The following is a 68,446-nucleotide window of genomic DNA, read 5'->3' as shown; positions in this document are numbered from 1 at the left end:
TTCGATGGTGTCTACACTATGGAGACTTTTGTCCACGCGACAGACCCAGAAGCGGTGTTGGCGGAGTTTTACCGCCTGCTCCGGCCAGGTGGAAGAATTGCGCTTTTCGAATACGACCATAACCGGCTCGCAGATGAGCCAAGTGAAATGGCCCAGTCGATGCAACAGATCAACCACTACGCAGCTATGCCCACGAACCAGGTCTCCGACGTCGGTGTCTTTCAGCGGTTTCTAGAGGAGGCAGGATTTCAGGACGTGGTTGTTCGAGACTTCTCTGACAACATTCGCCCGATGACGAGATTCTTCTTCCTCCTCGCCATTATTCCCTACTACATAATCGAGTTATTCCATCTAGAACGCTTCTTCATTAATACTGTAGCTGGTGTCAACACTTATCTAGGACGTGGGCGGTGGCGTTACGTTGCCATTACAGCCACCAAGCCTGGAAACACAATTGAGGCTCCCAAGAGGAAGTAGGGATGAGAAGCAAGCATAGAAAGCCCTGGGAACTGGTTGAGATGCCAGGCAATTGCAGAGATCCAGCGGACCAGAACTGGACTCGCGATGATCACATTGGAGTTGAGAGCATTGTCATACGCTTTCATCATTATTGTCACTTTAGTTTACCGGTACCGCAAGCCGGTTATCACTCACCCAAGTCCAATAACAACAAAGGACAACAAAACGATAGACGAGATCCGCGCAGCAATCAAACAGACTGTCAGTGATATAGATTGGGAATCTTACAACTCCCCTTTGCTAAACATTACGAGACACATCCAAATATGGACCTTGGAGTTTGGCATAGGACTCCGGTAGACTTCCTCAGCGGCCCAAGGTGGCGCATCGAAGCACACTAGGCTTATTATGTACGACTATACTCAAACACTGTCTTACCTAACCTAAGGGCACCTCAAGATTGCCGGTGAGTTCCGCGTGTGATTGTGTGAATATTTTGCTTCTTTTCTATCGGCCATCCGGTTCTGTGATGTTTACTTGCTAATGCGGATATTTATGGTACTACTTACCGTTCACACAGGTTGAGTCAGCCTGCGGTCCGCATTGTCTTGGTCGTCTGATCTGACAAAGCCTACGTACTGACAAAGAGCCAGCCACGCCTTCGCACAAGAAGCAATTCCCCTTAGTCCACGATGAAGTATCTTGACCTACCGTGCATCAAATATGTACGCTATACTGCTAGATCTATATTCGGGAGCAATGTCTTTGTGAAAAATGAAACAACGCCATAGATGCACCTCCAGTATTAATACACCGCCTTACCGTGACCAGGCGACCGTGCGTAACTGCAGTATGGTGATGCACATATCAAGTTGTCTCGTCTATGAAGAAGCAGCATGTCCCAAGAATGAACAGAAAGAAGGTGATCAACACTGATCCACTATATAATCTTGCCTACCGTCGTCGTACTTGACCTTGAACTCACTCAGTATCAGAACGGAATGTGATAGACTACGCACAGCCATAAATAAGCCCGCTGATCCGAATAAACCATCCAAGATGACTTCAGAAGACCGTCACCAGCCCCTCACCCCAGGGCGCGAGTTCTGGATCAACACTCCTCATCGCATTCCTTTCTGCATTTTCTACGACGAGAACGACGATAAGGGTTCTATCGTCGCTACCATGCAGTCAAGTGGCTGCATTTCCACCGCCCGCTTCGATTTACCTCTCTGCCCTAGTGTCGATCCCCAGTACTCTGTGCGACACCGCAAAGATTGCGTATGCTTGATTAATGGTTTGCAGGGACAGTTGAACCCTCCCTCGGAGTTCGAGACGCACCGTCGAAGGTTGCTAGCTGCCGGCCGAACCGATTTGAGCGGAAGTTATGCGGTATTATTGGCGCTGTGGATTGGCATCGACGTCGGTGAGTGGGATGAGGGGCTCACGATGGGAGGAGGCCAGGAGGCGGAAGAGGAGAAGAAAGGTGAGTGAGTGAATACCGATGAAGTTGCCAGGTCGCCAACTCTGACTTTCCTCGGATTTTGGGAGCTTGAAGTTTGCTTCGATGTAGCTCCTAGCAAAATGAAGAGGGTATTACACGAACATTTGAGACAACGTCAATATGTGATCCACCAACCCTGGTGACTTGGTAATATCGATTGTGTCATTTTGTTTATATGTGACTTCCAGTCCCATACACCACTTATAACTGTCCCTTACTCTCTGAAGATTTGTGTTGGAATTCTATCACTTATCTTAAACCTAGTTCATAACATACATTCATTGACTATCAAGCACAGGCTAACTTTCTCTCACGATCTTGGTGACAAAGTTCGCAGACTGAATGCGTATACAGAATTAATGAAATGGCTAATTGTAGATATGGGAGTCCATCACTGCCACCAGTGTACTATAAATTGGGGCGTCCTTCCTCGGCTTGCTACCTTATGCCCAACAAAACTGCAAGGATAGCAATACAAACCGACAACACACCTGAATCGACCACTACAACAAGAAGAAACTCCGGAAAACAAAATGCCTCGGCGAAGTAGCAGCCACCGCAGCTCCTCTCATGTCCGACCGATGACAGTCGACTGGCAGTCTCCTGGTCGGGTCGCTTCCGGCGGTAGAGAATACTACTATGGCGGCTACAACCCCAACTCCTTCAGGCCCTCGGACGTGTTCATGGATGCGATGCGTCTGAACCAGCGTCAGAGTGACTCGGCTCGCCGAGTTCGACCGAGAGATGTTACCCGCTGGGCCGAAAACAGCAGCAGGTTCTGGAAATAGACATTGTTCAGGATGGAGGATCTAGGCTCATGGCGAACCAGTGGGCAAGTCGTCAACTCGATATCGACACAACTCCTAAGCGTAACTATAGCTGACCATTTTCGTTTTATCCGTAGAAAAAGGCCCAATCTGCATGCTTGTATCTCAGTTTCATTGATATTTCTACAAGCCTCCGTCATTTTCTACCCACCGATGCAGCCATTGACCCAGCGTGATGGTCAGGCTTCATATGAAGGTTCTGGGCGTTCGAATGAAGTTTGATACGCATGCTCCTTGCTACTCTTGCAGACAGCCCATATCTCCGCCGAAATACCACCCTCCATTCAAGTGGCGAGTTCAGTTTCTTCAACAACCAAACCGAACCAACTGTTCTACTACTGCCCTTCCCACTGCACGGTCATAATCCACAATGTGGACCCTGCTGGTTGCTTCGCTTCCTGGAAGCTGAACCTGGGGTCAGCCGTCTTGAAGAGGTTCTTCCAGTCGTCTAGTCCACGCTCGTGGGGGTTCTGTAAGACCTTCATAGTAAGATCGGTGCTCCTACAAAGTTTTCATTAGCACTATATGAGAGGGGGTGCAACATGGTCTTGACTGCCAAGCGTGGGTTTAATCGGATCATCTTGAGCGACGTGCCTTATGCGTGCTTCCTTCCAGTTAGACATACTCCCGGGCTCCGGCAACACATTATCATTCACCACAATCTTCGCCGCGGTCTTAAGCGCGGTAACAAGGTGTCGTAGGATACGAATGTAATACTTGTCTGACCAGTTGTGTAGGATCTGGCGCAGGAGATAGACGTCAGCATTGCGGACTGGTTGCTCGGTGAGGAAGTCATGAGCCATGAACATTATGCGGCCGGCGACATCGGCTGGCACACGACTCTTTCTTTGGTTTACAACTGGTTGGAAATCCTGTACGATGGATTCCAGGTTTGAAAACTCGTGCGCGAGGGCAGCGCACGCCTGACCCTCGGAGCCACCAACCTTGACAAAGTGTTAGTGGGTGTTTCCATCTCCAGATAAAGGTATAGCAGGGCTTACGTCTACAACCGTTCCGATCCCAGTATTTCCCCAACAAAACTCATGCACTACATATTTGAAGTCTAAATCGCTGCTTCAGCCCAGTGCTGTCATCGCATTGGAAAATCGATGGCCTCTCTCCGAGTGGCCAGAGAAGAATTCATACATAAATTTTTCCGTATGGTTGGCCAAAGAAAAGCCCTAAGAAAGGTGAGTCTCTAGAATCTGAAAAACGGGAAAAAAAAAATAAGAAAAAGAAAAAGGAGAGGGGGTACGTAGATCACACGTACCGTTTCCGTGGGTTCTTCAGATTTGGGATACTTGTCCATGACGTTACACGTCTGGGATGCTGCAGGCCAGAGATCATCCACGTTTGCTGCGACCCAGTCGTGGAGGACTTGATCCTCAGCTAGCAGTCGCGATGGCGCGGTGTGCGAGAATATTCCCCGTCTTTGTTCCGTGAATATCCCTTAATTAACATAGCTAGGTCAGCGAGTCTCCCCTTCAGGCCATTGAAGCTTGACTACGGAAATAGAGCAAAAGGTCAAAGGATAAGAAAGGGGGGAGAGTTTCACCTTGCAAAGCAGCATGACGAATGATCTGACGTATATCAGCTTCTGTAAGCCCTGTTGACCCGGAAATCTCAGCTGCGCTCGCCTCTTTGCCAACAGGGAACGAGTGAGCTAAGCGAAAGCGGGTGATGGCTTGCTGGCTGAGGAGCTCGTTGGACCATTAGTGGGGAAGAAGGGAGAACCGCTCATGCCAACGTACTTCCCACGGCACAGCAAGGCCTGATCTTGTGGCCCGGCGGGCAAACCAAACGCGACATCCCTTGCTTTGTACCCAATACCAACTCCGTTTCGGGATCAAATGTAATCCTACGTTGCGGTCGTGGTGGTATCCAATGCGGCAATGGGGGGCCAAGGTCACATGGGAATAAAACCGAAGTTCAATGTTCCTGGTCATTGGGTGCATCTTTAACCAATGTGGTGAGGAAGGATAGTAGTACAATCTGCTACTACACAGAGCGTAATTTCAAGACTTTCCTTAGCACTGCTGCTCCCAGCCCTGCCAAAGAGACATTCAACGGTTGGCAGGCTGGTACACACCGCAGTTATCCGAGGGGCTGGGAGTGTCTGATGTTCAACTGTTGGGCGGCGCATCATTCCATGAATACGGGCTGTTCGAGGTTGAGGATAGTTTGAAGCTTTTTTGTTAGTACTTTATCTTGGCACGATGTTGATACTAACGAGGCAGGAATGGTCTCTAGTGAAGAAACGAGGACATGACACGTTCACTTATAGTGTGCCAGGTAAGATGGCAGCTTGCATAGCAATCTTGAAATGTACAGTTACTAACAGATTGACTACTACGAATTATTTATACTTCAACACAGATTACCTAATGCTAATGCAGTCCTAGGAGCGAGTGAATGGATAATGTAATATTTACATCAATGTCGACAGAAGGATGGTATCTGGATATTGACATCAGTCTGCAAGGAACATAAACACTCTGGACTGGTCCGGGAGGAGAAAAGGGGGGAGAGTCCGGGCTTTGTGCTCTTCCCTGCTGTTATCATTCCATGAACTAGAAATCTGTAGATCCATCAATTTCTATCGAGGCGACCTCCAGGTGCAGAACGATTGTCCAATGTTCTCGGGTTCGGAGAAGAAAAGTTCAGCTTACTCTTATCCCGATGAGCGCGTCACAAGAACGACTGGTATTATTCGGCTCGATTATAATTTTGGGTTCTAGGAAGTATTCCTTATCTGAATCAGAGCTCACGTTCATTGGTCAATTTCCAAACTCTGTTCTGAACATGGGAAGCTTCTCATCCGAGTCTAAAGCCCTTTAAGTCCGTCTCACATTCGACACTGCAGTTTCGAGCGACTCGCGGTTCGGCATGCGGGGATAATATATGCGACACGAACGGCCTCATTCGTTCCTCCGAATTCCACTGCACTTGTGGCTACTGGACATGACATAGCTTCGGTTTCGGCTGGAGTACCGGGACTCGTACCACTTCTCACCCCAACTGATTATAAATCAATCTATCAATGTAAGCTTTCCCGCTCATGTGGATCAAAAGCCAGAGACAGCAGGCTATATGAGCCATCATCCGTTTCCAGATAAGTTTGCTTGTCTCCCAGTCCTGTCAGAAGCTACTCTCATATCTTAAAGTCTGCGACGCCCCCAGAATGTCCTCCTACGTCCAGAAGAAGTTGGCCTCCGGCTCCAAGCTACACATATTCGTCACTGGAGCCACAGGCTACATCGGGCATGTCTTCACTGAAAAGGCCATCGCCGCCGGCCACTCAGTCTCGGGCTTATCAAGAACTGAGTCCGGTGACGCCGTTCTCAGAGCATTAGGTGCCACACCCGTCCGTGGAGACCTGACAAGTCTGGACGTCTTAGCCAGAGAGTCCACCAAGGCAGATGCCGTAGTGCACCTGGCTTGGGTCCACGACTTCGCCGCGGACCTGCAAAAGATAGCCGACGGGGATATTGCGGCCACCGACGCCATGATGGAAGGTCTGGCCGGCACGGGGAAACCGATCGTGACGGCGTCCGGCTGTGGTGGATATGAGCCGACTGCCGACGGGTCGCCTGCCACGGAGGAGACACCAAAAAGGAAGGGAACGCCGTTCATGGATGCGCGGAAACGATCCGAGGACAACGTCTTGAACCGCACAGACGTTCACGGCGTGGTCATCCGGCTGAGCCCCTACGTGTACGGCCGAGGGGGCAGGGGCTTCCTGATGTTGTCCATGAGCCAGGCGCTGAAATATGGGGAGAGTCTGTATATCGGAGAGGGGGATAATGTGACTAGCACGCTTCATGTGGATGATGCGGCCGATTTGTACTTGAGCGCCATCCAATACGCCGGTCAGGGGCAGCTATATAACGGCGTGTCATCAAGCGAGACCACATTGAGGCAGATGGCCGAGGCTGTGGGTGAGGTCATGGAAGTTCCTGTCAGATCTATTTCGTTTGGAGAGGCCGCTGAGAAATGGGGCGAATTCCTCGCGTTCTTTAACGCTCTCGAAACCAAGGTCTCTTTTGAGAAGGCGAAGCAGCAGCTGCACTGGTTGCCGAAGGGTGTGCCCTTCTTGGAAGACATTGTTCGAGGATCGTATCGTGATGTGGCAGCCCAAATGAAGGCTGAAGGGAAGAAGAACCTGCCTGCCATCTATGGCTTCGGGAAGAAGGAGGACGGGCGGGTCTAGGATCGAGATGCTTGTGTGTTGAGGAAGCACTGGGAAGGGTCATCGAGTTGTATTATTTTCATACCGACCTTTTGGCTACCGTGACACGTCTAAAGTAAGAGAACCAGAACCACGCCTAAACGCCGGTGCAAGAATCACTACCGTTCCCGCTCTAATGTCCTCCAGTGGTAGGTAGCTTTTGACGGTTAGTGAAATGTGAGCCAAAGGCACGCACGCAGGGGAGAACTTACACCACAGTACACCTTGAAGGAATCATAGATCAGCCACTGGAAGGCCGTCAAGGTACCAATCATGAAGATTCTGACAGGCAGTCCGTTCCACAGCCCGGCGAACCCAATGTTCTTGTATATCCTGCCTACGGCACTCATGGCAGCCTCGCCCGACTTGCGGTCGGCGTTGAGCTTGCTGACCATGACATCGGCGGGATGCGAAATGACGGCACACCCAATGCCAGCAATGTACCCACCCAAGAACGAGACGCCAGTCTGCTGGAGCGCATTGTAGGACTCCTTTGGCTTGCCCAGTTGCTTGTAGATCATCTCGACGGCCTTTTCAAAGGTGGCAAACTTGACCATGGTGTAGGGGATCTGTCTGGCCCACAGGGGATACAGTCCCTTGTACAGGCCGGCCACCCCCTCCTTCTCGACGACCTTGCTCCACCCTTCCCGCAATGTCCTGGCATAGGGCGGGTTCGTGGTCTGCATCCGCACCTTGATGGACTCCCACGGGCACAGAGCCATGTCGGCCAGAAACTCAGCAGAGGCCGAGGCTCCTAGGTAGACCAGGGTCTTGGGGGCGTTGGGAAACATCTTCTCGCCATAGTAGTACTTGAAGACCTCGTAGAAGCCGTACTTGCCGGCGCCCTGAAATGCGTAGCCCACAAAGGTCGGCGACCAACCGGTGAAGACGCCACGGAGCCCCTCAGCACTGTATATCTTCTTGAAGGCCTGGGCATTGGACTTGTACAAGGAAGAATCGACCTGGCGGCGGCATTTGACGAGATCGAGCGGCGTCACGGAGGTGTGAGTCGGGCCGCATGCTGCAGGGTTGGTGTTAACGCGCGCGCCCTACATGTTCCCAGCGACACAGGCCCGAGGCTGAGATGGTCTTACCGATGATGCCGCCGAGGGTGCAAGCAGCAAAGTACGTGGGCGAGAAAAGCTCGATCTTCTGGGCCGGGGCGCCGGTTTTCGACTTGGTCGACATGGCAACTGATATGGGGATACTACAGTGAGTGAGTGAGTGAGTGGAGATGTTCTACGAGCTGCCAGACTGTGCACCGAGGGGCCGAAGGTCGAAAAGCAATTGAACGAGGTTGCACGGGGAAAAGTCGAGCTGCTGGACACGGCGCTGGGCCAGAATACAAGTATGCATCTCCTGTGCTCCGAGAGCTCCGTTATCTCGGGGCTCGCGTTGAGGCTCGCTGGTACGTCGTCACGCTGGAGCCGGCCAAGGGGGAGCTCCCAACTCCCAACCTGGAACACGGCATGGTGATGTCATTAATCCATGGCTGTTACTCAGCCGCCAACAATTCGGGGGCCGGTGTTCTGCAACCAGGAAACGCCCTAGGTCGGAAGATGCCTAGTTTCGGTAGGCGCTTTTGCTTTGACGGTTGTGGTCCACCTTCGAGGTTTGGAGGCGTGTGTTTCGCGCGGGTTCAGACAGACGGTTCCAGGTTGTGACGCCAGACCCGATGGCGCTCAGGTACTGTGCCTGGGCCATGCAGGTGGTTTGTGAAGCCGACGGACGCTCCGACCCACCAGCCCACAAGCTGGCGGAAGGCTGGAAGACTGGAAGACTGGAGCTCGCGGGGGCGCGAAGCCCGCCAAGCCCGCCAAGGTCGACCCGACGCGACCGTCGAGCAACGGCCTTCCGGGTATTCTCTCCACCTCGACGCTGCACGCAACTCGGGTCCGACGACAGCTCGAAGCTTTCGCGGGCACGAGGACGAGAAGACTACAACACGAGTGCAACGGGTTCTAGTCTACTCACGCAGGGTGTGCATCAATGCCTGGATCGAGCACGGAGGAAGATCGAATGCCGGGTCAGACAGCCTCTGTCATTGAGACTATCAAAGTAACCACAATCCTAGTCATGCCTCACGAAATCGCCTTCCTTGTCCGCAGTGAAGTGAACCAAACCATGGCTGCGAAGCACGCCAGAGAACCCTTCTGCCTTGGAAGTCTCACAACATTCCCAAAAACCCCAAGCTTACATTCTCCGGCGTCACTCGAGAATAGTGGTTGGGAGAACGGCGGATCGGCCTTTTGCCTTTAGGCCTCGCCATCGTCGGCGGCGGCAGTAGCAGTCTCCTCGCCCTTGTCCGCCTCCTCCTTGACATGCTCCTCCTCGGAAGCCTCACTGACAGTCTCCTGACTCTTGGCCTTCGCCTTCTTGGGGGTAGCTCGGCGCTTCTTGGGGGCAGGACTGCCGTCGCCGAGCTCGTCGGCACCAGCGTCAGCATTGCCGGCCGCATCGTCACTGGCTGCCTTCTTGCGCTTGCCGCTGCCGCTTCCAGCAGCCTTCTTGGGCGCCTTCGGGCCGGGGGTCGAGATGGCACCGTCGGCGATGTTGATGTCGGGGAAGGCCTCGAGCAGGCGCTTCTTGCATGCACGCCACGAGACGCGAGCCGAGTCCTGGCTGCCGTAGTTGGCGGCGCCCGTGAACTTCTGCATGTTGATCTGAATGATGCGCATTAGCCTGTAGTCAGAAAGCTGGGAACATGAGGCCAAAGAAACTATCGGATCTCAACGCCGCCGGCTGAGAGATGAGATGGGATGAGGTCCTCGGGGGGGCTTGCAAAACCAGTTGCCTCCACAAGTCAGGCTTGTCGTTCTACACTGACAATGGCCCGGTGCTCCGTTCTAGCAACTGATCAAACATCACCCGGTGGTTCAATATGACTGGCGACGCCGGTCAATGAAATACTGAGCGCTGACCATGTCGCCAGGCCGGAACCAGGGCTAATGAGAAGTCTCCGTCGAACCGTTACATCTCCGTGCCTGGGCCCCAGCCGTTGGTGGAAGGCAGGAAATGTAGGAATACAATAAATACTGGACCGGACGCGAGGTCAGGACTTACCGTGGGGTTTTCCAGGCACTGCCAGGCGATGACCATGAGCTCCTGGTCGCGCTCAGTCAGCTTGCTGACCTTGGGAGCGGCCTTGGTAGCCTTCTTGCCCTCAGCAGACATGGCGATTGATAGCACCGTCTTGTAGATGATGGTACTCTGTGAGGGGAAGTGTTGGTGATGACGCGAGGTGGCAATGAACAACTCGGTGATGAAACAGAATTACAGAGCCCCGAGGGATGATGTGGTGAGCAGGTGTATTGTGGTAGGTCGAAATGGGAGGGGTTAATGAGAAGAAAGAGGAGGATTGGATATTAAACCCAGACGACTTATGGTGCTGGGACGGAAACCAGGACAATCCGCGTGGGAGACTGGAATATCGCGATTGTTGGCGGTACCTGTCGTACGGCAACCCGCTACTTCGGTGATGTGAGACCTCGATTCACGATGCAGAGGACAATCGCCGGACTGGGCCTTGACCAAAAAGAAATAAAAAATTAATGATTACTGTGATTTGTCCCAAGCTATGACTCTGTCTGAACAAAGCCGGCCGGCTTCCATGTTACCTTTTTCACTCATGGGATTTCATGCCAGTCCTACATAGACATTAATCCGAGGCATTAAATTCCGAGCAGTGGTTGCTGTCAATAATAGCCACCGTTTTCTCGCACACCAATGCTTCAACCCCTATCATAGCCTAATGCGTCAGCACGTGTCAAGCTTGGTGTTTTCCCCCTTCACACGGACCATAGGCAACTCCGTGGGCGGACTTTGTCTCTAAAATCATAAGTGAATCTTATGATTTCAATCAATAGATCTCGGATTGTCTTCCATAACTCCAACGGAACTCTAATTTATTGTCGTTGGCATTACTTATCAGCTGTTCGGCTCCTGCTTTGATGGAGGATTCATGAATGCATCATACAAATCAACAGCTCCCCTTTCATTACATCTCGCTGATATAATTCGCGCCAGTATCTAATCAACATTTCAAGCAGTGTGAATAGGCACGAGGTTGAGTATTGCGCATGGTATAAGAAGTAGCGTTGCGCGAAATGGACTCCGCGCAAATTCAACGGCTACGTGACTTCTAGCAAGTGGACCTTGGTTCTTGGTGGATTCAAATTGAGTCTGCGTTGTAGATAGACTTGCTCTCTGCTTATGGGGGTTGTCTTTTGTACAAGGCTTTGGGCGATTGGATCATTGAGTGTCAGGCAACATCTACATCTAGGTTGCATACAGTACCGCCGCAGCAAGCAAAAGTTTCGTCCGGGGGTATGTTTCAACTTATTCCACCAAGATAAATGCATCGCGTCGTCTGTCACTTTAACGAGTGCTTTTAGACCTTCTCAGTCGTCTCAGTAACGGGCTCATGGTCTCCGCCCCGCTGCTTCTCGAGGACGGCCTGGAGCTCAGCGACGAGTCTGGACTCGCCCTTGCGGGTCTTCCAGGGCTTAGGACCGTCCTTCCCGAACAGAATCTCCACCTCCTCAAGAGTCTTGCCGCAGGTCTCGGGGTAGAAGACGAAGAACCACACGGCGCCAACCATACAGAGCACACCAAAGACGATGAACAGGTTGTACTTGATGTTGATGAAACCCGGTGGCGTGAACATTCCAAGGGCAAAATTGAAAACCCAGTTGGAAAGGGCGGCCAGGGACATGCCCGTGGCACGGGTTCCGAGAGACCAGACCTCAGCTGCGTAGATCCAGCAGACGGGTGCCAGCGTCAGCGCGTAGACGACGATCAGCAAGTACGAGAAGACGATGACAGTGTTGGCAGGCGCGCCGGAGTTGACGGCGAAGATGATGTTGGGGTTACCACCAACGCCCTCGGGGACATCGTAGTGGTTGTGGGCCATCACACCGCCAATCACAAAGTGGCAGAAGCCCATGCCCAGAGCGCCGAGGACCAGGAGGGTTCGTCGACCGGTCTTGTCGATGAAGAGCCACATGACACCGGTGAAGATGATGAAAACGGCATACTGAATGCCTGAAGTGACCATGCCGACATTACCGCTCAGACCAGCCATCTGCGCGATGTACGTGAGGTAATAGACCATGACGTTCGCACCAGCGAGTTGCTGTGAACGGGACGAAAATGTCAGCACCATGTCGCTCGGCAAGATTTCGCAGAGTTCGGAGTGCAGCTTACCTGCCATGCTTGAACCGACATGCCAGCCATGGTGCGCTTCCACATGCCGTTCTTGACAAACTTCCTCCATCCCCGTCCGGCTTCCCGCTCAGCCTGGAGAGTGACGGAGATTTCATCCCACTCGGCAAGAACGAGGGGGTCGCTGATATTTCCGTTGGCCTGGATTCGAGCGAGGACCTCAACGGCCTCCTTGTCGCGGCCAACTTTGGCAAGCCAACGGGGCGAGCGAGGTAAGAAGGGCAGACCCAGCATCAGGAAGAAACAGGGGATGAACTGCGTGCCCCAAGCTGTCCGGAACGAAGCGGCACCTGGCATGAAGCTACAGCCGTATCCAATGAAGTACATGATGAGAATACCAAATTCGACGGCCAGCTGTTGGATAATAACGATCGATCCTCTCTTCTCGGCCTTGGCGATCTCGGCCAGATACACGGGCACCTGGGAAGAGGTAATACCTACCGTAACGCCGTTGAGGACGCGGCCAGCGATCAGGGTGCTTGTGTCCTTAGCCGCAACCTGGACAGCGGTCCCGACGAGCCAGAAGAAGCATGCAAAGAATATGGAGTCGCGGCGGCCGATCTTGTCGGAGATGGGGCCGGCGATGGCCGAGCCCGCAACGGACCCAGCAGCAAGGGCAGAGCCAATGGCCCCCTGGAGGGCGCCGGCCGGGTGGTGAAAGAATTCGTTGTACTGTTCGGTGACGACAATTGCCGACATGGACGAGATATCGAACCCAAAGCTATCAACATGGCTTTAGCACGGGAACTAGACTAGACAAGGTGGTCACGACGCCCGACTGTGACTTACAGCGCACCGCCTAGCGTGGCGATGATGGCCACGAAGTGCACATTATAGATCTTGGGGAAAGATGGAAGCCCCATGACGATGGTCTGCTGATACGAATCTCAGGCTCGCGGTTGGTCTCGGTGGTCCAATCTTGGTCAGTGGTGACCGCAAAAACAACCCCTAGAAGTCAGCGAGCCTCCCCAGAGGGGATAGCGAGCCCTCTTGTATTTACACAGTAGCACAGACACGAGGCCCACCGCTACGGGAGCGACAGCTACGGACGTCGTGTTGTGTTCGGCAAGGAGGGCTGGGAGCTGCACTGCGACGGGAAGCACATGCTTTGTCTGAGATTGATTCCCACGAATCAGAACCTTGGACACTGTGACAATTCACCAGGCCTGACTGGCTTCGGGACTTGGGTAAGGTCTGGTAGCCATTCTTACCTCAGACGTTCGGGGCCGCATGGAGCCGACCCTGGGCACTTGGCCATGTATCCGCACCCGTGGTTGGCTGGCGGCGCAAAGCTTGCGTGGAAGCGGTCCAAGTGGGAGTCGGTGACGGTATGGCTTGTGGTTTGTGGTTTGTGGTTTGTGGGGTTGGAGATCCTGGCGATGGTCCTGGCAGGCCCGTGTTTGTCGACTGGAGATGGGCAGACTCTGGTCAGATCATGGCGGGATAGGTATAGGTAGGCACCTCGCCAACCTGGAATGCACTGCAGCCCCCCGGCTTCCCCAACCATTTCCCCATCCACCTCCATTTTTCTGTCTCTCTCACGCCTGCTGGGCCGGCTCCTGCTCAATGCCCGCGCAACCAAGGCGCCGTGAGCACCCGGGCCACCACCAGTCAGCTCATAGTTGGTTAGTGACCGTGTCTCGAAAACCTGTGGAATGGCAACGAGGCAGCCTGACGTTCCAAGGCCAAGCGCACCAGAGCCTCTCCTTGCAAGTGGCTGCTGGCTCTTGGAGATATGCGGGGTAGACCTGGGGCCACGGGATGCTGCCATTGGCGCGCATATTCGGGGGATGGCAGACTCGGGAACGGGAAGTGGAGTCAGAAAGCTGGACGACGATGTGACTGCCGGACCCGCCTCGGCTCGCATCGAGATTACAGCTCGGTGGCTTGCTGCTGTGTACATAGTAAATGGCCTTGCTAGGTGATAGGTTTCCCTTGGCGACCGGCAGGCAAGCGGTAGTGCTCCACGGGGCCTAGCCTAGCCTCCTCCGGGGATGCAGCATTCAAAAATTCCAGGTTGGTTCATATGGAGGGCCAGAGATACGTAGTAGTTATGAGCGTACGTCTGCGGGTCATATTTGAACCAGCTATGACTGTTGAACAGACAGAAACTTGCAGCTTTGCCGGGGATGGGTGCATCAGCGACATGGAGAAGACCCATCCCAGCAGGGTCCTTTTAGGGCTGGTTGCCACCAGGGATTTCTGGCAGCTCGATCGGCGCGAGATGCTCCGGGTAATGAGGGATTGCAACGACCGCTTCGGGACCCTATTGGTAGGACCAACATACGACCGACGTCCTCCAGTACCCGCGCCTCTCAACACTGCATCGTTTGCGCCGCGGGATCTGTTTCACATTGTCCAACTTGCTTCTCAAAGACGACATAGACCGAGGTGACACCTACATGCGACGGTGGGCTGGTGGCTGCTACGTACATAGCTATTTGCTTGCGAATTGTGTGAGTGGCAGTTCCCTGCGCGGAAACAGGACATTTGCCCAATGGTTTCCAGATGTCTGGGATCCGGAGGCATTGTTTGATATATTGGAGTAATGGAGCCTTGAACGCTGACGCCCTTAGTTAGGCTGTAGCCAGCTTAGCAACCAGTGCTCACGTTTCAGACGGAACCCGACATCGATACTTAGGCCGTTGATCTTACATAGGCACTGCAGACCCCGCGACAGACCGACAGGTCTCGATCTCTGTTCGAACCCCGGATCTACGACCAAAGAGACTAATGGAAACCCGACAGTCTGGATCATCATGGACTTTGCACGTAGATACTCAATACAACCTGTGGGGTGGCATGCATATCTCCACTTGCGTAGCTACAACCCAAGACTTTCGATGGTCGAGTGTTGCATTGCAGTTGGCCCACGGAGAAGCAGAGCCTTGGTTGCTTACTAGGACAGCGCACGAGCGTCTTGGAGGTAGGCCATAGTAATAATACTCTTCCTCGTCCATTGGTTCGCTTGGGTTCGGATGAATGCCCTTTGGCTCCTCTGCACCCGATGAAGATGAATGATACATCGCCACGCTTCAGCTCAGACAGGGCAACTTACTCTATTCAAACACGCCTTGGGTAGGTAGCATTGAAGCATTGCCTCTCGGAAGCCTCGGACCACATGTATGCAAAGAGCTTCTTATCAAGGCGCAGATGCACTGGCGTGATCTCTTCCAGCCTCCATCGCGAACTTAACTTTCCAAGGCACACCTACAATTTCCGCAGTATCTATTTTCGTGCAAAATGTGCAACCTCGTGTCCTGCCCCCGCTACAAACCAGGCTAGATTGAAACGTCAGGAGTCGCCCTTGTCTCTGATAGCTATGATGCCGACTGAAGAAGCTAGATACTCGGTGACGAGGAAGAGCAACCCTGCAAACTCGGCGAAAGTCAATTACCGATGGGGACAGGAAATATAGAGCGTGAACGTAATTGCTCCATTCTTCTCCAAGGGCCAGCAATTCGGATCTCGCGTGTGTCTTCGGTTATGTCAAGCCAAGAGAAACAGACACACGGCCCGCGAAGGATTTTCTGATCTACCGATGATGGTTGTTTAAATACGGTAGGCCAACTTCCTACCGTGAATCTTCTAAGACTCGAGATGCTTGGACAGGGAATGGGCCATCAATCCACGTCCCGCTTTGGTATTTCACTGCCTATAAGTCCCCATATCTCGCCTAATTATGCGGACCTACTAGTTCACACCAACATTAGATTCCAGTTACTTATTTCAAAACAGACTCAATCGACTATTTGCGGGTCTGATGACTGTTATAGCCCAGATTCGAGGCCTTCTACCCAGCTCCTAGAAAGCAATTCGTCAAATCGGTAGGCTGCCCCGGGGACTACGGTGTATACACTACTTTGACAGTCCTTTGCCTAGGTTACTTGTAACTAAACGACGGGGGTGGGTGCCTGGTTTGAAGCACCAACTCGATGGACCCCTTGATGCACACACCAGCTCCCCAATGGCGTTAAGTAGCGTCTTTGGCTGGCAAAACGGCCGATCATAGCGCTGGAGGTGCACCAAAATCAAGCGCGTGCAAGAGCGAATAGTTAACACAGTCGACTCAAAGAATCACATGAATGCCTCAGGATGCAACTTTGGCGGGTGGCGAAGGTTGTGTGCTAGTAACTATCTTATACTTTGAAGGGAGGGATCAATCCTTCGGAAGCCGGATCGCATTTGAACGCTAGTTGGGACCGGACAATACGGTCCGCACATTCCAAGGACTTTTAGCTACGATCTAGCCTGCCGTCTTTCTTCAGCCATGTAGCCGCCTTGACCAGCTGATTGGCCAGCGTGAATAAGAGGTCAGAAGACGGCTGACAAATATGATTCGACATGCTCACATAGGCGGAGGCCCACGCAAGCCACTGTATGTTGATCTCCAGAAACCGTAGAAGTAAACTGAGATGCCTTTTGCGGCAGACGCATGTCTAGCTACCTGTGTGCTCAGTTACGCAAGGCTTTAGACGGGGGTTGCTGCTGGACTTCCCACATAACCTCCAAGAGGCTTCGAGGCCGTGAGAGGTTCTCAGCTTCGGTCATCTTTGTATTGAATAGTCGCAAGGTCGTGTGTGCAATATCAAACTAGCCGAGAGAGTTCAGTCGTTGTCTTTGGGAACAGAGCCCCGGAATATGACCCTGGAAACGTTGTAGCTGTCCTAGTTCGAAGAACACGTGCACGTGAGTCTGGACTTCTCAAATATTGCGAAGGAGGTGCGGATGTAGGATCGTGGACCTTTCAGGCCCCAAGCTTGGCCATTATCATTTGACGTAATCTGGTCTGGATTCCCACACTGGCGTGTTCAGTAAGGCATAGATCCTGCATTGATGTAGCCGTGCCTAGTCCGGAGCCTAAAGGCGCGCCTTGTGTGTGAGGCGGATCGTTAGCAGCTGCCTTCCTTGCGGATGCAGCTGGTCTCTGCCAATGATGGTGCAAGCTACCTAAACTCTATCCCCAGCTTGCCGAGGGACTGACTCGTTGTGGCCCCATACCTGACACGCGCTGCATCCGCTCGCCGAGTCCCGAGCGCCAGGGGCCCATTTCACTGGACGATAATCTGCCATTTCCGTGGCAAACATTACCATTGCTTTGTTATCACCATTGGTATTTATGCTTTCGCCTTACAGCTAGCTGGGGCTTCGGGCAATTCGTAGTGCCGGGCTAGAAGGGTCTCTCTCCCTCGCTGCTGGACCCTGGGAGCGGAAACGTAAAACGACTCCATTCCTTCGCTAAGCAGCAGCCTTGAGATCCTGACTTTGTTTTATATATCCTCGTTTCAAAGATGGACTGAGTCTCTATCTTGCCATCGACGCCGCCGTCACTGGACGGCTGGGATGATGACTGACTCCGCGGAGCCTTTGGGGGCCGCTCCGCCGCCCCCTGGAGTGGTACCGGATTTCGATAATCCCGCCGATGCCGGATTTTTGGCAGATCGCGCCGGTCTCCTTACCTTCGCGTCTTTGGCCACTGTCTTCTTCATACTGCGTTGCTATGTCAAGATATTTATCTCGCCGCGAATGATGGCGGAGGACTGTAAGCGAGAACACTGTCTTGAACGCTGCAGAGTGAAGGGCTGACCGCCTTCTCCAGGGACATTTATGATCGCATGGGTATGTGAAAGAACCCCGGTAGCGGGTGAACACCCCCGCTAATGTAGTAAGGCATCACTCATTGCCTTCATTTCGACAGTCCTTATGAGTAAGTCACTTCAGGTCTCGAGCTGGTAATTTACATGCTGACAAAGGTCAGTGACGCACTATGGCGACGGCCACCATATCTGGGAAATTACAAAGGAGGAATTCACTACGTTACGAAAAGTGAGATAGGGAGAGAGAGGTCCAGTCCACGCGCGATATATGCTAATGTGTTGTGTAATACAGTGGCTCTACATTCGCAGTCTAATATTTGGTCCGGCGTCTTACTTCACCAAAGTTACCCTGCTGCTCATAATCGCTCGAGTATTCTCTGTCAGGGAACAGATATCCAGGGCTATATACATTTACATATGGGTGCTATTGATCTGCTTCTTGCCAATTCAGGTCATGAAAACCGCAATTTGCACTCCGATTCGAGGCTTTTGGGACTCATCTGTGCACAATGCTCGCTGCTTGGACCATCGCCATCTCTTCGTGGCTGACAGAAGTCTTTCAATCATCACCGACATCTTGATTTTGGTCATTCCTATAGTCGTCACATGGTCTATGAACGTTCCAATTCGAAAAAAGATCAAGATCGCAGTACTACTTGGCGCAGGTGGCATCGCCACTGCTATAAATTGCTTTCAACTGTGGAAAGTTGTTCTATACGCACGTTCCGATGATGCCACCTCGGATATGGTGGTACTGGATCTGACCATGTGAGTATTGGACATCTGAGATTTCACAGGTTTCAATCTTTGCTAATGCGATGGTTCACAGTACTGCTGAACTCACCATTGGCCTAATGTGCGCCTGTCTCCCACCGATCAACCTCCTGTTGCAGAGACTCCGGTCGGCCAAAGCCGATTGCAATATGCCACACCCTGAGAAACGGGCCCTATGGAAACTGGGTAGACTTGAAAGATCTCACAAAGGGGTCAGTAGTACATGGGGCGACTCAGTCATTACGCGCCGTGGGACAACATACGATGATATGTCGGACGTTGATGTCGAGATGGCCATGTTGACTGGGAGACCTCTCACAGTTGCATCCGCTGATGCCTCTAAACACGGATCCAATATGAATCGTTCACTGAATTCCCTGGAGGGCCGAACTGAAGGGTGGCTCTCATCCGATATCCAGCGAGAAGAACTTACGCCGTCCGGCATATTGGTACCTGATAGGATCTGGGATGGATTGACGATAGACCGGGTTGGGCCTCCAAGGATAGTCTCAGAGCATCAGTAGCGTATATAATTCATACCAAAATCCTTATAATCCTAACTTCGTGCTAGAAGTTCCATGCGACGTACTTGTCTCAGCCGAGTCGCACAAATCACCATCTCGCAGTTGGTATAAAAGTAAACGTTCTCTGTAGGGCGGAGTTATATTCACCTCGCCAGCATCACGGAAAAGAGACCTGCGGGAATTCTCTAAACGCGCTACCTTCGGTTAAAATCCGAGGACTACACCTAGGATGACGACGCTAGCTTCAGCTCAGGATATTCAGGTAGCTGCCTGCCACTTTTAGGTCCCGGCGACGGCAGTCGTGCTATCTGCTGGACTGTGGATGTGGCCCACATGGCATTGTGCAAGGTCCAAAGACCAAGACGTGACGATGGAAAGAAGGCGCCAGGAATCAGGCCTGGCATCTTTTGGCACTTGTTGATTGGGGTCGGCATGAGCGCTTGGTAGTTTTGGAGCGCAGTGCCTACATTGCTGCCATGTCGTGCCAGTGCTCCTGCGGGCACGTATGCGCTGATCAGACGACCCGTGGTCCACATACCAGTGAAAGGACTTGGGCAGTAGCCCGCGTCTCCCAAAAGCACAATGCAGCCTTTGTAGGGCTGCTTCATCTTGACCTGGACGACTTCGTGAGCGTAGAAGTCTTCTCATGTCTTCATTCCATCAAGTAACCTATCGCTTTGCCAGCCAGCGCCTCGGTGCATTTCCGCAAAGACTTGTGTTTTTTTTTTCCTTCTTCAATGGACTCTTTGTACGATTCTTTCGGGGTCTCCTCATTGCCCATTGAAAACAACAAAACCTGCGTCACAAGGTGGTCAGAAGTTCTCGTCATAATCAGCCTTCTTCCTATTGCATTATATGCTTTTGCGACATCCCCTCACCCTCTGTTCGCGGGATGCTATAGTATGCAGCGTCAACCTCGAGTGTCTTGTACGTTGTATCGCTGGCCTCCTGGTGAGATACAAGTACTCTGGTTCGTGATGACTGTCCATAGGCGGCAACTACAGCATCAAAGCATCGTCTGTAGCCATCAGAGAAAGTAGCATCGACCCTATCGGCATCTTGGGATATCTGAGAAACGGCTTTGCCGAATTGATACGTCAGGCTCCCGTTCCTACCTAGTTCTCTGCCCTTGGAATCTTGCTCGTGGCTTTTGTCGTACATGATTTTGCCAAGACTTCCACGCATAATCTCTTACTCCGAGGTCAAAGTTGGCCGCCGCTCTTCTGACGGGCTGACGCCGAAGGATGCCAGTAATTTTGCCTTTTAGTTTAATATCGCAACTCCTGTCTTGTTCACGCACGTTGACTTCACAGTACCCATCAATCCCATCGGTTTTCGGCCTGTCCTATGTCGTAGTAAGAGAAATGCAAGGAAAATAATGAAATGCCCGCGGCTAGCCATTAAATAACCATAAAACATAGATGTCGGGCAACGTAGGTGATCTGCACATCAGGGCTGCAGAAATCACAGTACGGAGGCAGGTCAAGGTCTTTCGCCAATTATTTTAAGGCAGCTCTAGGTTTTCGTGGCAACTTTCCTCATATTAAATATGATCAGGCTGCAGATAGCCGCAAATACTACCATTATAAATTATCTCGAGTTTATTAAGGACATTAGGCATATAGGTTTTAGAGTGCTGCTGGAAAATAATAACAGATTTTACATTTTGAAGCAGTGAAGTGAATAATCTATTATCTGTTATCTGTTATCTAATATCATGCGTGAGTGATACATAAGCTTTTAATAATGCAAGCTAGAATCGAAAATCGGACTAGTCATTGTTCACAAGCATAGGCAGTGGCGAACACTCCGCATCAATACCCATGCTTGGTCAGCCACTTATCCAAGGATGTTACCAAGGAATGGAATTAGACAAACGAGTATACAAGTAGCATGGATCCTGGATGATCCTGCAGTAGCATAAGTTGGCTGCAATCCCAACGCGGCGTCAGTCTGAATGCCTTCAATGGGATCGGCCTTGGATGTAACCGTGGGGCTTTGTCGATCGCCTCCTTGAGGGTTTTCTTCTGCCGGCCCAGATGCCGCTGCGCTAGATTCAGCAACACCGGAGTGCGTGGAGATTTTGAATGTCGACGCGGAGAAGGCAAACGTCCCGCGACCTTGATCCTGACTTGCAGCTCCATGGGCCGTTGGGAGAGAACCTAAGGTGATCAGGTCTGTCGTTGTCGGAGAGGCGTCTGAGAGGACGGGTTGCGTAAAGTAGATGCTGGTGGCCGAAGCGTCTTCAGCTGGGTAAGTTGACGTAAGGGTGTGCGTGTCTGTGATAATACTTCCAATGTAACATTTAGTGACCGTTGGATGGCAAGAAGTGACAGTATAAGTCGTTTTCTGGGTGTACGTTGACGTAGTGTGGGGCAGCAAATTGTAGTTAACAACAGGGCTTAAATATGGACCATCGGTGTAGTGTTTCACAGGATCCTCTGTCGACAACGCGGGGTACACCTCCACAGCCTGTGTTGGCTCTTCCACTCCAGGACACCAAGTCGTCGTTACGGTGTATATCTCACTAGTAAGCTGCCCAAGTGCACATTTTGTGACAGTTGGGTGGCATGAAGTGATGGTGTAAGTCGTCGATTGAATATAAGTCGACGTATATGTAGGAGTACTACTAGGGTCTCTTTGTGTCGGATACGTGGATAGGCCAGGCTTGTTCCCAGAAGTGGGGTATTCTCCAGGGCACCATGTGGTGGTACCAGTCTTGGTTTCAGTGGTAACGACGCCGGAATATGTGTAGACTGAAGTAAAGGTGTACGTTGAAGTATATGTTGGTTTAGAGGCAGGGTAAGTGATGGTGGTAGGCCTTGTAACAGGGGCCTCGGTGTTCGTAGAACTTGATATTGGATACTTTGAAGTAGTTTGGGAAACAGGTTCCATGGTCTTACTTGAGGTAGGGACTTCGTAGGTCTGTGTCTCCGTCGTGGCTGGCTCCAGGGTGTCTGAGGATACTGGGAAAGTGATCGTCGGGTAGATCGGTGTCTCTGTGGTTACTGGCAGCATAGTGTTGGTAGAGCTTTCCACGGTGGTCAAGGCCGAGGATGATACGGGGCATTCCGAGGTAGAAGTTGTCTCTGGAGCCACAGAAGATGTGGACGACTCCGTGGTGGTTGTGGCAGTTGTCTCTGGAGCCACGGAAGATGTGGACGACTCCGTGGTGGTTGTGGCGGTTGTCTCTGGAGCCACGGAAGAGGTGGATGATTCAGTGGGCAATTCTGTTGTGGTCGTGGTCGTCTCTGGGGCCACAGAAGAGGTGGATAATTCAGTGGACGATTCCGTGGACGATTCCGTGGACGATTCTGTGGTCGATATGACTTCAGATGTGGTGGCTTCCGTTGTGGTTGTGGTGGTCTCGGGGGCCACGGAAGAGGTGGACGATTCAGTGGTGGTCGTGGCAGTCGTCTCCGGAGCCACGGAAGAGGTGGACGACTCGGTAGAAGATTCTGTTGTGGTCGTAGTCGTTTCGGGGGCTACGGAAGAGGTGGAAGATTCGGTAGAAGATTCCGTGGATGATTCAGTGGTGGTCGTGGCAGTTGTCTCTGGAGCCACGGAAGAGGTGGACGACTCGGTAGAAGATTCCGTGGATGATTCAGTGGTGGTCGTGGCAGTTGTCTCTGGAGCCACGGAAGAGGTGGACGACTCGGTAGAAGATTCCGTGGATGATTCCGTGGATGATTCTGTCGTCGTCATGGAAGTCGTCTCTGGGGCCACAGAAGAGGTGGAAGATTCAGTGGAAGATTCAGTGGAAGATTCTGTTGTGGTCGTAGTCGTCTCGGGGGCTACGGAAGAGGTGGACGACTCCGTGGTGGTTGTGGCTTCGGATGTAGTGGCTTCAGATGTGGTGGCAGTTGTTTCGGGGGCCACGGAGGAGGTGGAAGTTTCAGTAGAAGATTCAGTGGACGATTCTATGGTTGTCGTGGCAGTTGTCTCTGGGGCCACAGAGGAGGTGGAAGATTCCGTGATTGATGTTGCTTCGGATGTGGTTGCTTCGGATGTGGTGGCAGTTGTTTCGGGGGCCACAGAGGAGGTAGAAGATCCAGTAGAAGAATTCGTAGACGTTTCCATGGTTGACGTGAATCCAGATGTGGTCGTGGTTGTCTCAGGGGCCACAGAAGAGGTGGACGATTCCGTGGTTGATGTGGCTTCGGATGTGGTGATGGTCGTCTCGGGGGCTACAGAAGAGGTGGAAGATTCTGTGGGCGATTCAGTGGACGACTCGGTAGTAAAGGTGGACTCAGAAGTAGATGATTCAGTTGTCGTCGTGGTTGTCTCGGGGGCCACTGAAGAGGTGGACGATTCCGTGAACGACTCGGTAGTTGAGGTAGGCTCAGCTGTGGTAGTAGTTGTATCTGAGGCCACAGAAGTTGTCGATGATCCCGTGATTGAAGTCGACGATTCAGTGGATGATCCAGTGGATGATTCAGTGGACGATTCCGTCGTCGTCGTGGGCTCGCTCGTTGTGGTAGCAGTTGTCTCTGAAGCCACAGATGAACTAGATGTTTCAGTGCTGGTAATAGATAGTTCGGTAGTCGAGCTTGACAACTCAGAGGTCGAGGATGACTCTGGAGCTACAGACGATGTGGAAGATTCGGTATCTGTGGTAGACTGAGTAGTTGAAGTAAAATCAGAAGTAGAGCTGGACTCTGTAGTCACTGTGGCAGTTGTTTCCGGAGCTACAGAAGAGCTGGATGATTCTGTGGATGAGGCGGACGATTCAGAGGTCGTTGTGGTTGTCTCTGGCGCCACAGATGAGGTGGAAGACTCAGAGGTCGAGGTGGACTCGGTTGTGGTAGTAATCGTCTCTGGAGCTGTAGAAGAGGTAGACAATTCGGAAGTGGCAGATGAGGTAGTGCCAGAGGTCGAGGACGACTCTGTGACTATAGAAGAAGTGGAAGATTCGGTGGTCGTGGTGGATGACTCTGGAGCTAAAGAAGAGGTAGATGTCTCAGAGGTTAATGATGATGACTCGGATGTCGAAGTAGGCGTCTCGGTGGTTGTAGTAGGTAACTCCGAGGTTGAGCTTGATAAGTCGCTAATCGTAGACGTAGACAAGATAGTCGATGTACTGCTATCCGAGGTCGAAAGGGACGTCGATACTGTAATAGACGCTGTTGTATCTGTGCTTGACTCTGAAGTGGAAGTAGACAATATAGTCGATGTACTACTATCCGAGGTCGAGAAAGACGTCGACACCGTTAGAGATGCTGTTGTGTCTGTGCTTGACTCTGAAGTCGACGTAGACAAGATAGTAGATGTGCTACTATCCGAGGTCGAGAGAGACGTCGACACCGTGAGAGACGCTGTTGTGTCCGTGCTTGACTCTGAAGTCGAAGTAGACAAGATAGTCGATGTGCTTGACTCTGAAGTCGAAGTAGACAAGATAGTCGATGTGCTTGGCTCTGAAGTCGAAGTAGACAAGATAGTCGATGTGCTACTATCCGAGGTCGAGAAAGACGTCGACACCGTTAGAGATGCTGTTGTGTCTGTGCTTGACTCTGAAGTCGACGTAGACAAGATAGTAGATGTGCTGCTATCTGAGGTCGAGAGGGACGTCGATACTGTAATAGACGCTGTGGTGTCCGTACTTGACTCCAGAGTCGAAGTAGACGTGGATAATATAGTCGACGTGCTGCTACCTGAGGTCGAGAGTGACGTCGATACTGACGTCGATACTGTAGCAGACGCTGTCGTATCCGTGCTCTCGACCGTAGACGTAGACGTAGACAAGATAGTCGACGTGCTGCTATCTGAGGTCGAGAGGGACGTCGATACTGTAATAGACGCTGTGGTGTCCGTACTTGACTCCAGAGTCGAAGTAGACGTGGATAATATAGTCGACGTGCTGCTACCTGAGGTCGAGAGGGACGTCGACACTGACGTCGATACTGTAGCAGAATCTGTCGTAGCCGTGCTTGACTCTATAGTTGAAGTAGATGTGGACAATATAGTCGACGTGCTGCTGTCCGAGGTCGAGAGGGACGTCGATACTGTGATAGATACTGTAGCAGAATCTGTCGTAGCCGTGCTTGACTCTATAGTTGAAGTAGACGTGGACAATATAGTCGACGTGCTGCTATCCGAGGTCGATAGGGACGTCGACACTGATGTCGATACTGTAGCAGACTCTGTCGTGTCCGTGCTTGGCTCCAGAGTAGAAGTAGATAAGAAAGTTGACGTGCTACTACCCGAGGTCGAGAGTGATGTTGATACTGTGATAGATGCGGTTGTGTCTGTACTCTCAACCGTAGACGTAGACGTAGACAAAATTGTTGACGTGCTACTATCCGAGGTCGAGAGAGATGTCGACACGACAGTAGTAACCGAGGATTCTTGTCTTTTCACGTTCCTCCTGACAGGGATCGCGCTTGCAAAACCGCCAACGCTGTTGAAAACTTCAGACCCGTATGTAGGACGTCCTTGAATCCTCATTTCCCTACCCATCGCAGTGGCCATAAATCCGGCCAAAGCCGGTAATAGACCAGCAAAAATAAACGAAGTAGGCCGCATATTGCTGAGAGGTTACCGGGAATTGTCCAGAGCTGGACTCACAAGATTGGTGCGCATCTCGTAAGATTTTGCTGCTTGCGCACTTATATACTTATGCTTTTCTGAAGAAAGGAGGAGAATTGACGCTCCTATTTTGTTAACCGAGCTGTGTCTATAATACATTGTCTCGCGTAAACACGAGGCATTGCGTTGCGTACCTGCAGGGGCGCTGCAAGCCTATGTCTCACACGCCGTTCAATTGATTGGATGCTTTCACAGAAGCAAACCATCTTATCTCGAACTCAAGCACCGTTTCACGCTTCATGCTAGTACCAAATTCAGCTTCAATGGACGATATATGCCTCTTCCTCAAGACAAACCCACCATTAGGTCGGTTTTATTACAAAACCCGCCCCCACTGGCTAGCACCATGTCTCGTATTTCGCATACCAATGTCTCAGCTAATATCCAATCCGGCAGGCAGGTTCATCGGCTAATCGTAATCAGCAAACCAAACAAGGCGTCGTCGTCGGCGTCGTCGTCGTCGCTAACCCACTAGGTTATGTTGTCTTGGTCATAGGTTTCGTGGTGGATCCTAGTCAGCAGTCCACGACAGGGTGACCACAGCTCCACTACACTTCAGTACGCACCCGATTCTGTCACCATTATCGCATTGATCGCTTGTGATTGTCATTTGTGTAAAATTTATGGATCGAGACATATTTCTCGGCGTCGTACGGTCTTGCCCTCCTGGCGTTTGCAACTATTTGACCAAGGCATTCTGTGGCTGGGCCTATCCAATCACCTGAGATAATTAATGAAGACTGCGAGGGTGTAGCCAGGTTGCTTCATGTCAGCCTCGGTACACGGCTGGGGGCAAACCCAAATGCATATATCAAGGTCGTAACTTCTGGCGTCAGTTATCGTATGCAGGCTCGAGCTTGGGCCGCAAAGAGTATCACTTACCCAGTCTGCATATGCATTGGGCTGGCTATTGGACGGCAATGTGGTAGGTATAACAGTGCCTTCAGGGGTACCAGCAAAGCGTATGGGACGTCTCATTCCCCTCGTTCCACTCTCACTGTTGCAAACTGCTGATTATCCCGACAGTGATTCCGGCCACACTTGACTATAGGTGATGGTCCCAGAAAACTAAGAGCGCTGTACGGCCTGCGAGAGATCCATGCTCCCCAAGTAAGTGGTCCCATTGACATTGATCTGTAGTCGCGGGTCAAGGGACCCGTTCGCCCACAGACGCCTTCTGGGGTTGGCATCGTGTGATCATTGTTCTGTCCAAAGGCCGAGTTTCGTGGTGTGAATAGGGGTTCCAACTGAGCTACAAATGGACTAGCCGAGAAACCCGGTCAGTGCCGGCCGGTACGTTCCTCACGAAGCGTTCAGCGGATCCTGGCATCTCCGAAGTGCACTGAAAAGCTTCACCCTTTCATGGCACGATGCTCGAGACATTCCTGGAAAGCTGGCTGGCTCGGCCACGGTAGGTCTCGAGGCATGATAAATCTCGCTTGTCATGGCCGTCCCTTTGCTCTGCTTGGTGCGGCCTTCGTCGTGGGCAGAGGGCTCACAATGCTAAGAACGAACGATGAGCCGCAAGGGATATTCGGAAGTTTCAAGTACTAGGATACTGCGGCAGACGCCTCTGCCGGGGATGCGGCGCAATCCGGCATATATGGCCGGGGAGGCCTTGAATCCGGGGGCCTAAGGGCGATGGTGTGTGGCCAAGCTGTCGTGTGGGCAGTGTCCTACGAGGATTTCTTTTTCTTTTTTTCCTTCCTACCTCGGGTGTGGGTCCGCTGGGGCTCAAGACGGCCCAGCAGATTCCTAGCATAAGCGGGTGTTGATTATGTAAGGCGTCTCGTAGTCCGGACCTTGGAGCTGCGCCCCGAACTTGGGGGTCAAGTGTCGGCACTGACAAATAGTACAACAACGGGACTCCTTCTGACAAGAGAAACGGGCTTGCCTCTGTATAATCCTGATTTGGTCTCGCCACTGTTTCGCGTAGCTAGCCAGCTGATAGAGCATCTAGTCGGCCTTTGGGCCCTAGCCACGCATCATCAGCAAGTAGGTATCCTCTTGCTCAAGATCCCACCCAGATCCTTGACATTCGGGCCCTGATATAGACAGTCAAATTGCAATACAACGTAAGATGCCTGCTATTGGGTAGCCAGCAGAGTGGCGTTACTCTTCTTGAAGCTGAATACCAACGATCAACACCGATTCACTCTAGGACATACAGTTGCAATCCAACATAGGGGCTCCGCGTAATGAGATTTCTCAATACCCCTAGCTGCATCATGAGCGCAAGAGGATTTTTCCGAGGACAACACTCGCGCTCTCAAGCCGTACACGTGCTATTGGAGAGCAAATACTCCTCCAAACTTGTATATTGCTACCGAAACGTGTAACCGCAGGTGGGACTTTGGTTCTCTCGAATTGCTACGTGTACTTCTTGATCCCGTGTTTGCAAATGTTGCAACGGCCAGCAACACATCACCCGCGTATTCCATGTCTAACCACTCTCAATACCCTGGGCAGAACCCTCGATTGCGTCCACCTAGCCAGGCTATTAATAACTAGGACTCATCTATAGTTATGGGCGTTTGCGTGGAAGTAGCTTTGATTTATCGGGATCACTTGGGTGTAGCTTTAACAAAGCTGTCTTGCTGTCTCACTTTACATCATCCAGTCATTACAAGACTGATTTCCCCGGCTCAACGGCACCACATCTCCCCACCACCTCATTCCATCCGCGAAAGCCATGCTTCGCGCTTATCCGTTGAGATGTTATGGCAATCATTGTACCCGTCCACACCAGCGTGATGACGCGAGGATGATCTCAGGTGCCGCAGGTTTTTTTCCCATGCGATTTTCTGCCAGGCGCCTTCCATGGAAGGAACGCAGGGCGATTCCACAGGTCATCCAGGATTAGCGAATACTGAGAAAGCAACTCGACATCGCTATGAATTTTTTGAAGGTTCGACTATTCAATATCACGTTATATTCGACCCAGGTCCGCTCGCCTCGATTCGATTTGATGCCGTACCGCGGTTAGGTTTCCCGCCTGTGTGAACAGCAGTTTCATCTGAAATGATGATTAGTATTCTCGACTCCGGCCCGTGCAATGAGCCGTGGCGAAACAGGTGCTTACTTACAACGCTGTTGGTCCATCTAGGTTGCAAAGAGCGTTCGTTCCCCGACGCAGGTTGGTGCGTCCGAGACCTGCTCTTGATTCGACGGCCATCAAAGGCTTGTCATATGTAGACCACGGCCGGCTGCGTCGGAACTTTGGTCCAAGGGCATATTCGGCGAAGGCATGCTTGACAGGTTCGCCGTGTAACCGGATCATTGGATACCCTGTGACACAGTTATGCAGTCCTGGTCCCATCAACACCTACTGGCTCAAGCACCTTTACATCTCTTTCAACGTCCACTGTTGTTCGCGGAATGTCAGCACCAAAAATGTCACGAAGTTTCCAAAGGCCCAACAGGTCGACGACGTAGACCTGGTAAACCCTCCGAACAATGTGGCATCGTTGGTGGTGACATTCCGCGATCAACAGTGCATGTTGAAAGAGACGCAAAGGTGCTTTAGCCACTAAATGACGAAGGATCCAATACTATTAGGTGAGCCAGTGATAATCCAGCTTGGATCAACGCTGAAACTGAAGGGACAAGTTACTTAAATAACAAACCTCGAGCTCTGTATCCCTGTTGAGAGCAAAGCACAGAGAGGACGGAGTATTGATCTATCGCCTCACGAACGTGGCTAGCTGGCTCTCTGGAGCGCCAAGCCGGCTTCGACCATGAGATGTATTGCTTTGGCCTTACTCCATGCGTATGCCGATTGAAACATGCGCCAATGTACAGTAATCCTCTTACATCTACTAATAGCCACGATGATGTCCCTCAGTCCACCCAGGTTCGTCATCATCGATGACGAACCTGGTCAAGGCTATGTAATGCAACGACTGTCAACTGTTGTGCACATATCGTATGGAGTGGCCAGCAGTCATGACGCGTAGATCATGAGAACTGTTGGCGATCATTATACGGGTGACCAACCCGGAAAGAGTAGGACTGCATCCAACCCGCCTGCTTGCGAAGTGGTGAAACGCTTGCACCAAAAGAATGAACAGAGATATCTGTGACCGAACACGAGATGCTTGGGACGCGCAACATAACTGAGCTCTTCGTTCTGCAATATTCATGAGGAACGGCGGCTTCGGCGATGAGTGCGATCCTGTGGAAGTGTACAGTCCCCCGATGAATAGGCACAGTATGTTCTAGTTCTGGACATACCCGGTGAATATGATGCGCCGAAAATGATTAATCATGCACTGAGAAGCATGCCAGCTGGGAAAGGCGAATGTAGCTAGACATTTTAGCCGAAGAGAGACTGCGTCCTTTCTGACAAGCTGCACTCGCTAATTCAGCTGAGAATGACAAGCTAACACCGCATATACTAGGTACGAGTGATTACTCGCCGCACTTGAAAGAAGAAAAGTCTTGATCGGACAGGCCCTGCGTTTCGGTCACGGACCGGGTCGCCCGGGTAAGCGGAAAGCCCGAGTTACCTACACAGTAGACAGAGGAAAAGTTCCCCACACAACTTTCCACCGCTGGCATGACCCTTGCAGGAAGGTGTCAAAGCGGGAGGAAATCGTTCGATGTCTTGGCTGGCACGAACTATCTTTGCTCCAGAGGGATCAAAGCGGCCTATCTTGTATCGATCAGGTATAGTTGATACTCATTGCAGGTCATCATTGGATAGTAAATACATATGTAGGTACCAGACACGGCAGCCTTCCCCACATAAATTCCTTGGCCATGAGGATAATCTGCACGCAGTAGTAGCAACCACCATCACAAAGTCACGATTGAGTATTAAAAATAGAAAGTCAACCTGCTATATTCGAATTGGTTATATCGAGCAACTTTTCATAGTTGCTCGTGGGAACAGCTGTAGTTCAATGGATCACCCATCGATAAGTCAGGTTTGATTACAGTTTACCGAGCCCTGTACAGGTCAAGGGAAAGTTGGTTTATCCTTCTTTGGCAACTCTCAAAAAAGGCGGCGAGAGGTCTTTGTTGGGGTGAGGTCCTCTTGCTATCCCTGACAAATTACTCGCAAAGATCAATTGGACGTGCCTGCTGAGCTATACGGGTGTTCTGGATAGGCTAAGACAGCTTAATACTATATCATATAGCTTGCCTACCGAATGCACTTTAGCCTGCACTTAATGGAACCCTCTTTTGTAACCCAACTTAGCTATGAGTAGGAACATGTCCAGCTCAAGCAAGACCGTTTCTATAGACAGCCTTCAGCTAGCAGGCAGAGACACAAACTCTAACTCATCAAATGTCTTAGTGTTGCGTGGCGATTCAAAAAGGTTCTCGGCTCGCTAAGCCTGGTCTTGTTAGCTGACCTTGAGGCGTGCTTTAGCACGGGACTCAACCCAAGATGCAGAGTGTCGTCCTCCGTTATGCATAATTGCCCATGCCTCGAGTTAGGGGCTGGATACGAGTATAACATGGTAGGTCTGATTCGTACGTCCTTATTCATTGGCCTGGCGCGTTTCAATGAGGATTACGATGTTCTAAATTTCGACACCATCCTACAGCAGTCTGTTCAACCCAGGATACCCGCTGGATAGCAACCACAGGTTGCACCTATCATCTGCAAGCTAGCTATGGAGCCACAGTCCTCGGCCTTACTTCCTCATCCTACCCTAGGATAGACTTTGTGATTGCTCAGTTTTGTCCCAGCCAGGTGTCACACGTAATTCGGGAAAAGTGTGCCTAGTGTTTTAGCGTATGTGAATTCTGATGAGAATTAGCGAGAGGCGCTAGTAATAAGATAGTACGCAAGCGTGGGGAGGAGAATGGGGCGGAAGGTGAAAAAGCAAAGTCGAGAGGAGAGTGAAAATGGAAAGAGAGGAGGGAGGGCCGATGAAAAGCAAATTCTTCGGATACACCATCTACGTTTCTGGAAGTCAAACTATAAGAAGTGCAATTTATGCACGGCCAGCGCTGGGAATTGTGCCACTCGTGTATGACATACCGCTTGGACAACACCTAACTACTATGCAGAGCACCCTGACCTGCCTGACTGCTGACACCCTGACACACCCCTGCCTTAGTCTCTCTCCACGGTGAGTGCCCTGAGTGCCGACCCTGGCATCCTTGCAGTGATCTCCATCGCGAGTGCCGGACCGCCAAGCCAGTTCAATAAGATCGACAAACCTCATTCGCCAATGTTTAAAAAATTCTTAAATGCAGGTCCATGACAGCTGCATCGTCTGGTCCTGCGTTCCACACCCTACAGTAGAAGACTCACGCTGGGGTGTGGTGTGAAAGCTTCCACATCGCTCCCACGGCGAACAACAAACAACGACATGGACTCTCGGGAATTGAGCCTCACCCGATATATGCCAAGCTTAACATGTGGCCAATCTCTTCAAGGTCGCTCTGGGGCCACGGTCAAGTAGCTCCAATCTTGCAAAACCAGCAAAGTTTAGGTGTCAGGCGGGTCTGTATTTCTACTGCGGAAGGTAGATTTGGTCGAATAGCCCAGCGTCTGCCGGACGCCGTGCCATATCAGTTGAAAGAGGCGTTCCAACTACTATGTAGAGCTTGCTGCCGGTCGCGCTGCTGTCCCAGCCTACCAAGCAACCAAGCCGTGCACATCCATATCCATATATTCACCGTGGTTTGGCCGGACAAGATCATCCTTGCCTCCGGCCTCCCCAAGAGACAGCCTCGAGAGGGCCGTTTCTTGCGGGTCGGTGCTGGGAAGCCCAATTAGCGCCGCGAAGATGGGGGCGTGCGGCTCCGGCATTCATGATATCTTATCACGATCGTCTATAATACCCACCCTGAACCACGGCCGCTCCGTCAGTGATGGGCAAGATAACCAACCTCCCTCCCTTGCGCCCGGCAGAAGCCTGATCTACTTCGCAAGGCAGGCCATGTTTCGCCGTCAGTGGTGTTGCGGCAATTTCAAGTGTGCACAACAAACCGTGTGGGTATCTGTAAGATGTGGTTCTCCAGGGGCGAAAACCGGCCATCGCGAGTGTGTCCCCCGAGACCAAGGCCCATGGGGTTTATATGACGGCAAGGTTTTTCTATGGAGCTCTATTCTATGAGTATGGGGGCCCGAAGGTATATTTGATTGAATACCTGTCACGCGATTTCTGCTTGCTCTGGTACCTGAGGTGTCTCTCTTGCTCCCATTTGCATATCGACCATCCGATTCTTCAAGGATCTCAATATCTCCAAGTTTTCTCTTCCAGACAGAAACACACTTAATCTCAATCCAAGGAACAACTATACCACCAACCAGTCACAATGGTCAACGTTCTCTGCATGGTCCTGGGCCTCGCCGCCACGACGCTGGCTTTCCCTACCTCCTGGAACCAGTCGTTCCCCCAGGTCGCGCCGCCGACCAACTACACGCAGCACCACCACTGGACCAACCACACCTACGTCGCCAGATCCGTCAACTCGACTGCATTGAACACCACGGCCGTGGTCCTGAACGGAACTCACTACTAGACAGGACGCGAGTGAGGACCCGGCCAGTCAACAACACACTTTACTCAACACACAAGTGGCGGTAGCCTACGTGACAAATGGGCAAGCACAGGGGAAAGGGGACGCGGGCAGGCAATCGCCAGATGGGAGGAGGTAATGCAGTAATTTGGAAAGGGACAGGAGGACAGACCATACACTATTCGCCTTCAATTCCTCCAGCACGGGCCGCCTTCAATTGAAAGGCGCCTGGAAACGGGATCGATGCGAGGTGCTTGGACGGTTTCGACTCTTAGCTGCTCGTACCTGGGAGCAATAGCATGAACGGCGCCCGCTGCGCGTATGCTTGATATTAGGCGGCGGTACTTGATGAGATAGACAAAATGTAACTTTCCGGATAGACAAAACGACCTAACGATTCTCAAACCCCCAAGAGTGGCTTGACTTTTTCAGTTGAATATTTTCTTCGTTTTGATGCATCCACTGCCCCCGGCTAGGTTCATGTAGACGTTGTGGTACTGGAAGTCTCTTCATTTCCAAACTCGATAATCCGTACTGACCAAGCTTGATCTCTACCCTGCCCGAACTCCTGCCTACTATCCTGAGCTGGCCTCCACGACAGCCGAATGACCAGGGTGCCGTTCTGTAAAGACTATCAACCAGGATCCTTGGATCTCATGACGCATACCTATCCGATGTATTGTTGACTCCCCCCTCCCTTTGAACGCCGCCTGCATTGTGTTGAAAGATGTACGCCCCTTTTATGCAAAGGCGCGTCGCCCAAACTGTACATTCCATGTGTGTGGCCGCGTGCCCCTTATCCAGAAACGCCGACGCCCTCCCTGACGACCCCGATTCCTAATCCATTCCCGGGCCCGTTTGCGCCCGCACCGAAACCTGACAGCGCCGAATTGGACCGGCTGTGACCGCTTCCCCCGGTGCCTACACTCCTCTGCGCACTGACGTCCCTCCGGACTCTTCCGCCGACCATGCCGCGCCGGTTCCGGCCCGTCCGTCCGCGGCCGAGCCAGTTGAGCTTGAGGAGCCGTCCGAGCTCTGTCACCTGCTTCGACCCCTCGTCCGGTGCCCCGGGGGGTGCCGGGCCCAATTGGTCGAGGCCCGTGGTTGATGGCGAGTTGTTTACCGACACACTGGCTAGCACGCTCATACATTGTAGCATGCGGCCTACCATGTCGGTGACCTGCTTACTTCCGCTCTCCGCTTCAGCGCGGTCCCGATCCGTCCGGTCGCTGTCCGCTCGACTCCTGCCTGGAGCGAACGGCCGAAGTAATCCCTGCTGGCTGCCAACGTCGCCTCCCGAGGCACCTGACCCGAAAGACACATTGGAGATGGCCCGCGAGCGGCTTGGGTTGCTTCCCTCGTTCAGAAGCGTCGACGAACTTGAGTTGTAACTAGCAACGCTGGGGTCGACCGACATGGCAGTACCTGGTCTAGCTTCCCCCACACTGCTCAGAATGGAGGCGTCTCGGGGAGAAGAACTCATGGCTCCCTCCGAGATGGGTGGTGGGCTAGCCAAGGCCAGGCTCGCCAGGCTGCTGGGCAGGTGCTCCAGACTCAACCGGGAGAAGATGGTCTTCAACTTGTCGTAGCGCGGCAATATCAAGACATCGCGGAAGGTCAGCAACACGAGTCTTCTGACGTCCAGAACGGCGCCAAGTTCGCGCTCGGTGAACGAGTGCGCACTGCCGCTAGCCACACCACCCCAGAAGTCGCGGGCCTGCTCTGTGGTCAACAAGGGCCCAACGCCAGAAAACTCGAGATCCAGAGGCAGGAAAATGGCCTGCATGTAGGGTAAGATGCTTGTGAAGGTGGCCATCCAAACATCGGCCAAGGCCGGGATCAGGCGGTCCTCGGTCGTCTTGCGCAGGGTGTAGTCCAGAGACGTGAAGCCGGTAGACAGGAGCTCCCTCAGATCCTCGATGATTATGTATGCCGAGCGCCGCTGGATGCAGTATTGTATATGCATTGTGACGGCCCTGTTGAAGTCCTCGATGGGGAGCCGTAGGTCTTCGCCCTCAAACACGACGAGCAGCTTGGCCTTGAGATACGGCCAAGCGTCATCGAGCATCATGTTATGCAAGCCGTACTTGGAGCTATCCACGGGCTCGAGTGGTAGATGGGAGAGATTCGACTGGGTCTGCGTCAGCGACGAGCCCAGACTCCCCGGTCCCGGCCACTCGGAGTTCATGGTAAAGACGGACTCGTTATCGTGGCTCATGCCGAGCTTGGACTCTTCCTTCCGCTTCTCGCGAAGGGCGCGGCCGCCATGCCGCAGGTCGAGGCCCGAGACGGACTTGCTGAAGCTGGCACTGTTGGGCCCCGGGCTCGGCGGGAGGTTGAAATTGTAGAGACTGGACGGGGCGTTGGGATCGACGGGGCGCGAGTTGCTGGCGGCCGAGGATAGGGGCAGGTGATAGTCTTCCTTGCCGCTGATCTTGTGCTTCTGCCGCGACAAGAAGTGGTGTTTCTTCTCCTTCTCCTTGGTTTCCTTCTCCGTAGCCGTGTCTATGGGGCGTATCGTGGCGGACGAGGAATTGGCCAGGTTGTACATGGACTGGCTGTCGGCCAGGCTGGTGGTGCTGTAGTTGGCCCTCTGCAGGGACGCCAACGCCGAGCCAATCTTGCCGGGGCTGGGCAAGGGCCTCTCCTTGGACTCGCCCTTGGTATCGATCTTCTTGGGCCGCGAGAACAGCTTGACCTTGGACTTCTCGGCCTTGACCGGCTTCTCGGGGTTGGGGAGGGACGGCGGAAAGGGCGACTGCTGCGACTGCAGATCGGGTGTGGGCAGGCCGGGCGAAGACTGCGGCGACGTCCTGGGAAAGGCGATATTTGCTGCCGTGGTGGCGGCCTGGTTTCCCAACAGGCCATTGTGGTATGCCCGGTCGCCGGCACTGCTCCCGCCGCCCAGGGCGCCGGCGTCGCGCGGGATGCTGGCCTCGGTCAGACTGAGCATGGGAGGGCTCAGCGGGCCTCGACTGCTGCTGTTTTCGCCGGGGCCGGCACCGGCACCCTGGAGCGGTCTTGTTCCCGGCCGGCGCGCAGTGTCGGGGAGCTCGCTGCCGGGGAAGGGCACGGTCTGCGACCGGTGGCGGTTGTGCTGCTGGTGTTGCTGGACTGCGGCCTGGGCGGCGATCTGGCTGGCCGACAGGCCGGGGGAGGGCATAGCCGGCGCGTGCTGGATTCCAGTCGGAGACGAGGCAGTCTGGGCGAACTGGGCGAGGTTGGAGGAGCTCGTGGACGGCAGGGTCGAGTCGAACAGGCCCTGGGTCTGCGAGTGCTTCCGGGAGTGGTGTCCTGCGCCTCCCGGCCGCGGGGGCGGGGGCGCAAGGGGCGAGACGGTGCGGACGCTGGCTGCGTCGTGGGCGTTGTTGCTGGGGCGGCCGGGTCGCGAGAAGTTGTGCAGGCTGGTCGAGCTGCTGTTCGGCAGCGCCGTGAAGTTGGAATACGAGGGGCTCGTGACGCCGATCGGGGATTGCGGGCTGCGGGTCTTGGTGTACGAGATGGAGGCGTCGTCGCTCTCGGAGGACTCGATTCTGCGTATCTGGGGCCGCACGGGGTACTGGGAGGAGGCCTGTTGGTGGTGCTGGTGATGTTGGTGTTGCTGTTGAAGGCGCAGCTGTGAGGCATCGTCTCGGGCGGCGCTGGGTCCTCCTCCTCCTCCTCCGCCGCCGGCGCCGGCCCCGGACGCTGCGGCGGCGGCAGCAGCAGCCGAGGACGACACGCTGCTGCCGGGAAGGGGGGAGAAGCTCCCTGGGGCTCGCTGGGGTCGGCCAGGCTGCATTGTCGCGGATGGGTGTGTCGTCACGGGCTGGGCGGCTGGGCTGCAGGGCTCCTGGGGTGGTCGGTTCAGATCTAGAGGGGCGGAGGGGGGGGGTTCTGTTACATGTTGCGCCCCGACTTGGCCAAGGGTGCGCAAGGCGGATCGTGGGTGTCGGGGGTTGTGTAACAGGTCGTCATAGACAGAGGCGATGTGTCTGTTGTCTCCGAAGCAGTGATAGCACGGAGTAGAAGAAAAAGGTCGATGCCCGTTTCACGTAGCTGGACCTTGAGACGGCTGCAGTCTAAGACGGGGCGCGGCCAAGCTTCCAGAACAACACAACATGGCAGCCTCCAAGTTGAAGGCGGGCGAGGAGGGACCCTGACCAGCAGCAGTTCTCCAGCCCGGTTTATCAACGACCGGACTTTGACTTAGTAACTTGGACTGTCCAAGTTAGTTCCCCAAGTTAGACGCTTGGTTAATGCCTAGGTTGGGTAACTATGTATGTAGGTATGTAGGTAGGGGGAAGAGGCGATCCGTTTCGGCGATCAGTTGGACTTTGCGCGCCTTTCGTCCGCATTCAACCCGCCGACTGGTTGTGAAGACCTGGGAAGCCTCTGATATCGGGGATGGATGGGCGTTATAGGTACAGCAGGTTGGACCCGTTGAATGCAGTGAGTGAGTGCGCGAGCGACAGCCTGTCAGATCAGCCAAACCCCAGGGACGGTCCCAAGATGATGTTGCATGGTGGCTACGGTGCGGCTCAAAACCCAATTGCGACACGGGTGACGGGGTACGTAGCTAGGTACCGTGCAACTTTGGCCAGGTAGCCACAAGGATCTGGGAGCTAAACTTGGAGCCGGCTGAAATTGCCCCGCGTCGGCGTGGGCGTGGGAATTGGATGCCCGAGAACTGGGACTGGGATGAATCCACCATCACCCACCCTGCAACAACTCGACACATGGCGACCAGGGGTTGAATGTCTACCCAAGCAGGCACCTAATAGATAACTCACGCATACACACACATACACACACACACAGACAGAGAGAGAGAGAGAGAGAGAGAGAGAGAGAAAAGAGGCAGATCGAGTACCACCCCTCACCCCTCCTCAATCGCATCAGTGAAAGAGAATAGTGCGCTTGTATATATATATATATCATGGATGCCATTTTGTTTAATTACTCGTAACCAGGTGCAGGAACTTCTTTCCAATCTCTCTATGTGGCTACATGTATTTGTGCATATGTACAGGTGACTGCACCAAGATCATCATCGTAGTCAGGTGGTTTAGGTGGAAAGCCAGATCTACTATATAGAATTATGCCATATCCCCTCGGCTAGTCAGCTCAGCAGGAGGAGGAGGCAGGGCTTATAACCCGATGATGCGCATGGCGCCGTAGCCGATCGTCACCACCACCGCCAGCGTGATGATACTGCTCGGCACGCCGCGGGTGATGAAATGCTTGACCTGCAAGTATCGCTGCCCAGTCGCGTCCTCCTTCATGATGGCCGCTGCAAACAGGGATTAGCACCTCGTAACCAGGCCCCAAGAGGCGAGAGGGGACGAAAGAGGGAAGGAAAGAGGAAAGAGGGGAGGGGGAAGATGGGTGTCCACTTACTCATGTTGGGAAACCCAGACGTCGGCAGGCCCATGGCAGCCGAGCACATGAGGGCCGCGCTCATGACCAGCAGGTTCGGGTGTGGCTCCTCCATCGCCTTGCCAATGTCGCTGACCAGAGGCAGGATGATGAGCGCCGCCACCGTGTGGCTGATGAACGTCGCAATGAACAGGGTCAGCGTGCTGAAGATCAGGAGCACGACGTACAGGTCCATGCCGTGGACCTGTCGGGAGATGTCCTCCGCCACCGTGTGCAGCAGCCCGGACGACTTGACGGCCTTGCCCAGCGAGAGCCCGCCCGCCGCGAGGATGATGATGGTCCACGGAAAGTTGTTGAAGTCCTCCTTGGTCAGGATGCCGATGCCGAAGAAGATGACGATGGGCAGGATCGCGATGACGCCCATGTCGCCAAACGTCGACTCGAGCTGGTGGCTCGCGCACCAGAGGCCGATCGTGGCCACGCAGATGACGGAGACGAACCACTGCCCGATCGTGAACGTCTCCCTCACCGTCCGGATCGGCACAATCGTCGTGCCCTTGCCGGGCTGGAACGTCACCAGCAGCAGGATCCAGATGAAAATGATGGACACGACGCCGACCGGGATGACGACGAAGAACCACCCGCCCCACGTCGGCGCCGGCTCCATGAACCCGAGGGCGACCACGTTCTGGGGCGACGCGATGGGCGACAGCATCCCGCCAATGTTGGACGCGAGCGCAATGCCCATGATGACGGCCTTGGACATGTTGGAGTCGGACGGCAGGTTCCGCAACATGGGCTACACCGTTCAGCCGGTTGGTTGGTCAGCTGCTCACACACGTCGCGTTCCCGGTGGGACACATACCTCAATGATGGAGAAACAGAGCACTGGCGCCGCAACGTTGCTGACGAGCATGCTCGCAAACGCGGCAACGAACATGTTGGCGACGAGGACGGTTCGCGGTCGCGTTCCGGCCTTGCTAAGGACGAAGGTGGCGATCCGCTTGTCAATCTTGGTCTTGGAGAGGGCGGCGGCGACGGTGAAACCGCCCAGCAGAAGCATGATGACCGGAGTCCACATGGCCGAGAAGACATAGGCAGTGGCACTTTTCGAGTCCAGCCTGGCGTAGGGCGGGTCGTCGGAGCGGACGACGTTAAGCAGCACACACAGAAATGGGATCAGGAGCGACGTGACGAAAAGGGGGATTGCCTGTCGAGTTTGTCAGCTACTCAGTTGGTTCACGTTGATATCGCATCGTTTGGGGAGAGGGAGCTGACCTCGGTCGCCCACAGCAGACTGACGAATACCAACATGGCCAGGCAGTTCTGCTGCTCGGGACGATCCAGGATGGGGACGATCAGCAGGGCGAGGAAGACGGCGAGGATGATAAGCAGGGTCAACATGGGCTTCCCGAGCACCCATGTCGGACAGGTAAAGCGGCCCAGGGGCGTCGCGATCTCCTTGGTCGGGGGCAGCGGCTCCTCGTCGCCCTGCAGTCTGGTCTTCATACCGTCGTTCTGAGCGCCCAAGAGCCCACGGCCCAGGCTGGCGGCCTCGGCGCGGCGCTCGATACCGATCAAGTCACGCCAGACCGTGTTCCGCTCCCAGACGACGTGCTCGCGAAGGTGGGAGCGGAGGTCCTTCTTGGCCAGCTCCTCGTCGCCCTGGGTGACGACAGCGGCGTAGGCCTGCTCGAGCTTGCTAATGAAGACGTCGAGGCGATCCAGGGTCTCGGGCCTGAAGGGGGCGGCAGGCTCCACGGACTTGGCCATGTACGTGGGGCGGAGCTCCTTGCCCAGGATCTTGTCAAACTTCTTGAGGACCTTGCGGAAGCCCGTCTTGTTGAGCTGCGCGTACGACTTGAGCTCGCAGAGCTGGACGTAGAAGCTGATGAGGCGCTTCTTGAGCATGATGCCCGACGAGAACATGGACCCGATCTCGGCATAGTCGTCGAAGCCGGTGCTGGCGCGGCGCACCGAGCGGTTGAACTCGGTCGAGGCCGTCATGTCGGTCGAGGCGTGCATGACGTTGGCCACGGTCCTGCGCCGGCCCATGCGCTCGCCGGCCACGCTGGACCGGCGCTTCTTGGTCAGGGCCGAGGTCTCGTCGTCGTCGTCGCCGCTGTCGCTGTCCTCGATGCCGTCCTCGGTCGACCGGGCACTGCGGGCACTGCGGGCACTCCGACCGCTGGCGACCTGCCTGACGTGATCGGCGCTGGGACCGGTCGTCGGCCTCGGGGCGGGATCATGGCCATTCCCGCCCGACTCCACGAAGGAGCCGACGTCTCGCAGCAGGTCCTCGACCTCGTCGAGGATCTCCCTCTCCTTGATGGCGTAGAAGGACTCGATCTTGTCCAGCTCGACGTTCAGAGCGCGGACGAAGGCGGCCTCGGGCTCGTCGCCTCCCCGATCATTCTGGAGCAGGGGCCTGGTCTCGACATCGGGGGCGCCGGGGTGGTGAACGGTCTTTTCCAAGGTGTAGATGCTATGGGGAGAGGATGGCCAAGTCAGCTCCCGGGGCACGACACGGGGGAACAGGGCGGTGTGGACAAGGAATAGGACTCACAGCTTCTTCAGGTTGCTGTAAGCGATGTAGTGGCTGCTCCAATCCGGAACGGCATTGAACTGAATGCTGTGGGAGAACTTCATGTCGTCCTGCTCGTCGAGCCAGCGACGCTTCTGGTCCCGCTTGGCGCGTTGGCGTGCGTCCCTGGCGTCGCGACGTGCTTGCTCCTGGATCTCGGCGTAGTCGTCGAGCTCGTAGGCGTCGGCGTGGGCTTCGGCTTCGGCTTCAGCTTCTCTGCTCGAACTCCCCCCTCTATCCCTCAAGCTCGTCGGGGTGTGCCGGTGTGGATTCTCAGCTTGATGCGCAGCAGCAGGGTCGCAGTCGCGGAAAGAGGAGGGGGCAGACGGGGTCTTTGGCGGTGCAATGGTGAATAGTTGGCAGCTGTAGATGCACGCACGGCGAAGATGGAGCACGTCTGAGGCAAATAATACGCCGACTAGGATGGCATCAGTAACGTAACGCTTCGATTAGACTTGGTTGTTTGTCAGGTGGGCGGGCGAGCCTCACTCTCTACTAGAGTCTGGACTGGACAGACGAGACCGGAACCCAGGCAGGACCCAGAAAACAGCCGAGCTAAAAAAGGAGCAAATGGAGCAAAAGCAGCTGGGGCTAGGCTTCGTCCAGTCAGTCCACGCGAGAGACAGAGAGAGAGACAGCACGCTGGAGGTTGTCGAGCTTATCCTGGCAGACCCAAGTTGCAGCGTGTATACATAAGTTAGCTAATGGATCGACTACCTCACATAGTTTACACAGTAAGTTGCTCCCCAACTTCCAGGTTGTGCATTTGTTGCTTGCCATTCGCCCATGATCTGTGGCTGTCATCAGCCACCCCACCCGCGAAAAGGTGATTCGGCATTTCCACCTCCCCAGTAGCTGGCCAGCCACCAATGACGTCCAACGTGTGGCGCATGTGCCGGATCTATTCGCTGCTGTCGCAAAAAGCGTCCGACCACATCGCGAGTTGTAGTACCGTAGTAAGAAGTACTTCATACATAAGACTCAACACTTGACTTCTGTCGTGGTAAGCCGGCCAAACTGCAGGTGACGACTGCCCACAGGCCACATGATTACAGTGGTTGCAGGTTGTCAGTCTGATTCTACAGCGGCCACCCACTACGCGTCGCGTCACAAGCCGTGGATTGCACAGCTTTTTCGCGCCCATGGCCAGCCAGACCTAATACGCCATGCCGAGGCTGTCGAGCTTCACTTCATTTCTCACACACACACACACACACACACACACCATGACCTCGTTCGAGAATCTTCATCACGTGGATTGAACCTTCCTCATTGGACCCAAACACAGATCTTCTTTATTTTCGTTTCTTGACTCTTCTACCTCTCCAAGTGGACACCATAAGACAGCAGTAATGCTTGAAGCAAAATAGCTCGCGCTAGAATATCGAGGCAATCCGAGTTCTTACAGCACGTGCTGCCGCCATGGAGCACGGGATAGTTACCTATGCAACCAATCAGATTAGCAAAGATGATCTCGAAACTCGGTGTCATCAAAGTAAGTGTGTGGATTATATATCTTCATACATCCAAGGAAGGAATTCTGACCCTCATCTGCTGCCTAAAAGGCTCGTGGCGGCAGCTCGAGTGGAAACTGCGAATTAGGTGGAAATTGAATCACTAGACTCGAAAGGCTGTGCGCATGAAAGTAAAAAACGACTAACCTTTTCGTTCATGGAATGGTTGACCAGACACACACACATACACACACACACACACGAGTGCTAGATGGTTGGTAAGTCTGCCTCCGAGGCAAGCGGGCGTGCGAGATGGATAGCAAATTGTTTCAGCGGCCTGTTCGCATCGCAGCGACGAAGCGACGAGTACCCTGGGGTGAGTTCTTCTAGGAGAGAGTATGTTAGTGATGAAGGCTCCGAGACAGGCGGTGGGCACTCGATCTGGCATAGCATCTCTCACTCCCGTCTTCCACCTCGGGGAGTCCCCAAGACGTGGTACAGGAGTCAGACAGCTTTACTGGCAAGTAACAGGCTCAGTTGAGCCCGAACAGTCGTGATTTCTTCATGGTCGATTCTGTTGGGAAAAGAAGACAATGTTGTTTGGATGTCATCATTCAAGGGAGAGGGATGTTGTGGGCGTTTGAGCAGAATGTGGCTTACCATTTGGTGATGTGACAGGCGGCCACCTCGCAGCCGAAGCAAATCGCGATCATCACGGCGATAGCACCGAGCCTGTAGGGCCGGTACTTGCTTGGGGGGCTGAGAGACGAGCCGCCTGGGAGAGTGGTGAGGAAGAGGAAGGATGGTGCAGTGTTCTTCGCAGCAAGAATCGCGCATTTTGATGTTCGCGAGAAAGCAGAAAAAAAATTAAAGCGGGTCGCTAGTCTGCGTGGGGTCTGCGGCAGCTTGGTTGATCCGGAACCTTTGGGCGGGGCCACCTCAGTGAATACCTTGGGCAGCTGCGAACTCGTCTATCGATAGCTCCCTGGCCTTCCCTGCCAGTGCCAGCACAGTTCGGAGTAATTAGTAACAGAGGCCCCTCTCCAAAATTAGAAGCTTCGCAACAATACGAGTGAGTGTTAAGACTTCATGCAATTAAACCATCGTCGCACAGCCCAGCAGGAATCACAACTTGCATTGGTGGCATGATATTTGTTTACCGAAGCTCATTTATATGCTTCTACAAAGGTCTCAGCCATCGAGCCTAACTGCACACCGAAACTGGTGACTGGAGCACTCCAGGCTGCAAGAAACCGACGGTTGCTGGATAACAAGTATATATAGGTATACTGTATTTATAATTTTATATATACTCGAGTGCAGTCGCTTTCTGGCTGTTCTCGTGGGTTTACCATCTTGCAGCCTCCGGGTAGACTCTGTGTGCTTGCCGTTGCCAGCCTGCTTTATAACTTACATGATAGATTCCCAGTTGTGTACGTTTCTTCTTCGCGGCCTGTTAAACCACCACCACCGATACCTATCCAAACTGGGGCTCGCCCTCCGCCGAACCTCGAGGGGGCTTTTGGCCAAAACGACCCTGTCGGCCACTGGCTGGCAGTCGGATTCGAATTGTCGGCCTCACCGCTGAGAAGTGTGGGGACCAGGCGCCTGTCTGTAACTGAATGTGCCTCGTCCCAGTCAACACCCACCGACCCGGCCCGCAACCTGCCCTCATGGTTACCATTTGAAGGTGAAATCCCGGGTTCCGGAGGGGTCAACGCCCATCAGCTCACTCGCGTCGGCTGCTAATGCGTGGTCCCTGGATGAGAGGGGCCGTAACCTTGGGGGAACTGGTCACAGAGACAAGTCACAGGTGCTTTGGAATTGATTGGTTCATCAAGCAACTCACACGTACAGTTGGTGGTCTGCGACGAGCACGGTAGACAGCCTACAGTGAGTGAGCAGTGAGCGAGCGCAGGGCAAGTTGCTGTAACCAGGGAGTTGCAGTATCTCCGGACTTGCTCCTTTTCCGCACGTGCCAGCGCCAGTTGAGAACGAAGGCGTAGCCCGTTACTGTAGGCCCTACACTCCTCGAGGACGGGTACCTAATAGACGGGACCTCCGATCTATCAAGCCAGCGCTCGGCCAGCCCAAGATCTTGTCGACCACGTCTTATACTTCCGCTCGCTCGCCCACCAGCATACGGTAACATCTCGACGGCGCGCCATCAAGGTCGGTCGATTCCAGTGCATCTTGGTCTGCCCCCAGCCACAGACATTTCGACCAGGGGGGGGTATGCAATATCCGTCCCGGAATCCGTCCCACGAGCTGCAGTTTCCGGGGCCGAGCACGGACAAATAGTTGATACGCGGCCGACCAGCCTATCACGACGGCAAGCCTCCTCCCCTCCCCCACACACCACACACGCTCCGTCTGTCTCTCTGTCTCGAGGGACGGACTGGCTGACTGGGGCAGCCAGCACACGAACGAACGAGCAAGCGAGCGAACGACGGCCGCCGCCCGCCACGACCGCTGGTCTCCCTCTCTCTCTCGCTCTCGCTCTCTCTCTTCCTCCCCGTGCTCTGCACTCTGATCCTGGACTCTGCGCCGGGGGACCTGGGAGCCCTTCCCTTTTTTTAGCCTGTTACCCGCCATTTGGTATCATAACACAAGCAGCCCATCCCACACGTTTCTGTCTGGTCTTTTTGCGATCGCCAGGCCACCCGCCTTTTCTGTCCCTTGCTTGCTTGCTTGCTTGCTTGCTTACTGTGACTTGCTCGACTCTCCCCCCCAAGGCGATTGATCACCTACCTCTACCCACGCCTTTTTGGACGAGAGACGGGACGGGACCAGGACGCAGCGCCCAAAAACCCAGACCAAACCCGAGCCCAGCCCAGCACCAGCCTGGTTGGGATACTACTACTACTTAGTTACCTGCCTTGGGCATAGCAAGCAAAGCAGAGAGCACACCACAGCTCAGCCCAGCCCAGCCCAGCCCATCCCCATCCCCATCCCATCCTATCCCAGCCGCGACGAGGCACGCACGGCACGCCAACGCCCGGGTTTTTGCGCATCGCAAACCGCATCGCACCGCTTCTATCACTCTGTCCTGTCTCGCCACGCATCGCATCGCGTCGCATCGCATCCTCGCCTTGCATTGCCCGCGCTGTCTCGCAGCGACCGCATCCCGCGTGGCATATCAGGGGGGGCGGTGTCATCGGCCTTTTTTTTCTTCCTTTTTCGCGTCCATCGCTCAGGCACGCAATCCCTCGATCCGTCAGCCCTCAAGTCAGGCAGTCGAGCCTTCCTGTCTGTCCGTCAGTCGGTCGGCCTGCCCCGTCCGTCGAGTATCTTCATGCATCGCGTCGGTGCCCTCGAACCACCGCCATCTCGATAACACGCGGAAGCCCAACGGCCTCGTCGAAATTCCCCGTCGCGCATCTTGATCGCGACTGTATCGTGCTTCGTGTCGCCGGACCGACGCCTGTCGCAGTCGAGTCGCACCGCGCCGCCTCGCACCCCAATCGCGAAACAACCCACCCGAGGGGCGATCGCATCATTCCAGTGCATGAAATAGCGCAGGGGGGTTTGGGCGTCGATATCCACGAGGGTGGATCATCGACGAGAGACAATCAGTCATGATGACGAGTATGCCTGGCGGACCTGGTTTTCACCCAGGCATGGCTCAGGTTGCTCACCCCGGCCATCCCATGGCCCCCGGTATGGCTCACAACCCGAGCCAGCCAGGAGCCCAGCCGGGCATGCCTCCGCAGATGGCCGGCCACATGGTGTCTGCGCCCGGCGGGCAGCCCAACCCCGCCGCCTTCATGGCCGGCGGCATGCATCCCGGAGGCCCTCACGCCCAGGCCATGCAGCATCTCAACCCCCAGATGTTCCAGCAGCAGCAGCAACACGCCCAGATGCAAGCTAGTGAGTAGTGAAACCCTGCCCTCCGCAACACGAGCACGACGAATTAACCATCGCTCCCCAGTGGCAGCTAGCAATCCCGCCGTAGCTGCGCAGATCCGGCAGCAGCAGATGTTGGCTGCCCAGCAGAGGCAGCAACAGATAATGGCCCAGGGCATGTATGGCAACATGGCCAACGGCATGCAGATGGGCCAACCCATGGGCCAGATGCCTCAGCTGACGGCTCAGCAATTTGCCGCCATGAGGAACGGCATGAACGCCATGCAGCGCGTGAATCTACCTCCTCACCTCCAGCAGCAGGCGCAGCTAGCGCAACAGGGACAACACCCTCAGAACCATGCCCACCAGCAGGCTGTAAGTCCATAGGACCGTGAAGGTCGCGTGAACATTCTGCTGACAACCTGACAGATGATGCAGCAGCTCATACAGCAGCAGCAGCAGCAACAGCAGCAACACCAAATGCAGCATGGGAACCAGCCCGGACATCCGCAGATGAATCCTCAGCAGCAGCACATGATGCACTCCAATGCCCAGGTTATGGCCGCCATGGCTCAGCAGCAACAAGCTCAGCAGGCAGCAAATCAGCAGCAGCAACAGCAGCAGCAGCAACAGCAGCAGCAGCAGCAGCAGCAGCAACAGGCCCAGCAACAGCAGCAGCAGCAGCAACATGCTCAGCAACAACAAGCTCAGCAGCAGCAACAGCAACAACAACAACAACAACAAGCTCAGCAGCAGCAGCAACAACAGCAACAAGCTGCTGCAGCACAGCAGAGCCAACCGCAGCCTCAGGGGCAGCCAGCACCTCAACCTCCACCACAAGGTGCTCCACAACCGCAACCCACAACACAACCACCACAACAGACTCCTACGCCAGCCGGAGGTCAACCGAGCCAGCCACCCGCCCAGCAGCCTAATCCTGCCCAGCCGAATCAACCGGCAGCGCAAGGCCAGGCGCAGCCCGGACAGCAGCCAAACCCGCAGCAAGCTCAGCAACCCCAACAGCCCAGTAATCTGCAGCTGCTGCAGGCCGCCCAGATGAAGAATATCCAGCAGCAGATGCAACAACAGCAGATGCAGAAGGCTGAGGGCAACTTGAAGGGTCAATGTATACTGAAGCTCGTGTCGTTCGGCGAGCATTTGAGTGGCTTTTCGGTTTGTTTGCCCACACATGTCGTACTTTGCGTCTCAGTACTAACTTTTGCTCTCAGAACGCCAACGGAGAGGACGACATGCAGTGGCAATTCTTCGTGAACCAGTTCTTTTCACCGGCCGGGTCTTTCCGCTTCGGTCTGGTTGACTCGACGACCCCGCACGAGCCGGTGGACAAAGCCTACGAGATTGCAGCTTCGGCTTTGCCACGATACTTCCAACAACATTTCAAGGGCGGAGTCACGCGTATGCAGCTGCTCCTTGGTCATGGCATCGTTGACAAATCTCTGCCTGACGGTTCTCATTTCATCGAGGACCACAAGTCCAGCATTATATATTCGTTTGGCGACACGACTCGCGTGATTAACAACGGCCGCCTTCAGGCTATCTTCGATCCCAATCAGAAACTCACCATGCTGGAGTTCATGACTATGTCTCAGGACGAGTTTATTTCCCGATCGATGGTTATCAACGCCGCCCTCCCCAACCACAACTGGGTAAAGGAATGGACCAAGCTCAACGGTGACCCGAAGCAGTCCCCCGAAATGAGTAAAAAGGGTAAAACGAAGCAATTTAAGTCACCCCCGACAGCTCCCCCCGAGATCGACATCCCCCACTCCGCCGTCAAGACAAATATGGGAGTCCCACAATCCGTGTTCGGTTTCCTCGAGATGGTCGAGGTCATGAACCTCCTTCAGCCTCTCATGGGCTACTCACTTCAGAACCCGCAATATTCGCCATACCAGGCTCTCGATCAATACGTCAACCAGAATATCACAAACGGCGGGCCGCAGCCCGCCATCAATGGTCAGCAGCCGGGCAGCATGGGAGGTAACCCACGAACACCAAGCTTCAGCCAGTTCCCACTGGGTGCTTCACCAGCGGCTGCGCACCACCAACTACCAGGGTCGCCTCACATGGGAAGCCCTGCACCTGGTCATATGCAGGCGCCCGGTATGGCCCTTCAACAAAGCCAGCAGGGCACAAGCTCGAGCGGTCCTAGTGCGAACACCAGTCCTGCCAGCAACAAGCGTCGAAGACCATCAGGCGTCAAGACTGAGGACGAGAGCAATGCTGGGACTCCCGCTAGCATGGCCGGGGGTCAACAGGTCAATGGTATTGGGAAAGGCAAGCCATCGACTCCCCGTATGCAGAAACGCGTCAAAACCGGCGCGTAAGATGCTTCGACGCAGTCAGGGTACATCCATACATCCATGGCTCGATCCAATCACGGATCTACCAAACTTGGCGACGCAGTGGCTGATCTCATGGGTGTCCAAGTCTGAGGCTACTTTGCACATAGTGCAAGCCAGCCCGTCTCGGGTTCTGGCGCCACTTACTATATATCCTATCAACATGCGTCTCTACGAGCATCTAGGTCGCTCGTGTGCGCGGAGCCGTGAAGCAAGGCCGACTCGGCTTGTTATGAATAGGAATTGTCGTACATTTAGCGTGGGTTTGGATGTAAAGGGGCGAGTCACGGCGGCGTAATACAGGGGCATTGGTCATATTCCCCATTGTACGATACTTACTTGAAGGGCAAACGGCGTTATTGGGGTTCATTCCATTAGGTTTGTGTGTCATCCTAGTACCTATGCATCGGGGCTGTTGTGGCGAAAGGGATCTTGAAAAGGGGTCGCGGCGATGCAAAATTGCTACATGGCCCGGTTCTGGTTTGGGCGGTTGGTCTACGGCTGTGCATACCCCTTTTTACGCGTCTACCAAGAAAAGGTTCCGTTATTCATCGTCCATCTCGCTGCTGTGAAAGATTCCTTCCTTGTCGTCGTGCCATGTATATCGTCTACCACTACATCTGTGGCAGTTGCATTCTTCTACTCTCCGCGCTCCCCGTACAGGATAATCGACGCAGGCTGTTGAAAATCGCCTGTCATTGCTCTCTGGGTCATGGTCTGCTTATAATGTTGAGCTGCCGGTCACTGGACCATTCTTCCCTACCTCACTCTCGCGGGGATCTGGTACTTTTTGGTGCCCATTTCGTTCGTAGTCAGAACCACTAGTCAGGCATCTTGACACTATTTATTCTTCCACCTCGAAGTCCAGCTCATTTTCTTCGATGACGTCTCATCGGTTTTGCTCAACGTCTGGAATTTCATGTTCGGCGTCAGGGTCGAGTTCCCTTCTTCCTGATACCTCCTCTTCCTCTCTCTCGGGTATGAGCACAAAAACTTTGCCGCCTTGCTGGCGATTGTTCATCGACCTCAGAAGGTCCCGAAACTGTATCTCGTTCATGCTGCTCAGCTCAACCGCTGTGCCTGCCAGGCCACTCCCATCTACTGGGCATAGGCTCATTTGGACCTCGTTGGGTTCGACAGAGAGGCAGTATCGGCGGAACACGGTGCGTACAACAGATCTCAGTAACGTGGCAAGGGGGGTCTGGAATGATGGCGAGGTCACAAGGAGAAAGGTGTCTACTGTCTCGGCGCACGGAAATCCAGGCTGACTGCGTCTTCCACTTGAAGCATTGGAAACGAGCGGGAGTGGCGGCTGCAATTGTAGCACTTGCGTTGGTTCGGACAGATTCGTGGTGTGGAGATGGTATTGATCCCTCGGTCTGCAAATGTATACCATAATCTCCAATGGTCCGTTGCCGTCGTGTATTGGCAGAACTCCGTGTGGGTTCAAGCGAACGTAGGAAGCGGCTGCCTGACGGCTTGTACGCGGGTGACCTGGGGATGTCACGGAGGCAGCGAGCGCATCGGAAAGGCTGCCATGGGCTATCCGTGAGTCCTCAATGCGTTTCATGCTGTCGGTTCAGAAAGGCTGAATACTTATACAAGTAATGGTTAAGTTACTCGACTTGTGGCCGGCTCCTAATATAAACAATCTCTCAATGCAGTTTGTGCCACTCCCGCGTGTTCTGAACTTCTCTCAATCATGGCTTCTACACTTGTCTATCCGTGTTTCGATGGGGGTTCACGTCACTCTATTTAAATCACAGCACGATCTAGCTGTCAATGGCCGATATTAGACGTTAGTATTTGCAGTACCCAAGCGTTGCATCACTTGTTCAGCGACTGTTCTACACCGTGACGGACACCATATATATCATAGACAAGTTCCGAGTCAATTTGACTAGATCCTACTTAACACTCCCAGAACGACATTCAAAAAAACGTTCGACAACGCCGACCATAGACCCCAATAAATTCAGAACCGCAAACTCCGTGGGGACGGGAGAATTTCTCCAGCATAACATTTCTAAATATACAACTGTGACCCCGAGCACTTCGTAGTCGTCAGTTTCGCTTTTTCTCTTTTCTTTTGTCTCAAGGCGCGCCTGCTCCATGTTTCACAGCTTGGGTTGTAAGGTCACCAGAAGGGTAGATCATCTCGGTTTCCATCCGAGACATTAATGGCTCTGGGTCCGAGAAGGCCGGCGAGGGGCATGTCTACGCGAGGATTCCGTCATCGCCTAGGAGGGATCGCCGCCGAAGTAATGAAATTCTCCAGTTGCGGGAAGACAGCGCCAGGCTAGCACCACAGGCCAGGCTCCACCTTGTCGTTTAGGACGACTTGGGAGCCGGTACCCGTCCACCCGGCATCGGTGATCGGGAGCGAGGTCGCGACGTCTGTCCCTGGTGTGAAGCCTGCCCATTTCCTGGTGCGTTTATGGGCGTCATTGGCTGAGGACCTGAGAGGATACGCTTGGCTGAAGGGCGGGTAGGCATTTTTGGGTAGATGGTAAAAGCTGTCTCTGTATCTCTGGAGGGCTACACCTGTTTACATGTGAATCGCGAGTGTGGGCTCGTAGGGCAGGGCTAGCTGCTGTATCGACCGAAACTGTGAAGTCAAGGAGTGTGTGGTAGAAGAAAAGAGATAGAAACAAGTGTTGCCTGCACTCGGCCGTAGTCCAACGAATGAAGGAAGATGGAAAGGAGTGTGTGTTGTAAAGGAATGACTGTGTTTGTTTGATGTTGCTTCGTCTGCGAGACACAGGATGTGAATGTCCAGAAAGAGAAGTCGGAAACAACAGGAGCGGAACGGAAACGATAATATACTCGCTATCCTTCTCGTACGACTGGTCGGATTGCGCGTCGTTGTTTCCCCCCTTATCTGACTCCACCGGATGGAGACCCCCACCGAGCAGCTGTTGAAACTAACGGCGCGTGTTCGTCTTAATTACGCTGACTCGGAGACTTCATACCACGCTACAACGAGCTAGCCAGCGATGCAGCAAATAAGAAAAGGGGATCTGGCTAAGCAGGGTGACGTGCAGTAGCCAGACGGCCGCCGGTTGACTAGTGGCGCCACACTTTAAGGTCAACTCCCAGGGGCATCGGTGCAAGGGATGGGTTGTTTGTGCCTATTTATATTTGGGAGGGATGCGTGCACTGTTGTCATTCGTTTGCAACATCCTGCCGGAAGTCCCGGCTGCCCGCTCGACTTGTATATGCATGGCATTCTGGAATCATGCTTACTGACGGCACTAGGGGTATCCTTACATACGCTCGCACTAGAAGCAACTCGAAGGATGTACGGGCCATTGTTTCAACCTGGGGGATGCTTCCGCTGGCTTAGTCCCCGTCATGCAAGTTGAGACGAGTCAACCGTCGCATAAGATGTTGCATGGTTCGTGGGGATCGCCGTGCTCACATGTCAGGCGTTGGATGTTTTTCAGTATACTGCTCTAATTCCGATTATCAGATCCGCCAGCCTGCACGAGCAATTTCTGTTCCGTTCTCATCAACCTCATACACTCTCGCTACCCACACATCTGGCGTCTTTCCCACACCTAGATCCATATCCGGCATGACGGCGAACACTTCCGGGAAGCATTGCACTCGCCTGGCTTCTAACATGAGCTCCGAGAACTGGTCCCGGCTTCACTCGTCTAGCCTCATCGGCCTTTGTCCGGACGCTGAACCTCGTACACCAATGGTGAAATCTTGCATGTTTATTTCCTGCTTGTATGTTGTCCTGGTATAGTGAATGATAGCTCGGAGAGGCTCTTGCTCGTCGCGACGCCTTCGAACATGATGTAGAGGTGCCTTGTTTTACGCCATAATGCATCAAGGAGGTAAACGAGGAAGCGAGTGCGGAGAGGTGGCACCCTGTCAGATAGGCGTGTCACGGCGTTGACTAGCTTGTATTGCTCTCCTCGGTCCTCCCAGGGGCTTTCCCGTTGGTAGGTAGGCTCTGGGTTGGGCTGCCAAAGCGGGAATATGCGCATCGCACAGCGGAGTGCCATTCTGGGATCGTCCACCAGCTGGGATGTAAAGAAATTGCGAGAACATCCACTTCCGAAGCTTCAGGATTTCAGGGTTAATGTCCTGGGTTTATAATTACAACCCTGCAAAAGGTCGGCCCTCTGGCGATTCACTTGAATGGCGGCGTATCGGTTTTCTGAAGACGGCGCGTAACAATAAGCGGTGGTCACACTGCCCAGGAGCATTCGATTTCATACTAATCTTTTTCCTGCCCTGGTTTTCTTGAAGTTGAATGGAAACTACAGCCCGTGATATGCAGCTCAAATAAATTACTACTTATCGCGCCGATAATCCAACGTATTCACGAGCAGCAGCCCGTCAACCCCCTCTGATAGTATGAAACAGAACACCTTCTGATTCACATCGGCCTTCAAGTAGATATTCAAAAACAGTGATTGATTGAAATTATAAGCGAGGATGTGCGTTCGCCGTTGGATTTCCAAAGCAATTCGCCTACCAGCCCTCGTCAACCGAACCATGTCCAGCATGTGCTATTGTACTATTTGCCCACATGCATCACATTCTCTTGGGTCTATTCCATGCAAGAATCCGTAAATCTACCGGCTGTGTCTATGAAATTACTAAAAGGAGATTCAAGAACATTCGACTCGGCACTGGAGACAAGGGAAGGTATTGTTTCAACTTACTATCATGGGACAATACTTACCGCCATTTCTCGCCCTACGTAAAACACGTACGGACGTATGTATGTATGTATAGCTGGCAAGGAAAATAACGCATACATACAAATAGCCCGCTCAGGCTTTTTAGCATGGATGATGATTCAGTGTCTGGATCAACCAATCAAGTGACTATATACCCCAGGCGGAAGCTCGCTGGGTTTCCTCCACCTGGACCATAGTAGCAATGGCCATTGGCAGAGTAGAACATAGCGTCAAGAATATTGATTTACAATCGGGGTCATCAATTCTATCACTTTGCAGGCAACCCTCCTGGGCTCTGATCGTTCCTGCTCACGACTGCCATGCTCTTATGCAAAAGTAGCAAATGTAAGAAATTCAAACTACATTGGTCGAGACCGTGGGATTTTTAACCATGTATCGCAGCCTCGTTTCTCAGCCTCGTTTCTCGGCTATTTCCATGGTCCTCATAGCTCGCCCGTGTCGGGGTAATCGGGCTGACCAAGTTATTGTCCGGTGGCGTCGGTGTCGCTGGACTGACAACTGCATGATTTGCCCGCGAGGTCGGAGTATGTAGCCTCGATGATAGGGGGGTGCTGGCCTCCAGTTCGAATATCGCAGCTGGTTGTCGAGGCTCACCCACGGACAATGCCGTCGCGGGTAGTTCCTGAGTCTTGTTGCCCTCCATCTCCAACACCTCATTACCAGCAAGCTCAGCACGTTTGGACTTCTTTCTTCCCAGCCCCCCTATTCCTCCACCAAAACCCCCTGCGCCTTTCTCGTCTTCTGCACCGACTTTCTTAGCCTTCCGTCTTGATCGCCATATCAAAAACGCTATTACTATGAGAAGAAACGCCCCCACGCCAACCCCAACGCCGATTCCGATCTTGGCGCCGGTCGCCAGGCCGCCATGATCTTCGTCGTCGACCTTGTTATCGTCCCTGTGTCCCGATGACCCCAAGGCTGTCGCAGAAGTTCTGAGGGAGGAAGGAATCAGGGATGCCACAGGATCTGACGCAGTCGAAGACCCTGACATTCCTGTTATGGATGGAAGGGATTGACCAGTCGAGCTAGGGCTTGCTCCCCCGCCACCTCCCGCTGTTTCTGCCGCCGAGGACGTGGCCGGGAGATCAGAGGACTGGAAGTTCAGTTGAATCAGCGGCGCAAAGACTGTGAAAGTCTTGATGTCGCCGTTCGGTATCTCGATGCGAGAGAAGTCCTGAAATTGACCTGACCTGCAGGCTACGGTCGAGAAAGTAGACGTCGTCGCGACGTTCAAACACGTAGCCGCGTAAGTCCCAGCAGCGGTTATTGAAGATGGGGTGAACCCACTATCTGCATGGTCAGCTTTCTTGGACCAGATGGTACATCTGCGTGTCTTCCACCTTCCCCGAGCGGTGATTAGTTACATACGTCGGGCAACAAGCGGCCGCCGTCTCCCCCTGCGTGAGCTCGTACTCGAGACCCCAACCAGTCGACCCGCCTTCTGTCGCCATCGCAGCAGTCGTGTAGCCCTCTGGACAAGCGATGCCAGGCGAGTAAAAGCCCCAGCCCATCATGACGCCAGGGTCCATCATAGAACTTGCGCGCGGTGGCCAGCAATCGGTCCAGTCGTGTGCATTGCTGGCTGAGTTGCAGGTTTGGCCTTGCCAACCGGTGTTGCAGGTAGAGCAGCCCAGCGCCATATAGTACGAGCATACTGCCGGCGCCGTCCATGTCGTGGTTAGCGGCCCGAGCAAAGTGCGCGGCGACGTCATGTTGGTTGATGCTACCTATGCATGATACGTAGCGACAGATGTTCCTCCGATGCTCGAGCGCAGTATTCGCGGTTGTATACTTGAGTCAGCAGTGTTCGGACTGCTCAGAGTGGAGCAAGTTGCAGAGAAGAGGAAAACAAAGGGTGGGAGTTGTGGAACGATACGCAGGTACCAAGGATTGCAACTGACGGCGGTGCGCCCGCCACTCGTTCCGTCGACCCTTTAATGATCTACCTAAATAGGTAGATAACTTGAAATGACGGGGTGACTTGCATATGGCCCACGAGTAGCCGGGGAACACCTGACGAACGCATCCGCGCATCGGGTTGCTGATTGGCTGAAGGGGGTCACCGCTGGGAAAACCTGTTTTCCGTCGATAGTGATCTATCGAACGAACCAGCGTTTGGAGACGGGCATGGTGTGTCACCCAGGAATCTGGTACAGAAGAGGCGATCCAAGCAATAGCAGCGGATCAATTCTCCCGGATAGGGAATGGATTTGGGGTTCGCTTATGCACCTCTGGCTAGTATTGGAGGGGTTCATTGGCCGAGGTTGGAGATTGCTTCCAAGAGTTATTCTTCGACCAACCCCAATTCACTGAAACATTTCCAGGGAGAGATTGGTACTTCTACGCCCATCTGCCATGAGTGTGATTCCCTTTGCGAATATGCCAATAGTCGCCTTTACTACACTGGGGGTGGCAGGGCATGCCTTCTCGTCTCTTTTTGTTCTTTCTTTCCCTCCCCGGACCACGGGCTCATACGATTACGGTAGTCTCCCCGCCGAGAAACACAGAGTTGCAAAGTGGCATGGCAGGTAATGCGAGTCACATTGTTCTCGGGGTATCAGACTCATGCTGGCTAAAATGTTAGATGCCACTGCATCAGGTGTGGAACGCTCGAGGCTGATGCGCATGTTTACCGTGTTGATCTCACCAGCCACGTCCGCCTCTTGAGCACAAGCTCTTGCCAAATGAAGCCTCAAATCTCTGCATGTCAAAATCGGTGCCCCATATGGCTGTGCTACTGTCCAGTCAGTCACTGAACGAGCAGTGGTCGCGGACCATTCCCGCATGTGCTGCGAAATCTCGGCACTTCAAACTGGCGCAGTGGTCGTTCCTGTTGCACCACGTGAGAACACTCGAATACTTATATCTTTTTGGGATATGCTATTCCGGCCAGACTTACTGGATACCGGCGTTGTGAGGGCATTGGAGCAACTCACCCTCGCCCGGGCCCCAGGACAAAGTCCTGGTTTCAATCGCGGTTTCTGAGCTCATTGATGCCCAGGTCGATTGCGCACGTACTCACGCTGGTACCGAAGCCAGTGTTGCATTGGACGTTTCCCATCTGGGAAGCCGGCGGCTGGTGGTCGTCTTCCCCGTACCTGTTGATCCGCGAGGCTGAGCGGGGAGAGAATGTAACTGGTCAGAATTTTGACATAGTCTTCCAAAGTGTGGTGAAGTATTCGTAACTTGGGTTTAGCGAAAGCCAGAATGGCCAAAGCAGGAAGTCACTGGACATCATGATGTCCGCTTTTCTTGTATTTTGAATCGAAGTCAGATTGATTGAATTTTTCACTAGTAGGTCGTTGATAGGCGGTTTTTAACAGGGTCTTCCGCTCTTTACGGTACCAAATAATAGAAAGTGTAGTTGTGGGACTAGGGGCAGGCCACACTGTGAGACAGAAAGAACTAACGTACATAGATAACAGTCACTTGCCAGGATGTAAAATGTAAGAAATGACACCATTAGACCGCTCCTCAGTTGCTCCATGGCTGTGATGTGTCTAGTAAATGCACACTGGCCCTCATATTTGTAATTCTTGGACTTAATCCACCGCAGCAATCCACCAACAGTCACAGAGAGGTGTGTTATCACGAAACTTTTTTAGTTTGTAACTACGTTAGTATCAGTAGACACCTCTCGGGTCAGTACAGACGTTGTCTTCTTGGATTTGGGGGTAGGCAAGGCGCAATGACGCTGACGCGGTGCTCATTGACATCAAGTCCAGACAATGACGCCAACCTCCAAGTGAGCAACTTGCACTGAGGGCACTGGAAATCAAATGTCGCTTCCATCTTGATACTTGTCTCGACATAGGACGAAGGAAAGGCTCATTTCGCACTGTTCGATGGTTTTTAGCAGCATAATGATATAACGCTGTCACAAACGCACCAAAGGGATGCAATGCGAATCGCTCAACACGCGGGTACCTCTCTCAAGCTTCCCCTCCTGTTTATAAGCCTCTGCTTCGTTGCCTGGTTTCGTAGTTGGGAGGCGACAAACGATTTGAGGGCCTAAAAACTACGCTATGTAAACCACGAATTTCCTGTGAAAATAAGACCAAGTACCGGATATGTTGTGACATGAACATCCTGGCTTTCCTGCCAATGGATGCTTATCTGCAGCATCAGATACGGCCCTTGCATCTGACTATGCTGTGCTGGCACTAGCGTGGATGAATGGCAATGATTCATAATGACAATCGCTTCCCATTGGTTGTCTTGTTCCACCGTCGGGCTTAGTGCGCTTCAGGGGCATACTGAGCCTAGCGGCTGAGCCTTTTTGACGAACAGGCTGTATGTGTATAAAGGAGCTTTGACTCCAACCAGGATCACCTGAATTCTCAGCATCGACTGAGCAGCAACCGTTCATCAGCAATCTGAAGCTCCCTTCAGACATTACCTGCATTTGGCTTTTACATCCCACAGCATATGCGACCTGTATTGCCAAACACAACCTATAGCCAACCACGCGAAATGGATTACCACCTACCGCCAGGGATGCATGCCATCCCCCCTCACCTTCTTGACCTCCGCCCAGACTCGGAGGTGGACCAAGACCTTTTGAACCCAAGCCCCGTGACCGACGAGAGAAACGTTTGGTTCTTCTGGCACTCTGGGTTCGAGAACATGTATCTGTATTGCCAACGCAACATTCGGGCCTGGCACCGAAGACTTTCGCGCGTGGGCTGGGTGGTCCGCGTGCTAGATAGGAGACCAGGCTCACCTCTCAACGTTGCAAACTTCCTCGATATCACAGACCCGGAGACCTTTCCACGAGCTTTCGTCGACGGTACGATTGGTGGGGATTACGCACCACAACACACATCGGATCTGGTGCGCTTTCCATTACTTCTTAAATACGGCGGAGTCTACGCCGATGTTGGAATGATGCAGATTGGGGATCTAAATCGCATGTGGCACGAGACCGTCGGAAATCCCAACAGCCCGTACGAGGTCCTTTCGTATAGCGGTGGCGACCCAGAAGAGATGAAGTTGACTAACTACCTCCTCTGCTCGAGGCGGGATAACCCTTTATTTTTGAGGAGCCACAAGCTGTTCCTTGCTCTCTGGGACGAGGATGGCGGCAAGACAAGCACTGACGGCATGCATGCCAGTCCGCTGCTTAAGGGTGTACCCTTGTTCGAATATAGCGGGTCATTCACAGAGAATGGACGGACGTATGGACCCGAGGAGGTTACCGTTATGTTAACAGATTACATCATCCAGGTGCAGGCTTTGACAATGGCTATGGGGATTGTTGACCCCCAGGATGGTTGGAATGGGCCTCAGTATGTGCAGGAGCACGTGTACGCCGTAGAGTTCATGGGTGCCCAACTCATCAATGAGTTCACAAGGTGGGACGGGACGTTAGCATACGATCTTATGTCGCTGTCTCTGCCAGGAAAGGACGATGTGGAAAACGAGGGGCAGAAAAAGGCCAGAGAAATAGTGGAAGGATGCCTTACGAGGAGCTTCGGGTTCAAACTGGCCACCGGCTTGATCCTGCGAGTGAGGGGAGACACATTAAGCTCCCTGTGGAGGAAGAATGAGGGATCGGACGACAGGCCTGGGACCTATGCGCATTGGTTACGACATGCTACCATCCATTGGACCCAAAATGAGTTGCCCCCAACGGTAAGTTGGCCGAGAGTAGAACCTTTCAAAGTTGGTCCGCTCCTGGGCGAGAGATAAAGCAGAGAACAATTATAGATGTTTTAGAATTTATAGATATCCAACCCTTGAGACTGGGGAGGTTAACTGAGCATGAAGCAGCTGAGCTTAATTCCAAATTGGGTGAAGTTTTGTTGGGCAACGCAATCAAGTGGAATAGTTAGTTTAAGGGTAAAGATTAACTCCATTAGCATTGGCCAAAGTAACCATCAACTTGCCATGCAGCGTGCATCATTACTTATAATGCCTGGTTCTCCGCGGTACTGCCAAACCCCTGCGGCAGGTCTCAAGGGCAGTCACGGGATGTTGGCATCCGCAATTCGCAGAACAATACGCGGCGAGCCCATCCAGGTCCCACCGACGTCTGCAAACGGATTGGGTGTTGACCAAAATAAATAAAGCACCTTCAAATAGAAGCAGTGGTCACCCTTCTCCTCGGTGACCCCATCGTTGTAGCACTGGGTGATGGTTTCAGACACAGCTGTCATGGAGTGGAAATTTGGAACCCACAAGACAATAACTGGTACTTAAGGGCCCATTGTACAAGGAGCGACAGGCATACATCACGCTGCACCCCTGTCTCCCTCGATGCGTAAGTTCTCAAATAACCATAGTACATACTAGCCAAGGACTCCATGCTAATTGCAACTGAATAAAGCAGATGCTACGCCGTCGATGACCACGGTTTGCTTCAGCCACACGACTGGGGTCACGGGCTTGCTAGATGCCAAGATCGCAGCTTCCAAGACTGTGGGCTCTACTGTGAGCGTCCGAACATGACCCTAAATCTCGTCGGCACTTGCGTCGAAGTGAGTAAGTCACAAGACTGCGCACTATGTGTGATAGCTAATGTCCCATAAAGGCCCACATGTTAAGAACTATGATGGAGTATTGAAATGCTTCGACCAGGACGGCGTTGACTGTCGAAAGCTGCCATTTGGGTGCCGTCGACCGACATGGGTTCTTTACTTTCAACAGCCTAGTAACTATGGTAATGGACGGTTCGAATACGGTGTTGTTTATAGAATGTTATACAGCCACCATAGGAGCATTCGATTATACGTACCTTGCAAAGATTAAGCGGGATATAGCGGAGCACCACGTTCGAGTCCTCCAACGTGTGAGTCCTTCAACGTGTGTACCAGAGGCCTCACGGCGGCTACGTGCCTCAAGTCTATCCTACGTGGAAAGGGTGGACGATCCAGAGAATCATGGTCCGTATTTCAATTCTGAGTTACCCTTACTATGAATAAGGTAATGTTCAACATTTCTAAGCCGAGACGGGATGCTCTCACCACATTTACACGCTTTCAGTCGTGATCAAGACTTATGTGTGGTCTGTGTAAATGTCGCAAAGATACATTGCTACACGTAGCACTCGTCGACGGTAAACTTGACGAACTGCAAGTTTGGAAGTTCATAGCCGGTTTGCGATAAACATTTCAGGTCCTATCCAGGCCAATGCAACTAGTGTGAAGCCGCCTTCTTTCAGCCATATTTCCCCCCTTTCACCAAAGTAGCACATATAACCTTTTATAGTTAACCATTCCTAGACCCACCATGGCTAGCAGAGGTCCTCCGAAGGCGATACTTGATAATGAGGGCAGCTTGTTCGCTTATATTGTACGATATCAGCTTATGTAAGGTGTCGTACTACCAGTGTTACTTGGATCCATGGACGATCCTGGTCAACAACTACGTCATACGTTAGCACAGTGTCCAGCTGAAGGGACGGGATTCCACAATGATACTCACTTGACGTCCCCGAGGGCCTCCATCGAAAATCATGCGCTCCATTAAACGGTCTGACGCCCATGTTCCCTCCGGCCTCCAGGTCACCGCGAGACTTGATGTGCAGTTCCGTCTGCAAAGCATCTGTATCCGGGTTGCATCCGTAAACGACATCAAAAATGGCACGTGGATCGCCACGCTCGGTCATGAACATCTTAGTGGTATTATCCTTGACCTCGTACTCCCCGTTAATTACTGCGCGCCTGATCGGATCCCATGGTAGCGTGATCACACCGTCTAACAGCGTAAGTTCACTCGTCGAGTTGCCTGCGGGGCTCACAAATAGATGCTGGTCCCCGCCGCCCCAGTCCCAAAGGTTCAAGAAGTGGTTGTGGACTTCGGGATAGGATACATTCTGGAGTTGAATCGAAAATTGCTCGGAGATGTTGTTGGGTAGAGTATCGCCTGGAATCTGACACCCAGCAGCAGCTGGCGCAAGCAGGAGCAGCAGAGGGAGAAACATGGTACAAGTTCTCAGAATCGAGTTGTTCTGAAGTTCTGAGCCGCTAGATTCGCCGGTAGGGGTCATTAACACTAGCGCTTTGCACAGGCTTCTTTATATTGCTGGGAGCTTGTTGCTTCAGCTAACGCCAAGGCCAGATACGAGGTGGTGCATTATATTGAAGCACTTGGGGTTGCAGTCTGACAATCCTACCGCGGGGAGGCTGCTGTGGCGCATGCATGGGCCTAACTACACCCTGGTAGAATCGCCTTGCTCGTGGCTCTAGTTTCTCCAGGTGTCAATTAATTCGCAGACGCAGCAGTTGCCGCTGTAGCGGCCATGTTCGACCCAACTCACTATAACAAGGCACGAGCTCCTGTCGCACACACGTTCGAGCCACTCAATCCCTGGGAATCAAGCTCGTTGATGCGATAGTAGAACGTCTGGTAAATGATGTAGCGGAGCAAAGCTAAACGCCGGATGGCCATGACAGTCAGGTTGGCGCCTCTTTTAACTAAATTAAATATAAAACATACCCCCCTTTATTATTAATAAAATATCCCTTTACTCGCTATCTTTTATATAAACGATATAAATAAATTAAAAATTAAAATGTTCGATTGTTTTATTATATTTAATATAATTTTAATTAAATAATTTATAATATAATTATATAAATAAAATATAACGAAAAATATTTTTTAAATAAAAATAAAAATATAATTTATTATAATATAAATAATTATTAATGTATTTAAAAATTTTAATTTATTAATTTACTTTTATATATATTATTATTTTAATTTTTCATTTTTATATATTTAAATTATTAAAAGTTTAAATTAAAATTATAAAAAACGGCGAATTAAAATTTTAAAAATTTAAATTTTAAAGAATAATATTTTAAATTATAAAATAAAAATTAATTTTTTTATATTTAATTATTTTAAAATAAAATAATTATAAAATCCGTATTTTTAAATTTATTAAATAAATAACTTACGTTAATTAATATAATATATTATTTTTATTACGGGTTAATTAATATAAATAATTATTATAATAAAAATATAAAGTAATTTATTTTATTTTTAAATAATAAACGTTATAATTATAATTTTCTTAATATTTAATTTCTTATAATATAAAATTTGTAATATAATTTTAATATTATTTATAATATTATAATAATTTTTTTAAACGATTTTATTTTTATTATATATATATATATTATATTTAAATTAATTATAAATATTATAACGTTATTTATACGTTATTTATTTATTTATTTATTACGTTTTTTTCGGTTTATAAATTTTAATTACTTTTTATAATAAAAAAATCATTTTTCAAATTTACTTTTTATTAATTTATTAATGTTATTTTTAATTTTAATTAACTTTTTTTAAAAATATAATTATTATATTTTTAAATATTATAAATTTAAATATTTTTTTTTTTTACTTTTTTTATAAACGAATTAATATTAATAAAAATAAACGTTATTAAATTGTTTTAATACGTAATAACTTTGTTTTTTACGTATTTAAATTAAAGAAATATTTTTATAAATTTTTTAATAATGTTAATATATATAATTTTATATAAAATTATATAATTACGGAATTTAAATTATATAATATAAATCTTACTTTTTAAAAACTTACCGTAATATTTAAAAAAACGTTTTATAAAAAACGGGGAAAAAGTCCTTTTTTAATATATATATAAGTATCCGATTTTTAAATATTTAACGATATTTATAAATATTTAAGTATTATTCATTATATTTAACACTTAAAAATATAATTAAAATTGTGTTTATATTACCCTTTATTTAACGTTAAAACGTATAAAACCGTTTATTTATAACTATTATAATTATTTAAATAATTAATGTTGTATAAAATATAAAACGTTTCCGTTGTTTTTAATTATATAAATTTTTTAATAATTAAATTAATTAATATAATGTTAAGTATGAGTTATTATCCTGAATATACTTAATATACTTATAAGTATAAATATATAATCATTAAGTATGAGTATTAAAAGTGAAATAATTAATGAATATTTACTTATACTCAAACTTAATAAATAATTACTTATATTTATTAAGTATATATTTAAAGTTATTTAATTATAGTTTTGGTGTTAATTATAATAAAAATATCGGTTTTTATTTAATAAATTAATAAATAAATTGATAAATTAATAAATAATTAAAATTTTAAATTTTAAATAATTTACTTTTAATTTTTCCGATTTATTTGTTTTATTTATTTATTATAATTTTTAAATATATAGTTTTATAATATTTGAAATAATTTAAAAAACGATATTATTTAATAATAATAATGTATTTTTTAATATATTTATTAAAAGTTAATAAATAAATAGATAATAATTTATAATATATAACGTCATTTTATTTCGCGTTTTTTAATATAATTAATTAATAATAAAATATATAAAAATAATTTATTTTTAAAGATATAAATATCTTCGTTTTTATTAAGTTTTAATTTAAAAGAATCTTTATTAAATAGTGAATCTTTAAATTTATTAAAGGTTAGCTTCGATTAAGATATTAAAATTATTAAAAAAAATTTAAAAATAAAAATAGAATCCGAAGATAAATTGAAATCCATTTTAAAAGATTTTATCCGTACTTTAAATAAATATAAATAAAAATAAAGCGCATTTAAATCGTGTAAATAAAAATAAAATATACTTAAATCGTGTAAATAAATTGAATAATAATAATATATATTAATTAATTAAAGTAATTAAATATTAAATATTAAATATATAATAAAAAAAAGGAAAGGAAATTAATTACGAGGAATCGTAATTTATATAAAATAAATCGGTATAAAATATCGTCCGAATGGAATTAAAATTAAATCCGTTGTTTAAAATTTTAAAGATTACGTAATTTAATTTAATTAATTAATATAATTACCGTGATTTAAAATCAAATTTGATTTATAATTATAAAACCGGATTTAAAATTTAATAAATTAATATAATAAATTTAATTAGTTATTACAATTACCGTGATTTAAAATCAAACTTAATTTATAATTATAAAATAGGATTTAAAACTCGATAAATTAATATAATAAATTTAATTAATTGTTTTTAAATACCGTATATTATTTATACCGGTTTTAAAATAAAAGGTAAAACCTTAAATTTACGGTATTTATTTTTTAAATCCGATAATTTAACATTAACTCTATACAATTTATTATACGGTTTTTTTTATATATTTATAATATCTTACCTTTTTATTTTTATTATTATTAAATTTATTTTTAAATTTATTTTAAATTTATTTTTATTTTTATTTTTATTTTATTTTATTTTATTTTATTTTATTTTATTTTATTCTATTTATTTTTAATATTTCTAATAATTAACTACAATTAATTAATTAATTTATTTATTAAATATTTAATTTATATTTTATAAATTTAAGAAGTAAAAGTAATTTATATTATTAAAACTTATTTTTAAAAATTTATATTAATTAATTTATTAATAATTAAAGTTTTTTTTTAATTTAAAAATTACCATTTTATTATTTATATAAATCGCCCACTTTAAAATAATTAATAACTTTTTAATTATTTATATTATACAAGGCTGTAATTAATTTGATTTGATTTATATTCATTTGATTTTAATTTAAATCAATTGAATTTGATTTGATTTTTAAATCAATTGATTTTTAAAAATCTTAAATCAAATTCATTGATTTATTATTCAATTCAATTATTTTTAAAATATTTAAATTAAAATCAATGAATATTAAATCAAATCATAAATAATTAATTTAAATTAAATTTATAATATTATAAATAATTGTTTTATTTATTTTAAAAAAGCGAATAATTTATCATTAAATTTCATTATTATAAATAAATAAAAATAAAAATTATAACATTTATTCTTTATTTTTTAAATTTAAATTTAATTATTTAATTTTTAATTATTTTATTTTAAATACATTGATTTAGTTGAATATAAATTAATATTCATGATTTATATTCAAATCATCCGAGGTTTAAATTAAAATCAAATTGAATTAATTGATTTATTAAAAACGGTAAATCAAAATCATGAATTTGATTATATTTAAATTCATATTCAAAAATCATTATTCATTTCACAGCTTTAATATTATAATAAGTTTAATTAATGTTTTATTAATTTAAAAATTAAAAGTTATTTATATTATTAAAAGTTATTTAAATGTTTTTAAATATGATAAGTAATATTTAAACATTTATAAGTTCTATTAAATATTTTAAAATCGGATATTTATATTAACTTAAATTTAATATAAAATACTTAATATTAATTTTATAACCTTAATTTTAATACTTCTTTATAAATTTATTAACGTAAACCCTTTTTATTTTAATTAAAGTTATAATAATAATTTATTACTTTATTTTAATTTATATAAATAAATAACTTTTATTAATTAATTAATTTTTTTATTATTTAAAAAATAATTTCAATTTAATTAATACGATATTTAATATATAATTTTTATATTATTTTATAATATTTTACCGTAAAATATAAAAACTATTATTACAATTTAAATATATATTTTAAATTTGATTTAATTTCCGTTTATTATTTAATTATTTTTTTAACGTTTTATTTTATTAAAGTTCGTTTTATAATTAATATATTTTTTATTTTATATATTATTTTAAATATAATGGTTTTTATAAAATTAAAAGTTATTATTAAACGAGTAAATTAAATTAAATTTAATTTAACTTTTAATTCGGTTATTAAATATTTTTTTAATAAAGTTTTTTTTAATTATTTTTTTAAATTCCGGTATATTTTTTATAATAATAAAAGGGGGTTTTAAATAAGGATCGTTAAAAGCGTTTATTAAAAATAACGTAATTCTTTATTATGTTTATTTTATTTTAAATAAATGTACGGATGTTTTTTTTAATATTTTTATTAAACTTTTTATACGTATTTAAAATTTAATTTCTTATTTTATTTTTATAAATATCGGTTAATTAAAAATATAAATTTTTTATCGAATTTTTTATTAAATCGATAATTAAAATCGATAATTAAATTTAAATTGAAATACTTTACGATTTATAACGTAAAGAGTAAATTTATAAAAAACAATTAATAATTTTTATATTATTGAAAATAAATTTTATATTTAAAACAATTTATTATTTATTTTTATTAAAAAATAATAAAAAAACGTTTGTTTATTAATAAAATTATAAAATAAATAATGATTTTTAAATATAAATTTAAATATAATAAATTTTATAATTTTAATTTACCGTTTTTTATAAATTAATTAATTTATTTTAATTTCAATTTCAATTTTGAATAGTTTAAAAATGAATTATAAATATTAATTTATATTTAAACGAATAAATTTATTTAAATTATAATTAATTAAGATAAAGTTTAAAAATTAAAAAATAAATATTATAATTTTTATTTTTATTTATTATTTTAATAATAAATTATTCGTTTTTTAAAAAAAATTATTTATATTATTATTAATTTAAATTTAAATATAATTAAATTAAATAATAAAGTAATAAATTTAATTTAAAATGTCTTTAAAATTAATTAATTTAAAAATTAAATTAAAATTAAATAAATATAAATTAAATAAACTTAATTATAACTTTGCTTTTTAATATAAAATTAAAAAATTTAAAAAGTATTTAAATATATTCGCGACTTTTAAATAATATTAATTTTTGAAAAAGGTTTTTTTTAAAAAAAATTATAATTTATTTAAAGTTTTTTATTTTTTTAAGAATTTTTTAAAAATAATTCGACTTAATTTTTTTTATTTATAATAATCGCAAAGCGATTTAATTTATTCATCAATAAAGTTTTATCGGTTTTTTATTTAAGACTTTTTTAAATAAATATTTTAAATGTTAAATCGCGTTTTTAATAAATTTATTTATAATTTATAAAATTTTAATTAAAATTTATTTCGATAAAATAAATAGTATTTTATTTATTTATTTTACATTTAAACGTATATTTATTATATGTTTAACAACGTTTTAATAATTATAATAACGTATTAATAAAGAGTTACGTTTTTATTTATATATATTTTAATAAATATTAATTTAAAATTAATAATTAATTTAATTTTAAAGTTATAATAATTATTTTTATTACGTATTTAAAATTTTCGGAAAACAGTATTTAATTTTTTAAAATTTAAATTATAATATTTTTATTATAAATAGTTTATAAATATTATAAAAATTTTAATTAAATTAAAATAATTTATTTTAAATAAAGTTTAAAATCTAAAAAAGTATCGTTTTTAAAACGTAATTTAAGTTTTTTTTTATAATTATTAATAAAGTAATTAACGTTAATAAAAAAAAGTTTTATTTAATAATATTAATATTTAAAAATAATAATATCGACTTTATTATTATAAAAATCGGGAACGTTATTTTAATTTTATTATTAAAATTTAATAACGTTTAAATAAAATTAATATTAATATTTATAAGTTTAAATCGGTTTTTAATAAAATAAATTTTTATTATTAATTTCGATTATTTTTATAAATATATTAAAATCGTTATTATTTATTAATTTATTAAATTTTTAATTATAATATTACTTTAAGTAATAAAATTTTTTATATTAACGGAAATAATTTTAATTACGTAATTAATTTATTCGATTTAATAATAATAAATCTTTAATTTAATTTTATTAAAAATGTTTTTAAATTTATATTTATTATTATTTTTATCCTTTTAAAATTAATTATATTATTAAATTAAAGTTATATTTAATATTTTATTTTTAAAATAAATATAAATTTAATAACGGATAAATAAAATTAATTATTATAATATATAATAAAAGAATTAACTCTTTTTAATAATTTATTTAATAAAAAGTTATATAATATTAAAATTATATATTTTTAATACGTTTATAAAAAATTCT

The 68,446-nt window shown here is 49.2% G+C and overlaps 19 protein-coding genes across 19 annotated transcripts in view; 9 read left to right on the top strand and 10 right to left on the bottom strand.

The window, feature by feature from the left end:
- JN550_012442 (uncharacterized protein) overlaps positions 1-477 on the top strand; it is a gene marked incomplete at both ends in the record, with an annotated part of 912 nt that extends 435 nt beyond the window's left edge. Inside the window, one exon of the mRNA XM_049310918.1 lies at positions 1-477. This exon is cut by the window's left edge and continues 435 nt beyond it. Coding sequence (XP_049165582.1) covers positions 1-477 — 477 coding nt within the window.
- Positions 478-1,518: 1,041 nt separating this feature from the next.
- JN550_012441 (uncharacterized protein) lies at positions 1,519-1,953 on the top strand (the record flags this gene model as incomplete). Its single annotated transcript, XM_049310917.1, has 1 exon — positions 1,519-1,953. The coding sequence occupies one exon, from the start codon at positions 1,519-1,521 to the stop codon at positions 1,951-1,953; it is 435 nt and encodes a 144-aa protein (XP_049165581.1).
- Positions 1,954-2,496: 543 nt separating this feature from the next.
- On the top strand, positions 2,497-2,751 carry JN550_012440 (uncharacterized protein; the record flags this gene model as incomplete). Its single annotated transcript, XM_049310916.1, has 1 exon — positions 2,497-2,751. One exon carries the CDS (start codon positions 2,497-2,499, stop codon positions 2,749-2,751), a length of 255 nt encoding a protein of 84 aa, XP_049165580.1.
- A 374-nt stretch (positions 2,752-3,125) lies between these two features.
- On the bottom strand, positions 3,126-4,099 carry JN550_012439 (uncharacterized protein; the record flags this gene model as incomplete). Its single annotated transcript, XM_049310915.1, has 3 exons — positions 3,126-3,291; positions 3,433-3,734; positions 4,061-4,099. The coding sequence occupies 3 exons, from the start codon at positions 4,097-4,099 to the stop codon at positions 3,126-3,128; spliced, it is 507 nt and encodes a 168-aa protein (XP_049165579.1).
- A 1,872-nt stretch (positions 4,100-5,971) lies between these two features.
- JN550_012438 (uncharacterized protein) lies at positions 5,972-7,000 on the top strand (the record flags this gene model as incomplete). Its single annotated transcript, XM_049310914.1, has 1 exon — positions 5,972-7,000. The coding sequence occupies one exon, from the start codon at positions 5,972-5,974 to the stop codon at positions 6,998-7,000; it is 1,029 nt and encodes a 342-aa protein (XP_049165578.1).
- Positions 7,001-7,151: 151 nt separating this feature from the next.
- JN550_012437 (uncharacterized protein) lies at positions 7,152-8,206 on the bottom strand (the record flags this gene model as incomplete). The annotated part of the gene is made up of 3 exons (XM_049310913.1): positions 7,152-7,175; positions 7,231-8,039; positions 8,113-8,206. 3 exons carry the CDS (start codon positions 8,204-8,206, stop codon positions 7,152-7,154), a joined length of 927 nt encoding a protein of 308 aa, XP_049165577.1.
- A 1,067-nt stretch (positions 8,207-9,273) lies between these two features.
- Positions 9,274-10,192, bottom strand: JN550_012436 (uncharacterized protein; the record flags this gene model as incomplete). Its single annotated transcript, XM_049310912.1, has 2 exons — positions 9,274-9,681; positions 10,082-10,192. 2 exons carry the CDS (start codon positions 10,190-10,192, stop codon positions 9,274-9,276), a joined length of 519 nt encoding a protein of 172 aa, XP_049165576.1.
- A 1,216-nt stretch (positions 10,193-11,408) lies between these two features.
- On the bottom strand, positions 11,409-13,104 carry JN550_012435 (uncharacterized protein; the record flags this gene model as incomplete). The annotated part of the gene is made up of 3 exons (XM_049310911.1): positions 11,409-12,152; positions 12,224-12,962; positions 13,031-13,104. 3 exons carry the CDS (start codon positions 13,102-13,104, stop codon positions 11,409-11,411), a joined length of 1,557 nt encoding a protein of 518 aa, XP_049165575.1.
- A 4,483-nt stretch (positions 13,105-17,587) lies between these two features.
- Positions 17,588-19,136, top strand: JN550_012434 (uncharacterized protein; the record flags this gene model as incomplete). The annotated part of the gene is made up of 6 exons (XM_049310910.1): positions 17,588-17,783; positions 17,841-17,860; positions 17,912-17,948; positions 18,000-18,067; positions 18,131-18,606; positions 18,668-19,136. The coding sequence occupies 6 exons, from the start codon at positions 17,588-17,590 to the stop codon at positions 19,134-19,136; spliced, it is 1,266 nt and encodes a 421-aa protein (XP_049165574.1).
- A 224-nt stretch (positions 19,137-19,360) lies between these two features.
- JN550_012433 (uncharacterized protein) lies at positions 19,361-20,297 on the bottom strand (the record flags this gene model as incomplete). Its single annotated transcript, XM_049310907.1, has 2 exons — positions 19,361-19,776; positions 20,015-20,297. The coding sequence occupies 2 exons, from the start codon at positions 20,295-20,297 to the stop codon at positions 19,361-19,363; spliced, it is 699 nt and encodes a 232-aa protein (XP_049165573.1).
- A 1,648-nt stretch (positions 20,298-21,945) lies between these two features.
- On the top strand, positions 21,946-25,572 carry JN550_012432 (uncharacterized protein; the record flags this gene model as incomplete). The annotated part of the gene is made up of 3 exons (XM_049310906.1): positions 21,946-22,044; positions 22,126-23,742; positions 23,788-25,572. The coding sequence occupies 3 exons, from the start codon at positions 21,946-21,948 to the stop codon at positions 25,570-25,572; spliced, it is 3,501 nt and encodes a 1,166-aa protein (XP_049165572.1).
- A 7,430-nt stretch (positions 25,573-33,002) lies between these two features.
- On the top strand, positions 33,003-33,209 carry JN550_012431 (uncharacterized protein; the record flags this gene model as incomplete). Its single annotated transcript, XM_049310905.1, has 1 exon — positions 33,003-33,209. The coding sequence occupies one exon, from the start codon at positions 33,003-33,005 to the stop codon at positions 33,207-33,209; it is 207 nt and encodes a 68-aa protein (XP_049165571.1).
- A 793-nt stretch (positions 33,210-34,002) lies between these two features.
- On the bottom strand, positions 34,003-36,987 carry JN550_012430 (uncharacterized protein; the record flags this gene model as incomplete). The annotated part of the gene is made up of 1 exon (XM_049310904.1): positions 34,003-36,987. The coding sequence occupies one exon, from the start codon at positions 36,985-36,987 to the stop codon at positions 34,003-34,005; it is 2,985 nt and encodes a 994-aa protein (XP_049165570.1).
- Positions 36,988-38,335: 1,348 nt separating this feature from the next.
- On the bottom strand, positions 38,336-41,213 carry JN550_012429 (uncharacterized protein; the record flags this gene model as incomplete). The annotated part of the gene is made up of 5 exons (XM_049310903.1): positions 38,336-38,478; positions 38,586-39,363; positions 39,430-39,774; positions 39,843-41,049; positions 41,131-41,213. 5 exons carry the CDS (start codon positions 41,211-41,213, stop codon positions 38,336-38,338), a joined length of 2,556 nt encoding a protein of 851 aa, XP_049165569.1.
- A 4,967-nt stretch (positions 41,214-46,180) lies between these two features.
- Positions 46,181-48,796, top strand: JN550_012428 (uncharacterized protein; the record flags this gene model as incomplete). Its single annotated transcript, XM_049310902.1, has 4 exons — positions 46,181-46,472; positions 46,534-46,823; positions 46,878-47,621; positions 47,678-48,796. 4 exons carry the CDS (start codon positions 46,181-46,183, stop codon positions 48,794-48,796), a joined length of 2,445 nt encoding a protein of 814 aa, XP_049165568.1.
- A 904-nt stretch (positions 48,797-49,700) lies between these two features.
- JN550_012427 (uncharacterized protein) lies at positions 49,701-50,381 on the bottom strand (the record flags this gene model as incomplete). Its single annotated transcript, XM_049310901.1, has 1 exon — positions 49,701-50,381. One exon carries the CDS (start codon positions 50,379-50,381, stop codon positions 49,701-49,703), a length of 681 nt encoding a protein of 226 aa, XP_049165567.1.
- Positions 50,382-53,896: 3,515 nt separating this feature from the next.
- JN550_012426 (uncharacterized protein) lies at positions 53,897-55,244 on the bottom strand (the record flags this gene model as incomplete). Its single annotated transcript, XM_049310900.1, has 2 exons — positions 53,897-54,818; positions 54,901-55,244. The coding sequence occupies 2 exons, from the start codon at positions 55,242-55,244 to the stop codon at positions 53,897-53,899; spliced, it is 1,266 nt and encodes a 421-aa protein (XP_049165566.1).
- Positions 55,245-58,005: 2,761 nt separating this feature from the next.
- JN550_012425 (uncharacterized protein) lies at positions 58,006-59,223 on the top strand (the record flags this gene model as incomplete). Its single annotated transcript, XM_049310899.1, has 1 exon — positions 58,006-59,223. One exon carries the CDS (start codon positions 58,006-58,008, stop codon positions 59,221-59,223), a length of 1,218 nt encoding a protein of 405 aa, XP_049165565.1.
- A 1,615-nt stretch (positions 59,224-60,838) lies between these two features.
- On the bottom strand, positions 60,839-61,522 carry JN550_012424 (uncharacterized protein; the record flags this gene model as incomplete). The annotated part of the gene is made up of 2 exons (XM_049310898.1): positions 60,839-60,897; positions 60,958-61,522. The coding sequence occupies 2 exons, from the start codon at positions 61,520-61,522 to the stop codon at positions 60,839-60,841; spliced, it is 624 nt and encodes a 207-aa protein (XP_049165564.1).
- Positions 61,523-68,446: the final 6,924 nt, after the last annotated feature.

The sequence above is a fragment of the Neoarthrinium moseri genome, assembly GCF_022829205.1.
Source record: "Neoarthrinium moseri strain CBS 164.80 chromosome Unknown scaffold86_Wmoseri_CBS_16480, whole genome shotgun sequence".
NCBI classification, from domain to species: Eukaryota; Fungi; Ascomycota; class Sordariomycetes; order Amphisphaeriales; family Apiosporaceae; genus Neoarthrinium; species Neoarthrinium moseri.
Note: the sequence above shows the minus strand (reverse complement) of the source record. Positions and strands in the feature narration are given on the sequence as shown.